We start from the raw sequence: 60,948 nt of genomic DNA, 5'->3' as shown, positions 1-60,948 counted from the left end.
AAATGCTACTGGGTTTAAAGCTCACCTGGGGTTACATATATTGCAATGTTTTAAAATGTAATTGAATGTTACTGAAAGTATAGATAACTATTTTACTATCTGCTCCATCTTATAAAGGTTTTTCTTATTATTAATTCAGTATCAATAAGTGTTACCAAGACAACTTGAGATGCTCACAATTTATCCTGAGAGTTCAGTTCTCAGTCTAATTCATCTAATTTGACTACGCTCTATTTCTGTAACTACAACAATACATAATGTTTTACAGCTCTAATATTTGCCTCCTTCCTGCTTTATTTCCTTCGTTTCTTCCTCCCTCTTCCTTCCTTCCCTCCCTCCATTTCTTCCTTCATTTTCCCTTTCTTCCTTTCATCCTTTCTTCCTTTCTACAATTCCTTATTGAGATCTTCCTTGACTATTTTTACTTTTCTTATAATTAACCTTGACACCTTTTCCTCACTCCCCCAAATACATTTCTCAAATATGTATGCGTATAACTCTATGTAGCACAGAATTAATGACATAAGGAGATCTGAACTTTTCAATTCATCTCTGATAGTGTAGCCTTTGATACTTTAGCATAACTTTACCCCTTAAACTCCTGCACTTCAAGTAAAAATAGCACAGTTCTAATTCCTCTCACCACTGAATGCAGCAAGGATATGTGGCTACAAACCAGCGGTCACAACACTCTATAACAAAAGGAACATTTATAATCCTTTGGAGATTTTATTTATATATTTTCCTCTGTTGTGGTAGAGCTTCAGGCTTATTGCTTTGTTATTCTTCAGTTTTCAAATCTAAATACTATATTGGGGTCAAAGAATGACAATTCCTATATAACCCATCTTTGCCTTCTTTGACTGATTTTAAAGAACAGATCGTGAAAAAGTCTCAGAATATATTCCTTAAACTAATTCAAATAAACTGTCGGCAAATGGTTGCTTCAGTATTTAACTTTATCAATAATATCGTAGAAGAAAATTGCTTGCTGAAAGGAATCATGCCTTTGGATGATGTTTTTCAGCATCATTTAAATGATGTTTTAGCATCATTTAAACTCTTCACAATTTTTTCTTGCCAAGAAACAACTTTAAATGTAAGTGCTTTTTTTGTTTAGTTTACGGCTTTTTTTTTTTAATGGAACTCTAGTACTTTGTATGTGTGTGTGTATTTTAGATCTTTCCAAAATTCATCAGGAGATGATGATTCAAATTGTTTGCTGGCATTGTTTCTCTTAGAAATTAAAATAAAGAATTAGAAGGAACAAGACTCAGCATTCATTAAGCAATCTTTTTCATTTCTTTAAATTGGAAATCTATTTGGGCATCATACAAATGCATTATTTATGTTAAAAATACACTAGGGAACACAGAAAATATGTAGAAATGAAATTGCCTATCATTTTGGAATCACATTAATAGCACAGCATTTCTGGGACTCAACTACTTTGATTTCAAGTTCCAAGATTTCTGTCATTGAAACAAAATTTGTAGAGATTCAGCAAAAAAAAAAAAAAATAGAACCTGAAAGATCTGTATTTTATGACATTATTGTATTTGGCTAGAGAAGACAAATGCCTTCAGAGTGAAACTATTCTTAAGAGAGAGCAAAAAGGTCTATAAATTCAGAATAAAAGCAAAGGTTGTTGACAATAAGTCAGATATTATAATGATATATTATTGAAGGAAAACTTTCCAATGCTTCTTTCTAAATTCTTTAAAGTTTTAGATATAAAATAAACATTCCAGGAAAAAAAATATTGTTGTCTAGTTAAATCATCATGAGTTTTCACTGCATATCAAGTAAGAAAGTCTTCAACATATATTTTTAATAATCACCATACTTTGAATTTTTATTCAAAATATAAAATTTACAAAAATGTCTTCAAATTCATCCTCTTCCTTGAGTTCAGAATTTTGTACCTAGGGAAACAATGTAGAAGCATTGTTTTAACAAGATTCCCTATTGCTTTGTACCTGTCTTTTTGAAGAGAAGGGACAAGGAAACTTCTGGAGTCAAAGAAAGGCCAGGTCATCACATAGTCCCTTGGTTGAAGACAAAGTAAAAAGTGAGTGCATAAGTAATTAAAGCATGTATATGAAATCTAAAAGAAACAACAACAACAACAACAAAAAAGGTATTGATGAGCCTGTTTGTGGAGAAGGAATGGAGACACAGATGTAGAGAATGGACTTGTGGACACAGTAGGGGAGGGAGAGAGTAGAACGAATGGAGAAAATAGTACAGCATATGTATACTATCAATGCATAAGACGGATAGCTCACCAGCTGTGTAGCACAGGCAGCCCAGTCTGGTGCTCTCTGATGACCTAGAGGGATGGGATGGGAGAGAGGAGGGAGGTTAGGAAGGGAGGGGATACATGTATAATTATGACTCATTTGCGTTGTTATATGGCAGAAACCAACACAACATTGAAACATTTAAATATATATACATATATATTTAAATAAATAAATAGAAAAAAATGGGTAAAAAGTATTGGATTACTGGGGTCTGGTCAAATACCAGACTTCAAATCCTAGCATCCTTAGATACTAGTGTTGGAAATGTTAATCCTTCTGAACTGATTTACTTATAATAAAGAGAAATGATGCTAACAGAATATTGTGACAAATAAAATTACTATATAAAATATTTTAACCTCTATTTCTAATTCTATTGTAGCATATTAACAGGAAATCGACAAAATCACTTTGCTGTATTAGTATTTGTGTTACATTAAATACAGAAGAATGAATGATCTTGGGAAGATATTAGGTAGAATGCTATCTATATTGATTTAGGACACAGCCACTGGAGTTACACATCTCAGTTGTATCATATATTGCCTGAATCTGGACAAATTACACATGGTCTGAGTTTCAGTTTCCCCTGTAAAATAAGAATAATAATAATAGCATCTGCATTATTATGATTTATATGTTAAAGATGATCATCTATATCTGACATGTACTCTTTGGGATCTGCATGTACAGAGCACCATATAGGTGCTAAAGTAAAGATGATGCCTGCTACCAAGGATGCTCCATCCCATTTTCATACAGAAATAGCAGAATTATGAGGAAAACAAGGGTTTGTAAAAGGCAATGGAGAGGACTAGGTTGAAGACGGGGGGATGTAGAGAATGGAGGAAGTCAGTTTAAATAGTGCCCAAACAGAGTGTCTAATGACAGGCCAGGAGGACAACCCTGACTCTGCCATGCAGAGGTCATGGTCTACTGGAGCCACAGACTCACCTTTCTTGGGCCCTTAATCCAAATCCCTGGTAGTATTTGGTTTGGTTCAACTCACAGGTTGCTTTTTATTTCTCCCACAAAATTTTATAAGTTAGTCATTTCACAGATGAATGGATAAGAAAGCTGTGGTACGTATACACAATGGAATATTACTCAGCCATTAAAAAGAATACATTTGAATCAGTTCTAATGAAATGGATGAAACTCGAGCCCATTATACAGAGTGAAGTAAGCCAGAAAGATAAACACCAATACAGTATACTACTGCATATATATGGAATTTAGAAAGATGGTAACGATAACCTTATATGCAAGACAGAAAAAGAGACACAGATGTATAGAACAGACTTTTGGACTCTATGGGAGAAGGTGAGGGTGGGATGATCTGAGAGAACAGCATCGAAACATGTATATCATCAAGTGTGAAACAGATTGCCAGTCCAGGTTTGATGCATGAGACAAGTGCTCGGGGCTTGTGCACTGGGAAGACCCAGAGGGATGGGATGGGGAGGGAGGTGGGAGGGGGGTTCAGGATGGGGAACACATGTAACTCCATGGCTGGTTCTGTCAATGTATGGCAAAAACCACTACAATACTGTAAAGTAATTAGCCTCCAACTAATAAAAATAAATGGAATAAAAAAGAAAAAAAAAAAAAACAAGTTAGTCATTTCACCGAAATATTCTGATCCATGGATTCTATTAAAAAATAGAAAGATCTGGCATCCCTGGGCTCATATTTCAACATGGCAACCACCATCTTAAGTTGCATGGTTGTGACACCATTAGACAAAATTTTTGCACAACAATACTCACAACTGCTCACTCTAACCCAGGAGAAGGAGCCTGTTTGGAGCTGAAGTTTCTGGGAAATTGGAGGGAACTTCAGGGCTGGAGGTGGGAGGGCACGTGGAACCTGGTGTGGGTCCTCAAATCTCGAGTCCTACAAAGTACTGCTCCAGGCAAACCTGGGATCCTATGGGAGGTGGGGAGGAATATTTCAAAGCTTGTTCAAATCTACTTGGAAATGAAGAGGTAAATTTTGCAAAGTCTGTAAATTTCTGGGAGTTCAGGAAGGCATTTGTTTTCTTATCTTTTGTTTTTGTAACCTAAACTCACATATGAGGACTTCATTAATTTTCACTTTGTAAAATTATCTGAGGAAAAGTATTTTCAGTCTCTTGCAGTAGCTTGAGTAATTATCATAAAACACTCTCTGGCATCTCCTTTATAACTCTCTTGCCAACTGCCATGATTCAGATCTTCATTTTCACCTACAGCTGAAACAGTCTCTTGCTTCTTTCACTCAATCTGTCCTACACACCAGTGCCAGGGCTATATCCTCAAACAGATCAGAGTGAGGCAGGTGTGGGAGAGCCATTTGATTCTTCTCTTTCTTTCCTGTATTTGGAGACAGAAGGAAAGAGTTCAGTATGGATTTGCATGGGAATAAAGATGCACAGGTAAAGAATGAGCTTGTGGACACAGTGGAAGAAGAGGGTGGGGTGAATTGGGAAAGGAGCATTGACAGATATACACTACCATGTGTAAAATAGATAGTGGGAAGCTGCTATCTAACACAGGAAGCTCAACTTGGTGCTCTGTGATGACCTGGAGGGGTGGGATGGTGGGGGCGGGGGTAGGTGGGAGGGAGACTCAAGGGGTAGGGGATGTATGTATTAGTTTAGTCACTCGGTTGTGTCCGACTCTTTGCAACCACATGGATTGTAGACTACCAGGCTCCTCTGTCCATGGGATTTTCCAGGCAAGAGTACTGGAGTGGGTTGCCATTTCCTTCTCCAGATGTATACTTATAGCTGATTCACATTGCTGTCAGCAGAAAATAACACAACATTGTAAAGCAACTAAACTCCAATTTAAAACTTCTTTTTAATGGACTTGTATGGATCTTTGCTTTTGCATCTTTTGAGTCAAGATGTTATAAGTCATTTCAGAATAGAACCTCCAAAATAGTTTTCATCATAAAACAGTCAAAATGTCACATTTTATATATTGTGATTCTTAATTTTTAAAAATTAATTAATTTATTTTAATTGGAGGCTAATTTCTTTACAATATTGTGGTGGTTTTTGCCATACATTGACATGAATAAGCCATGGGTGTACATGTGTCCCCCATCCCAAAACCCCCTCACACATCTCTCACCATCCCATCTCTCTGGGTTACCCCAGTGCACCGGCTTTGAGTGCTCTGTTTCATGCATCAAACTTGGACTGGTAATCTAGTTTACATATGATAATATACACGTTTCAATGCTGTTGTCTCAAATCATCCCACCCTCGCCTTCTCCCACAGAGTCCAAAGGTCTGTTTTTTATATCGGTGTCTCTTTTGCTGTCTCACATATAGGGTCGTCATCACCATCTTTCTAAATACCATATACATGCATTAATATACTGTAGTGGTGTTTTTCTTTCTGACTTACTTGTGTATAATGGGCTCCAGTTTCATCCACTTCATTAGAATAGAACCAAATGCATTCCTTTTAATCAGTTCAGTTCAGTCGCTCAGTCGTGTCCGCCTCTTTGCAACCCCATGAACCACATCATGCCAGGCCTCCCTATCCATCACCAACTCCCGGATTTTACTCAAACCCATGTCCATTGTGTCGGTGATGCCATCCAACCATCTCATCCTCTGTCGTCTTCTTCTCCTCTGGCCCTCAATCTTTCCCAGCATCAGGGTCTCTTCAAATGAGTCAGTTCTCCGCATCAGGTGGCCAAAGTATTGGAGACATCAGTCCCTCCAATGAACAAGGACTGATCTCCTTTAGGATGGACTGATTGGATTTCCTTGCAGTCCAAGGGACTCTCAAGAGTCTTCTTCAACACCACAGTTCAAAAGCATCAATTCTTCAGTGCTCAGCTTTCTTTACAGTCCAATTCTCACATCCATACATGACTACTGGAAAAACCATAGCCTTGACTAGGTGGACCTTTGTTGGCAAAGTAATGTCTCTGCTTTTTAATATGCTGTCTAGGTTGGTCATAACTTTCCTTCCAAGGAACAAGCGTCTTTTAATTTCATGGCTGCAATCACCATCTGAAGTGATTTTGGAGCCCAGAAAAATAAAGTCAGCTACTGTTTCCACTGCTTCCCCATTTATTTGCCATGAAGGGATGCAACAGGATGCCATGACCTTAGTTTTCTGAATGTTGAGCTTTAAGCCAACTTTTTCACTCTCCTCTTTCACTTTCATCAAGAGGCTCTTCAGTTCTTCTTCACTTTCTGCCATAAGGGTGGTGTCATCTGCATATCTGAGGCTATTGATATTTCTCCCGGCAATCTTGATTCCAGCTTGTGCTTCCTCCAGCCCAGTGTTTCTCGTGATGTACTCTGCATATAAGTTAAATAAGCAAAGTGACAATATACAGCCTTGATGTACTCCTTTTCCTATTTGGAACCAGTCTATTGTTCCATGTCCAGTTCTAACTGTTGCTTCCTGACCTATATATAGCTGAGTAATATTCCACTGTGTATATGTACCACAGCTTTCTTATCCATTCATCTGCCCATGGACATCTAGGTTGCTTCCATGTCCTAGCTATTGTAAACAGGGCTGTGATGAACATTGGGGTACATGTGTCTCTTTCAATTCTGGCAGTTCTATTTTCATTTTTTTAAGGAATCACCACACTGTTCTCCATAGTGGCTGTACTAGTTTGCATTACCACCAACAGTGCAAGAAGTTTCCATTTTCTCCACACTCTTTCCAGCATTTATTGTTTGTGGGCTTTTTGATAGCAGCCAATCTGACTGGTGTGAGATGGTACCTCATTGTGGTTTTGATTTGCATTTCTCTGATAATGAGTGATGTTGAGCATCTTTTCATGTGTTTGTTAGCCATCTGTACGTCTTCTTTGGAGAAATGTCTGTTTAGTTCTTTGGCCCATTTTTTGACTGGGTCATTTATTTTTATGGTATAGAACTGCATGAGCTATTTGTTATTTTTGAGATTAATTCTTTGTCATTTGCATCATTTGCTATTATTTTCTCCCACTCTGAAGTCTGTCTTTTCACCTTGCTTATAGATTCTTCCATTGTGCAAAAGCTTTTAAGTTTAATTAGGTCACATTTATTTATTTTTGCTTTTATTTCCATTACTCTGGGAGCTGGGTCATAGAGGATCTTGCTGTGATTTATGTCAGAGAGTGTTTTGCCTATGTTTTCCTCTAGGAGTTTTATAGTTTCTGGTCTTACATTTAGCTCTTTAATCCATTTTATTTTTGTGTATGGTGTTAGAAAGTGTTCTAGTTTCATTCTTTTCCAGGTGGTTGACCAGTTTTCCCAGCACCACTTGTTAAAGAGATTGTCTTTTCTGCATTGTATATTCTTGCCTCCTTTGTCGAAGATAAGGTGTCCATAGGTGCGTGGATTTATCTCTGGGCTTTCTATTTTGTTCGATTGATCTATATATCTGTCTTTGTGCCAGTCTATTCAGTTCAGAACAGTGGTTCTCAAATCTATCTGCATGATCTATCCGCACCTGGGGGAATTTACAGAAGTATGGTGCATGAGTCCTACTCTATATTGATAAAGTCTTTCAAGGGTTGAGACTATAAAAATCATTATTTTTCTAAAATGATACTAAGGTGATTGTAATGGGAAGAGAGGGCTGAAAATCACTGGTGTAGTAAATGATTCTACTACTATATTTGATAAAATTCTTTAATATACTTTAAATGCACTATAGTAACAAGTCAGTGAATTAAGATGTGCCATAGAAAAGGAAGGGGCAGGAGGCTTGGGATGACCAGTTATCATGAAAAGTCATAAAGTAACCATTGCTTTCTGCCTTCCAAAAATTTTAAGAACTTTGTTCTTTTTTTTTTTTTATTTTCTACTCCTAAGCACCCTTAGTCTGACTACAGGAATAGTGATAAGCTATTTCATTGTGAATTTTAGAAATCGTTTACTATGTATACATGGTCTAAGCACTTTTATGTTCTTTCTTTCAGAGATACTCATGAACTGAATCCCTTCTCCTCTCATTCCCAAATCAATATGATAAGAATACCCAACTCAAGGCCCAAAACAGGATTAGAGGCTACCAAACACATCCCAGGGCCTCTGCACTGGAGTTCAAGGCAAGGATGTGAGGCTTCCTGAAACTCTCGCTGAAGCTATGTGGAGACTGTGTGGTCAACTGGCTCCTCTCCTTTCAGTGCATCCCAAAGCTCTGACACGGGATGGAGAACGAAAACCTTAGATTACTCTCTATTTTACTGCTGATATTTTTATTTTTGTCTGGGTCCTGTGTCCAATTCATCATGAACAAATGAAAAAGCTCTATTACCTTTTGAAGTCCAGATACGGAAGACAAAGGATTTGGAAGGGTGAAATGGAGGGAGCAATAAAGGGAAAGGAGCCAAGGAAGGAAAGAATATAATCCATTTGATTGTAGGATTCATGCTGTAATTGCTCTCCTCCTCCATAGGATTCAGTAATTTTAAATGACCTGAGTATGAGTAATTGTGCAACACATGGCTTAAATTATCATTAAACCTTCAACCAGTTTAAAAATAAGAATGGAAGCACCTATTTCAAAGCCATTATATTTTTCTCCTAATGTTAAACTTATTGGATTTTTAAAAAATCAGATGAGTTCTGCAACTATAAATGTATTCCCTTTTCCAAACAATGTTCCTAATGCAAAAACTTTCTTAACTATTATGGTCTTTTATTCAAGGTCTCCAAAGCTTTTAACTGAGACTTAGGTTTAAAATTTAGAAAAATCAACCTTCCTTCTCAACCTATAAGTGAAAGTGAAGTTGGTGCCACAGTAAACAGATTTCTTCCTGATTTATTAAGCATAGTTATTATGCAAAAAAATTGTAAAACCAAAAATAAATCATTGTAAAAGGGAATATGGAGAATTGACTGTGTATATGCCTATACACAAACACACACACACAGTTTATTTCTATGAACCAATGACAATAATTCAAATACCTTGCTAGTAACAAGATGTGTTTAGATAGATGTTCTGAATTTAATAAATATAATCTATCATTTTCTCTTCATTTTAATTCTGCCTGCCACTGCCTTTGTAGATGACCCTGGGAAAAAGCATTTAACCTCCTCTCAACTTAGTTTTCCTTGTATTTAAAATAAGGCTCATAGAATTTGCTGTCACCACAGAGACATTTTCATTTCCTTCAAGAACTAGTTTACTCTTAATAAAAACTTTCTCTTCACTGAATTTTTCTTGTGACTGCAGTAAAAATGTAGAGAGGACTTACTGCAGTGCCCTATCAAAATGGGTTTTAAAATAATAATCTGTGAAAATAATGGAAAAGCATTCAGTATTATCCAATCTATGTATAAGTAGACTATATTTTTTGATGGAGAATTAAGCCTTTTTTATATGTAAAATATGTTTCTTCAGATTCTCCACATTTCATTAGAGTTCACCATACATTATGCTAGCTTGAAATTTTTCCTAGTTAGCATTGTTTTCACATAATGGACTAAATCATAGATGAAATTTATTGTGTATTCTGAGATCCTCTGGTTGTATGCCAGTTCCTTAAAATTGGTCATAGCCTTTTAAATTTCTTGTGAAATAGACAAGTACAGATATTAATGTACAGCTTGATTTATGATAATCATAATGTGGTGGTTCCTATGGCCTCGTATATTTAGGTTTATAGATTAAATTTATGGAAGGGTTATCCCCCAGTCAAGGTATATGAAGCTATTATCTGGTAAACTAGTTCTAGTTTTCTCAATTATGTGGTCATGATATATATTCAGTTGAAGCCAGTGGTTCTTAAATAATAGTACATAATAATAACATAGAAAGATATAAAAAGGAAGATTTGTGCGCAGCAATTGTCTGATTTTAATATGTCTGGATTGGAACCCAGTATTATGCATTTTGACAATCACACTTATAATTTTAAAGCAGATATATCATGTATAACAATCTGAATAATATCACTGTAAGCTACACTCAAAATTACCAGTGAACATTGTTGGCATAAGAAAAGTATTTCCATTAAGAAGACTTAAATGGCAAAGTTTCATGAATAAAGTCAGTTACATTATCAAGTATTAAATACATTTGTGTAAAATCCAATACCATTCTCACTAATCTTCAATTGTGGTTGTTTAGGCAATCATTCACTTAATCATGAATTCATACTTTAAACTGATCTTGATCTATCTCCTAGTTTTACTTATAATATTTCTCTATAAAGGAACCTTCATTAGTATGACCTGTATATCTGGGATTTCAAATCTACTTGTCATCAAACCCTTACTCTCAAGTAAAGGAATTTTATATCCACAGGTAAAGGACTCTTTCTTGCAATTTCCTTATTACCCATTTCTGGAGTAATTCTAATAGGTATTCCTTCTATTATAGTCAACAGGGGCACTGGTTTACCAGTAGTGGATTAGGAATTGCAAAATTTACTATGATTCCTCTACATGTGAGATTTTCCCCATTTACCTATACGTGGGAATTTTGTTAGCAATATGTACTTATACATTTCAAAATTTAAGAAAATGGTAACTGCTTTTTCCAGAAATGCAGCTACTTGCTATTGAATATCCTCCTGGTTAGCTAGGTAAAACTTTCACTCCTTTAATATGTTTTCTTCAAATGAATGACAGTATTTTTCTACTCTGATTAGAAAGAAGTGAAATGCATCCCCAAATTCTTACCCACAGCATATTTTTTTTCCAAAAGAAGTTAGTGAATACAATACTACTGTAGTATCTTAAACGATCCAATGATGTTTTATAAATTTTACACCAACAGTGGAAACAGTGGCAGGCTTTATTTTGGGGGGCTCCAAAATCACTGCAGATGGTGATTGCAGCCATGAAATTAAAAGACGCTTACTCCTTGGAAGGAAAGTGATGACCAACCTAGACAGCATATTAAAAAGCAGAGACATTACTTTGCCAACAAAGGTCCATCTAGTCAAGGCTATGGTTTTTCCAGTAGTCATGTATGGATGTGAGAGTTGGACTATAAAGAAAGCTGAGTGCTGAAGAATTGATGCTTTTGAACTGTGGTGTTGGAGAAGACTCCTGAGAGTCCCTTGGACTGCAAGGAGATCCAACCAGTCCATCCTAAAGGAGATCAGTCCTGGGTGTTCATTGGAAGGACTGATGTTGAAGCTGAAATTCCAATACTTTGATCACCTGATGCTAAGAGCTGACTCATTTGAAAAGACCCTGATGCTGGGAAGGATTGAAGGCAGGAGGAGAAGGGGACAACAGAGGATGAGATGGTTGGATGGCATCACCAACTCAATGGACATGAGTTTGAGCAAACTCCAGGAGTTGGCCTTGGACAGGGAGGCCTAGCATGCTGCAGTCCACGGGGTTGCAGAGAGTTGGACATGACTGAGTGACTGAACTGAACTAAACTGAAACATAACTTTAGAATTTTTACTTATAAATATTAAATTATTATTGAATATAATCATTTCCACAAAATCTATTTTTTAATGTTTAAAATGGTTTCATAGCATTAAAGATGGTAACAACTATGTTATTAAGACCTTTGAAAGTATAATAATTTTTCTACACAATGTAGCTCTAGCATTGGAAATATAGATAAAATAATAACTTTATAATAAGAGAAATGTTACTTTTGTAACATTGGAAATCTGATCAAAATGAGTCACAATTTATCTTTGGCTTCAAATGGAAAAAAAAGAGACGAGACTGGGTGATTTCAAATAAATTGAGTATATGAAGTGTGAGTTTGTTCAAGATTTTTAAGCCTAGATGCATGGTCAGTTTATTCATTATTAATCAAGAATATAATAGTGTTCTTCCTCTTTCTATTTGTAACTCTTTTACCTTTTAGATTGAACAGCTATTCTGAAATATATGCTGAATGAAATTGTGACTTTTCATAAAATATTATTTACATAAAACCTTCCCTGATTTATGTAAGGCAACTTATCATCTATTTTACATTAATTTCAGAGCAACATGTTCATTTATGGCAAAGGAGAGAAGTATATAAAAACTGATGACTTACAAAAAGATGTCATAAATAACCAGACTATAAATAAATCAGAAAATAACTAGGATAGTGAAACAATTTTACAATGTATAATGTTTTATAATAAAGGAAAAAGGATAACATATGGCTTTGAAAATTTTCCCTTCACAAGCAGGGTGGCAAAATCAGAACTACTGATTTGAAAAGTTGCTTTTATTTAGTGAATGAAAGGTATATCAAAAGTGCTTCAAATCATATATAAAAACCTCCTGAGAATCTTAAAAACATGTATGCAATATAAAAAATTCAGGCAACCTACTGAATCCAGCCAAATGGTACCAAATTCTTAACTCCCATTGAAAGATGATAGCACATATAAACCTCTTTTTTATATCTCCTGGATAGTCTTCCACAAAATTAGCACTAAAATATGTTGTTATGATGACTGTTTCATAGTCATTCTTATCTATGAAATGGCTTAATCTTGCAAAAAATTTATAAGCCTTAAAGATCACTTTTTACTCATTACTGAATTATATTAGATATGAAAACAAAATTTGGTATTTTTTAAAAGCATGAATCAACTACACCATATATACAAGATAGCCACTTATAAGTACATGATGAATCAAAGCACAGAAACTAGTTTAAGTGGGAAAAGTTGGAGAATTTTAAAACTAATTCCAAACAAAAAGAGATAAATTATTCAAATTGGCTTTAAAGATGGGAATTTTCCCGCTGTACAGCCTAATTCACTTACTAAAGAGTTCTTTGAGATCTGATCTGGAGACTGAGTGTAAAATGCTCTGAGGACTTTCATGGTATCCTACCAACAGCATAGCCATCACCTTCTCACTATCACAATCAAAAGACACACAAATGTAGAGAACAGATATGTGGACACGAGGGGTGGGGAGGAAGATGGGATGAATTGGGAGAGTACGATTGACGTATATACACTACCACGTGTATACTAGATAGCTAGTGGGAAGCTCTATAACACAGGGAGCTCAGTTTGGTGCTCTGTGATAACCTAGAGTGGTGGGATAGGGGGATGAGGAGAGGTTCAAGATGGAAGGGATATATGTATTCACTTCGTTGTACAGCGGAAACTAACAAAACATTGTAAAGCAATAATACTCAAAAAATAAAAGGAGTAATTATTGAGAATTTATTTTGTGCCTGCCACAGGGGTGAGCATATTATATGCATTTCTTCATTGTTGATGAATGGCAGCTGCTAACTATTACTTGTATTCTCTCCATTTCATAGCTTCAGAAGCCAAGGCCGTAAGCAGTTAAGTAAGTTGTTTAAGGTCAGAAGATGGTTGCTTGAAAAACCAAAACCTGAAGCAGACTGAGAGATGCTACACCATCATGCTTTTCCATTAGATCAACCTAAGACCTATATCACCTTCTATTGTCATTATTGTTTTTCTCAATTTATAAGATGCTTTCAGGTGCAGGCGTGTGAGTTAGTCTATTTCAAAAGAGCAATAAGATTCAGAAGGCTTGATGTTTCACCACGGGTTGTCTAACTGGTAAGTTCTACCCTTTAACTACGGCTCACAGCTCCTTCACAGAGCTTTGCTCTTCAGACACTATGACTTCCCCTTTCAGACCGTGGTGCTCCTTCACTGTCATGATCAGCAGAAGTGTTCAGCCTGAGATGTCACCCAGTTTAATATCTCAAGTCCCTAGCACATGACTCCCTGCTAGTTCCCTTAATAATGATAAGGTAAAGAACACTACAACCTTCCCTGGTGGCTCAGCTGTAAAGAATCCTCCTGCAATGGAGGAGACATTGGTTCAATTCCTGGGTGGGACAAAGCCCCTGGAGAAGGAAATGGCAACCCACTCCAGTATTTTTGCCTGGAAAATCCCACAGACAGAGAAGCCCAGCAGGTTACAGTCCATGGGGTCGCAAAAGAGTCAGACACGACTTAGTGACTAAACAACGATAACAAAGAACACTACACCGTGAGACAGAATCACAAAACTTCAGACTCAGAAAAAAATTTCCATTCATATTATCCATTATTGTTAAACAAGGATAATACCACTTAATGAGAGGAGATAGAATCTTCAAGGAATCATTTATGTTTTCACAGTATCTTCTATTTATTATGTTGTGTCTTTTTATGCTTAAATGAGTGATTCCACTTCAGAGAACATCACTTCCATATAAGTGCAATTTTCCTTCTTCCATTTTTGCCATTGCATTTGAACTATGGAGAGGGAACCTGTATTAACAGTCACTTGCTGTTGTTCATTTGCCCAGCTGTGTCCGACCCTTTGCAACCCCATGGATGCCATGCATGCCAGGCCTCCCTGTAGCTCACCATTCCCAGAGTTTGCCCAAGTTCATGTTCATTGCATCTGTGATGCCACCCAGTCATCTCATCCTCTGACACCCTCTTCTCCTACCTGTGATCTTTCCCAGCATCAGGGATTTTCCAGTGAGTCATCTTTTCATATCAGATGACCAAAACTGGAGCTTCAGTATCAGTCCTTCTAGTGAATATTCAGGGTTGATCTCCTTTAAGATTGAAGGGTCCGGTCTCCTTGCTGTCCAAGGGACTCTCAGGAGTCTTTTCCAGCAACACAGTTAAAAGCCATCAATTCTCTGGCATTCTGCCTTCTTTATGGTCCAGCTCTCAAAACCATACATGATCACTGGGAAGACCATAGCCTGGACTATACAGACCTCCACTGATGAGTAATGTTTCTGCTTTTCAACACACTGTCTAGGTTTGTCATGGCTTTCCTGCCAAGAAGCAACTGTCCTCTGATTTCATGGCTGCACTTACTGTCTGCAGTGATTTTGGAGCCCAAGAAGAGGAAATCTGTCAACACTTCCACCTTTTCCCCTTCTGTTTGTTGTGAAGTAATGGGGCCAGATGCCATGGTTTTTTATTTTTTAATATTTAGTTTTAAGCTGGCTCTTTCACTCTCCTCCTTCGCCCTTGTCAAGAGGCTCTTTAGTTCCACACTCATTCAGTTCAGTTCACTCAGTCATGTCTGACTCTTTGCAACCCCATGGACTGCAGCACGCCAGACTTCCCTGTCCATCACCAACACCCAGAGCTTGCTCAAACTCATGCCCTTCAAATCAGTGATGCCATCCAAGTATCTCACAGTCTGCCAGCCCCTTCTCTTCCTGCCTTCAATCTTTCCCAGCATCAGGGTCTTTTCCAATGAGCTAGTCCTTCACATCAGGTGACCAAAGTATCGGAGTTTCAGCTTCAGCATCAGTCCTTTCAACGAATATTCAGGACTAATTTCCTTTAGGATGGACTGGTTGGATCTCCTTGCAGTCCAGGGGACTCTCCAGAGTCTTCTTCAACACCACAGTTCAAAAGCATCAATTCTTCGGTGCTCAGCTTTCTTTATAGTCCAACTCTCACATCAATACACGACTACTGGAAAATCCACAGCTTTGACTAGACAGACCTTTGTCAGCAAAGTAATGCGTCTACTTTTTAATATGATGCCTAGGTTGGTCATAGCTTTTCATCCTAGGAGCCAGTTCTTTCAATCTCATGGCTGCAGTCACCAACCGCAGTGATTTTGGAGCCCGCAAAAAAAGCCTCCCACTGTTTCCATTGTTTCCCCATCTATTTGCCATGAAGTGATGGGACCAGATACCATGATCTTAGACTGACTACATGATATAAAATTTCAAATTATATGCAGAAAAATGAAAAGTGCATATGTCAGAAATTTTCACTATGTGTATTCATTGAACATAGTTCCCTCTGCTGTTAAACAGGTTTATGTGTCAACTACTTTTGATTTTTTTTTTAAGCTTATGTGTCTATTTACTTAGAAAATAAAGCCTCTTCTCTTCCTCTTGGGCTTCCCTTGTGGCTCAGCTAGTAAAGAATCTTCCTGCAATGCGGGAGACCTGGGTTTGACCCCTGGGTTGGGAAGATCCCCTGGAGAAGGGAAAGCCTATCCACTCCAGTATTCTGGCCTGTAGAATTCCATGGACTCTAAAGTCCACGGGGTTGCAGAGAGTGGGGCATGACTGAGGGACTTTCACTTTCTCTTGGAGGAATTTTTATCTTTCTATTTGGATTTGCTCTCATGGGACTTCAAACATGAGCAATGTGACAACCCAAACTACACAGAGTGGCCCTGGATATTTTAATGATGACTCATCAATTTTTAAGCTTTTAAAAATTATCTTTTTGCTTTTCTGATTTCTGTGGATTCTGCCACTGTCTGTCTCTGAAAAAGTCCAAGCCCTAGGTCTATTATCTTCTAGGTTGTTCACTTCATATTAAAAAAAAAAAAAAAAAAATCTGTTTCCTGACATACATTGCCCCACTATATCCACCCAAGCAGTCATCTTTACAATTTTGCTGTGTCTCAAGAGGGCATGACAGATGTGGAACTGTATCAGCTAAACACATTAGTAGGATCCTTAGGAGTTGTTGACTTAGAGGATATTTTTTATGCAATACAAATAGATCTTTTCAAAAACACTTTTGTATTCCACTCTCCTCCTTCCAGTTCTCTGCACTTTAAATATAATATAGATATTTCAGATATCATTTATCCAAAATTCCAAAATCAAAAGCTCTGAAAAAAGTGTTTTTTGTTAAATAAGTCACAGACTCACTGGCAGCAAAACCTAATTTGATGTGAAGCTATTTGTCCAACCTAAAAATGAACATTTTGTTGTTGTTGTTAGAGAAATTATTTATTGATCTTGGAATCTTACTTTAGGCACCTCTGAAAGTGATTCACAAAATAAAGTATGCAAAAATCACCTTTCTAAAGTATAAAATAGTTTGAGTTATCAAACATAGAGACCCTGTATGATATTTAAGAAGCCTAGCAAAAGTCTTATATGTGTGTTTTCTTAGATGGATGAAATTTTAATGTCACTAGCACTTTACTCTTGCAGTCTCAGAGTTTAAATTCAACAAATAAAGCATAACTAATATTATGATAGGTATTAAAGAGACAAACATGAATTGCTCTTGACTCTGGCCTTCATTTGTACTCATGCTAAAGTTTTTGCATCCTCTTGATTCTTTGAAAACATGATATCTGCAAATTAAGAGGATTTATTTTAAGATTTCAACTATAAAACAAAATAAAGCATTTTGTACATACTTTTCATTAAGTAAATTATCAAAAAATGGCAATCGCTGTATAATTCCCTAAATTTCTAAGATGTTTGTGTTTCTGTAAGAAGAAAACCAAATTCTTGAAATAGTCTTCCCTAGCTTTTCTGAAAGTGAGTGCATGTTTGTCAACTCCCCTCTATACCCGTAAGAACAAGGCACTGAATAGAAGACCCCATGAGTTATGCTTGTATTACAACTCTGCTTATTTGAATACTGTGAATTCTTTATATGTACAAGGCTAGCCTAAAATGTAAGCATTTGGTTAGTTTTAAAACTTTAAAATTGAAAACACAATCCTGTATTTTTCAAATGCCAGATGAAATATTCCCTTCCAAAAAAGGGAATTTCTTCAGAAATTGAACTATTTCGTGACAGCAGTTATTTTCTTTTCTTTCATGATTTATTTTTCTACCTGCACATGATCGCCAGTTATTTTTCTTTGTAAATCCAAATGCCTCATTTGGAATCTACTCCCTTTATAGCCACTATAAAAATTGCTTCTACTCTGATTAAAGCAACTTGCAAATGTTGGACATCATTTCAGAAGCATGACATCAATTAGAACATCAAGATCATATATACTGAGTTGGAAAAATTCTTAGAAATTCTGTAATGCAACACTTTAATTTTACAAACGAGGAAACAAAGGTTTTACAGAATCTTCAGAGAAGGTTTTGATTCTTTTGATCTCTGGCAAAGTTCAAAGTAGATACCTGTCTCCTACCCCAGAGTCTGAAGTTCTCCAAAGTCCACACTGTTACCCCATTATTCTCTGCCCTACTGTGTAAAATGTCCATCTTTCCTTATATAATATTTCTATATAATAAATTCAATTATTATGACTTTCAGTGGTAAATTAAGTATATCTTAGGTCAAAAATTTCACTTTACTTCCCGCGTACAAAATGATTTGAGGAACTATAATTCTGCAGTGACATATTTCATTTTCTTGGGCTCCATATCTCTGCAGACAGTGACTATAGGTAGCCATGAAATAAAAAGACTCTTTCTCCTTGGAAGGAAAGCTATGACAAACCTAGCCAGTGTATTAAAAAGCAGAGACATCACTTTGCCAACAAAGGTCCATATAGTCAAAGTTATGGTTTTTCCAGTAGTCATATATAGATGTGAGAAATGGACCATAAGGAAGGCTGAGAGCTGAAGAATTGAGGCTATCAAATTGTGGTGCTAGAGAAGATGCTTGAGAGTCCCTTGGACTATATGGAGATCCAACCAGTCCATCCTAAAGGAAATCAACCCTGAATATTCATTGGAAGGACTGATATTGAAGCTGAGGCTCCAATACTTTGGCCATCTGATGTGAAGAGCCAACTCATTGGAAAAGACCCTGATGCTGGGAAAGGTTGAAGACAGGTGAAGAAGGTGGCAACAGAGGATGAAATGGTTGGATAACATCATTGACTCAATGGGCATGATTTTGAGCAAACTCCAGGAGGTGGTGGAGGACAAGAAAGCCTGGTGTGCTGCAGTCCAAAGAATTGGCCATGACTTAGCAACTGAACAACGACAACAATTCCAAATCTGCAAGAAATTTTCTGTATTGAAAACTTGTAATTTATGAAACATTATGACAGCTGACGTTTTCACAAAGTGCTGTTGTTGTTCTTCACTCTTCCCACAAGTGATGCTAAATAATAATTAGCACTTGGACAAAGATTCATAACATTGGCCATAAAAAAAATCAGGAAAATTATACAGTGACTCAAAAGTCCATTAAAATAGTCACAAAAATGCCAAAATAAGTCCATGCTTTGATGTGAATCAAACATACAGCAAAAGATAAGAGAGAAAAATAGAAAACCCAAACAAAATTGCCATCCTTAAAAATAAAACAACCACATCTGTTACTCCAGAAATGAAATTGAAATGTTGAGCAGTGATCAAGGCTGTCACTTGGGAGACAACTGATCCAGAGGTCACTATAATATCTGATTCTGAACAAAGGCCTTGAATAGATACAGATCCCTGGGTCGGGAAGATCCCCTGGAGAAGGGAATGGCTACCCACTCTAGTATTCTGTCTTGGAGAATTCCATGAACTACATAGTCTGTATATAGCCCACGGGGTTGCAAAGAGTTGGACATGACTGTGAGACTTTCACTTTCACTTTCTTTCAGATATAGATGGAGACAACTCAAAGAGATGAGTAATCAAATCAATTAGATAATAAATGAATAAATAAACCAATTGCAATGAACAAATATATAACTCACATGGAATAAATAAGGCTAAAAAAGATACTCAAACTATATGTAGCATATACTTATTCCAGATGCAATTAATTTTATAGAATGAGTGACAAACTTCTATACAAATACTTGTGAAATGAATGAACAGTGAAAATCTAAAGCATGAAATTTTGTAATAAAACTAGCAGAAATGAAATAAGAACAAGTGATATGAAAAAGTGAATTAGAAACCTTAGAAATAAAAAATATACTTATTTCATAAAATGTCACTAGGATAGCCACAGTCTCTCAGAAAACTGGAAGATACTGACAATTCACCAAACAGTAACAATTTTAAAAGCCTCTATCAAAAATAAAAAAATAAAAAAATAAAAGCCTCTATCATATACGTTCAAATAGGCTCTGAATTGGGCAATGGCTGAGTTTTTAATTTGAAAGTATGTTCCTGGCACAGAGCAGGATCAAAATAAACTCACATGTAGACACAGCATAATGAATTGAACAACATGAGAAAGAATGAGAAAATTATTTTTAAAAATCAACAAAAATAAAAATAGCATACCAAAAATAACTGTAAGAAAAGGATAATTTAATCAGCAAATGTGCTAAAAAAGGAGTAAATAAATACTTTCCCATTTGTTAGGGAAAGTAATGTTACCTAAAGTATAATGACCTGTCAAACTGCCATTCAAGTGTGAAGACAAAGATTTTCGAACATCTCAAGAGATAGTGATGCTATCACACAAGACTTCTCATGAAAAAATTCCCTAATGGGCATATTCCTTCTAGATGAAATAAGAAACAAGAAAGAGTATATAGGGCAAAAGAAAACTTGATAAAAGATGTTGATAAATATATTTAATTATTGACTACAAAACAACTGTGTTTTGTGTTTAAATAACTCACACAAATTTCAAAGTAATGATGCATGATGATATTACACACATTATTCGGTGGATGGTTAGAGTATAATAAGAGCTTGTCAGGCTTTGGATGGGAAAGTCATGTAGAATAAATTTAGATTTAAAGGAAAATTATAATTACTTATATGGGGTAAAATTTAAAAAATTGCAAAATAATTTACACATATCATTCTTTGTAGCATCTAAATTATCAGAACAAAAGAGAAGAAGAAACGAAAAATAAAAGAAAGAAAGAAAAAGGCTGAAAAAGACAAAAGAAGCAATAGAAATTCTAATCAATCTCATAGAAGTTATAAAGGGATATTAAGATTATAAGAAAAATCATGGTACTCAATAAGCAATGAAAATATGATTTAGAAATAAGTCCAAATATTTTCAGAATCTAGGTAAGTGAATGCCCTTAACATATGACATTGGTATTCAAGTTGTTTTTTTAAAATCAAGCTATACACTGCTTTAAAAAGACATGTCTAAAATAAAACCACATATTTAGACTAAAAGTAAAGTAGTACAGATATGGCACAAAGCTCTGAGAATATTATCAACTAAAATATTAAGGAATATTTTATTAATTTTTTATTAAAAATATTTTATATTATATTTTATATTAAAATTAAGGAAAAGAAGCAATAAAGTTTAAGCAAGGCAATACTACTATAATATGTACTATAACAATAATATAACAATATAAATATTTATAATGTAAAAATTGACATTATAAAATAATAAATGTGCACAATTTATACAAATATAGAAATCTAATCTAATAATTATAAAATAATGAAGATTATAATAAAAATCTACCAAAATGCACAATACAACATATATAACAATTATGGACTTGTAAAGAGCTAAAATAATAACACAAATGATGAAAGAAAATTACACAAAGAAATATGTAAATCCTGAACTTGATGATTTTAATGTGCATTCTATCATATGAGGACAAATCAAGTAGGACAAAAAACATAGTAAAAATAGGAAAACTTTAATTATATTATACACACATATGTTACACACACACACACACACACACACTGCATAAATCATAGAAAGAATATATTTTTCAAGTACATATTTACATTTACCCCAAAAAAGAAAATAAGTATGTACAGAGATTCAAAGTCTCATCAAAGTTCAAAGAATTGCTATTCTATTAACAAAAAGCTTGAACTGCAATAAAATTCAGTATGTTATCAGCAATAAAATTATAGCTAAAACCCACATTTACAAATATGCTATAAAAGTATATGTTTAGAAATTTGAATACGCAATCCTAAATAATTTGTGTATTAAAGAAGAAAGCACTAGAGAAATTACATAATAAACAAGAATGAAAGAATCACACATCAAAACTTACAAAATGCAATTAGCATAAATCCTAGAAGTAAATTTGCCCACTTGAAAGTTTTAAAAGCAAGAAACACTGAAATTCTATACGAAGAAGCTGGAAAAACAAGAGATGGGGAAAAGTAGGGAGGAGAAGAAAGAAAGGGAGGAGTAGGGGAAGGAAATGGCCAAAGGGAAGATTAGATAAACATTTCTAAAATATAAATATGTAATCAAAGTCTCTCCTTCAAAAATCCAGCAGTGGGCTTCCCTGGTGGTCCAGTGGTTAAGAATTCACCTGTCAATGCAGGAGACATGAGGTTCAATCCCGGGTCCGGGAAGATTCCTACATGCCACAGGGCAACTAAGCCTGTGCACCACAACTACTGAACCCATGCACCCTTGAGCCTGGGTGTGTGCTCCACAACAAGGTCACTGCCATGAGAGGCCTGAGCACTGTGAGGAAGAATAGCCCCCACTCCCTGCACCTAGAGAAAGCCCACAGGCAGCAACGAAGGCCCAGAACAGCCAAAAATAATTTGAAGATGAGCAAGTGTAAGATTTGTTCTATCAGATGTTTACATTTCAAAAGAAAATGTAAAATAACTTGTATGTCACAATAGGAAAGATTTCTTAAACATCACAAAACCATGTATTCCATAAACAATAAACTGTAGCTCATCAAAAGTTACTAAAACAAAGGAGAATGACAAACCGACAGGGATAAAATATTTTTAAATCATATAATTAAACTATGTGGTTCATAAAAGACCAGCACATGTAATTTTTTAAAACTCCAACATATCAATAAGATATGACAAACAATTCACAAGTAAATGGGCAAAGTATATTAACTGAAACTAATTACAAATAAAAATAATATCCACTTTCATTAAGTGGAAGTGCAAGTGACTAAGAAACATGGATATGCAATCTTAATAAGGAAAAGGCAACAAATATAATAATACATGAGCTACATCTTCATGTTCATCAATTTGGAAATAATTGAAATGTGACCATCTTTGTGTTGATAAGGAGAAGAAACAGAAAATTTCATGTGTGGATAGTGAAAGGTATTGAATACAATCTTTGGAGAACAAATCGAGGTATCTGCCTTCCTTTTGCTTCACAATTCTGAGACTTCTTTTTGCATACTGAAAAGGAAGGAAGGAAGGAAAGAAGGAAGGAGAGAGGAAAGAAAGAAAAACAACTTGTAGAAAATAATGGTCACTGGGGTATGATTTGTACTAGTCAAAATGGGAAAATATCTAAATGTCCTTCAATAAAAAATAGATATGGATCTATTTTAAAATCTATTTTAAAAATAGATGATATAATCAGGTAATGGAATGGAAAATGACCCTTAAAATGAAGTATATGTATATACATGTATACATGCATATAATGATTTTTGTCACATATGAATTCTATATATTTATAAAACATCATATCATACATTATAACTAGCAAAATAAGCAGGCAAGCAAGATGCATAAAGATGCATACAATGTAATATTGACAATAGAGTTTAAATATATTCAAAATAATGCTCCTTATTATTTGTAAAAACTATAGTAATATTGCAAATATTTTCATAGAAATATAATTATGTAATTTAGATTTCAGCAAGAAAGGAGAATAGAAAAGAGAATTTAAAAAGTGTATTCAAGTAACTGTACTGTATAATTTACTTTAAAAGTCTGAAAAGGGTATGCCAAAGTGGTAAGATTTGGTAATGCTAGATAACAGACACATCAATGTCACTATATTTTTCTTAATATGCTATTTTTCATTTGAAATATTTCACAAGAGAAAGCACTGACACAGCTATATCTGAAAGATCACTCACTTGAGCACAATGAAAACAATGTCTTACCATTAGTAGAGAAGAAGCAGCCCAATGAAACTGGACAGCTGACACAATTCCAGTTATCACAGACAAAGGAATTTCTCATTGAAAAGAAGCATTATTTGTCTAGCAGGCCATGTGCACAGGTTAATTGCACATTGTCAAGAGTGGGTATTTTCAGATTACACAGTATTTCTAATAAAGAGTAGTGTTTGTTCTGTGCTGTTCTTAGTCTCTCAGTTATGTCCAATTCTCTGTAACCCCATGGCTCCTTCTGTCCATAGGGATTCTCCAGGCAAGAATACTGGAGTGGGTTACCATGCCCTTCTCCAGGAGATCTTCCTAACCCAGGGATAGAACCCAGGTCTCCATCATCGCAGGCTAATTCTTTACCATCTGAGCCACCAGGGAAGGCCAGAATTGTATTCAAAGCTTTGGGGCCTTTTCATTATTTAATTTTTCTTAGTACCAAGTCTCATCTCTTGCTTTATTGAGATTTTTTCTTTAGATTCCTTCCTTCTACTAAGACTGTTAGTTCCAAGGACAGGAAAGATGATATCTGTATTTTCACTGTGTATATTTTAGGGCCTATTAGACTTCTTAGAACAAAGCAGGAGTATTTGAAAAGTAAATAACAAGAAGGAAGGAAAAGGAGAAAAGAAGGGTGGGAAGGAGGAAAGAGAAGGAAAGAAGGATAAACAAAAAGAAGGAAGAAGAAAGGAAAAGTTTAAGTTTATAAAAGAGCAGTGAAAAACAGTGTTATCCTGATTTGATACATGTGAATGTTAAGAGAAAGTACAGATATTGAGCCCAGGATTTAAACTCAGGTCCAGTGCCTCAAGGCACAAGGGTCATTCCACAGCAACTTAACAGAGAGGCAAAATATTTTATTCTCTTGAGGGAAATTTTATGTCTTGTACATTTTTCCAAAATCATTATTAGAATTATTTTCTCTGCTTTTGTACTGAGGCCCATATTAAAATTTTTTATGCAGTTATTTTCATGAAATTACTGCTAATCAAGTAGTTATTACTCTAGAGGTGGACATGGCCAGTTGAATCATTGCAAATTATATGCAATATTCTGACAACTTTTGTACAATATAGAATAAAGACGTGATTCTTCAATAAATCACCAATTTGCACCAGTTAGTATATACTTTATAGTCTGCATGAATTGTCGGATTTACTATACAAAATCTAGAGGAAGGGGCTGATGCTTTTGTCATTTTGTAAACAGAGAAATCGAAACAAAAACTGCTAAATATTTTGTCTAGTTAGGAAATCACACAGCATGAACACCCAGCTGATCTAACATTCGCGCTCACATTCCTCAATATATGCTTTCAATAAGAGATTTTAAAGTGAAAAAACAAACCTTAAATTTGAAGATTAACTCTGTTTTAAACAGATTCTTGATGTATTATTCTATTTTTTACTATTACATGTTAAAATTGTAAAATGATTTTCACTAACTTATCATAGATTTGTCTTCTTTTATTTATTTATTTATCCGCATGTCTAAAACATCCCTGCTATATTCCAGAAATGCTGGTAGGCAATAACACAGCAACCAATGTAAAGACAAAGTCAATCAACACAAAGGTAAGTGTTAAAAAAGTTACAGAAATGTTTTATCACAGGAAATATAATGATTGGTAGTTTTATTTTAAATGTAATTTCCTAGAAACATATGTTGGAAATAATTGTTAGTTACCAGAAACTTTTTTCTTCTCTAATGTTCTTGGCATCATAAATTCCTTAACTAAAAAATTTGTATTGGTCACTCATCAGGATGAGGGACTGGAACCTGGAGTTAAAGCCTTTAATAAGCTGATACTGCCCTAGTCCTTATGGAAATTATGATCTCCATCACCTCATTCATTCATTAACCCACGGACTTATGAAATATTTATTGAATGGCTATTGAGCAAGACATCACTAACTCAATGGACATGAGTTTGAGTAGGCTTCTAGGAGTTGGTGATGGACAGGAAAGCCTGGCTTGCTGCAGTCCATGGGGTCGCAAAGAGTTGGACACGCTGAGCGACTCAACTGAACTGATTGAGCGAGGACTGGGAAGGACTTAGCAGTTAAGTTGTTTGCCCTTGCCTTCAGGGAGCTTATGTTCTCATAAAAGTAATCAGATATACATGTCATTCATTCATCAGATAAAGCAGCTTGTTTCAAATGATATAAGATGGTTTGCAATGGCATGAGTTTTCAGAAAGATCATTTTCTAATAGGGAGATTTTGCAAAGTTATACAATGGCAATTGATGATTCAATTATAAAGTTTGCTTAAAAGGATGAAGGAAATGAGGTGGCAGAGCAAAGGGAGAAGGCAGTGTCAGATTCAAGAGAGAAGGAAATACAGACTATTACATAAGCAAGGCATGGCACTGAAGCTGAAATAGACAATACAAGAGAGAAAAGACAATAGTAGACATGTTTGCCAAATGATGTTAAGAATGTTTTCATGAGTATATAACAGTTTTTCTGCCAGCTATTTTAAACTCCACATTTTAATAGTAATTAAAGAGTGTATGATTTTAGAAATCATAAAAAAGAATGGAAAAGAATCTCTATATCCCATGAGCAGAGTGTTAGATTTGCAACATCACAGGCAGGGTTGAGTAAGGCTGTATGGATCTTTCACCTAGTTCTGACTTTCCCCTGGTTCTCACTCATTGACCATATCTTCGAGGGTGAGAGATTCTCCATGCTGAACATTCATGAGCCAAACCTGCCTATTCATTTGTTTTATTCTTCTTTCTTTACTTTTACATTCCATGCCATGTGTAATGCAGGATTTTAGTTCCCTTATCAAGGATCAAACTTTTGCCCTTTGCAATGGAGTCTTAACCACTGGACCACCAGGGAAGTGCCTCTACCTGCCTAAGACACTGTTCTATGATCGCCTTTCATCATCAATGGGTAGCTTATGCAGGATATAATATATAGAATATTTCATTTGCACTAGAAGAATATTTTATATTAATTAAATTTTATATGAATTCATTTTTCATAATGTGGCAAATATTTTTGAGGAGAAACAAAGACCACAGTATTTAAAAATATTATCCTTCTCAATTTTCATTAACTTAAACACAAAACTGATTACCTGACATAGTGATACTTGATTAAACTATTGGTCAAATTTTATAGATATATTCTTTTCCATTGTAGGTTATTACAAGATATAGAAATAGTTTCCTGTGCTATACAGTAGATTCTTACTTTTTATCTGTTTTATATATAGCAGTGTGTATGTTAATTGCAAATTCCCAATTTATCCCTCTTCACCTTACCCTTTGGTAGCCATATGGGTTACCTATGTCTGTGAGTCCACTGACTTTTTTAATATTGTGTACGAATAGTATATTAATATACTAGCTTTCAAATTATTTAAGTCCAAAATGTTGTTTCTCATTGCTGTGATGTAGATTAAATGAGTTTATTTTTTTATTTCTCATAGATGCTGTAATGCAGTGATCCCAAACTTTTTTTGCTAAAGAGACTATTTTCACAGAAGACAATTTTTCCACAGACTCGGGGTGAGGGAGACAGCTTTGGGCTGATTAAAGCACATTACATCTATTGGGCACTCTATTTCTAATCTAATGCTGCCACTGATATGATAGGAGGTACAGGTGGACATTACAAAAAGGATTTCCTCCTTTCTTGAGAGTAACTTGTCCTGGGATTATTGAAAGGCCCAAATGTCTTTGAACAAGAACGTCTGTTTAGCCAGATCATTCTACATAAAATCCAGCAATGATTATGTATTTCCGCACAGTATTTCAGGGATTCCCCAACGACTAAAGAAATATTATCCAAAATTTAGTGTGAATAACAGTCGACAGAGATGATTTTATACATGCTCATTTGTAAGTCCTGTACATGGAAAGCAAGACTAGGTAACTCTTAATGAAGTTCTCAGGAATTGCGTGTATTTAACAAGTAGGTCATAAAATCTGAGGCATGCAACTCTCAGTCACACTTTGAGAATTACTTTGTGTGAACAATAAAATTCAAATTTCTTACCCATAATTCTTATTTCATAATTTTCCCATGGCATGCTATTTTTGAAATTGTGTTTGATAATCAGGCACTGCAATCACCTGATTGTTCCCATTCACACATATTTGTCTTTATTCAAGATGCCATCATCTTCCATTGTCATGTATCCATTCAAGATTTGGATGAAAAAGCTACCCCTTTGCTCTCTTTATGCTCCTAGATTGATTTAATTTCACATTCTAAGTTTGTGTAGTACTCAGACAACTTTTCTTAGATAACTCCTTGTTTTTAGTCAGTTGTGTTCAAGTTATCTTATTTAATTATAAAGTTTTGGAGAGCAAGAATCAAATTTTAATTCATTGTTTGATTATAGATAATGAAAGGCACAGTGACTTGCACATAGAAAGTTCTCACTAAGCCCTTTACAAATAAATGAAGTCTCCTTTTCATGCCTAGTGCTACTGTTGATCCCAATGGGTTTGTAATTATACAATGACTACAATCAATTGGATTTTTCATTTCTGTTATCTACTGTGACTTTGGTGAGAGAATTGGTTTTGTGTTGGGAACATAAAGGAAAGAATAGAGCTACATTCAACTGCATTGTTTGGTATCGTGCCTAACAGTGGTGTTAGGCGAACCAACTGTCTGAAACCACTGGCCCTGGCCAGGCACCATAGTAACCACTTGCAAGAGTTTTCTTACACTAGGATGTCCTGTCAAGGAATGTAGAACTTCCAAGCTACCACCAGCCAGGAGCTCAGGAAACATCAAAAGGAGAGAGAAGACTTCAGTCCATATGTCCTACCTGTAAGAACGCAGCGGCAAGATGAAGAGAGCACCGGAGTGTTAAGAGGCTTTATTGGGCAATCGCTCCCGTGCAGAGCTCCGACAGGAGAGCATGGGGGAAAGCGGGACTCTGCAAGCTGCGGGAAGGGATTCGACACTTATATACCCTGGCGGATGCGGAAGTGGCGGGACCTTTCCATATATGGTTAGAATCGGGCTCTAGGGTGCTGATTGGACTGCCTGGTCTCATGTCAGTTTTTGATTGGCCGGAGTCTTGGCACCTTCGCGTCCATTAGTCTGCCTGGCAACGGGCTGTTGATTGGTGGATGTCTTATCCAGGACTTTCCAGCGGGGGCTTCTCCGTCAGCATTTTCCGGCTGGCGCTTTCCCGCCTGCGGTCAGCATGACCTTTCACTACCAACCTCCCGAAATCCTCCTCGCTGGAAACCATCTTGGCTGAATGATGGGCAAGTCTCCAGGAAAGACCCTGAGTCAAAGTGACTGGCCATATACAACCCAGAAACTAACTCAATTACCATAAAATCAAACCCTGTGAGCCCCATGGCAGAGCAGTTCTCCTGGACTCTCTTACCCTCCTACCCTCCACCCAGGCGCCTCTTCCCAATAAAGTCTCTTGCTTTGTCAGCACATGTGTCTCCTCAGACACTTCATTTCCCAGTGGTAGAAAAGATCCCACTCTTGGGCCTGGAACGGGTGCTCCTTCCTGCAACAGTGGCATAAAACACAAGTATAATAATCTGTGTAGAGGGCAATGGCATCAAAAATAACAGTATACTCACCTCCTTTCTTGACCAACTATGAGCACAGAAACCTATAAATTCTAGGAAAAGGTAGAAAAACTCATTTCCACTCCCAAAAGAGCCCCTTGCCAATGATGAATGGAACTGGAGCTTGATTTATCTCAGTTACTTCTCTATCAAGCATCATGTCTACTTTTTTCCTTGTTAGAATAGTTTTATAATGAGTCCATCAGGTTTTTGTTAGGAGAGAAATTTCCCCCAAACGTCTCATAGCTACTTTAGCTTATGGTGTAGCAGTTTTCCAGTCACATGGGGCACAGCTGAAGAAAGTAACTTACAACGCCAGAATTTAACAATGTACAAACTTCCTGGGCAGAGACAAATGCCATTTAAAGTGATATATTAATTATTGGTTAGGATAAATGTAATTTAATTTTAAAAATCAACCAAATTATACACTAAGGAAATATTTACTCTCTAGCTGAAATACCACATAATTTATAGCAAGTAATGTATCACATATCAAAAGCTATAGCCTTTACTTGAATCTTTTAGCCCATGAAGGATCACTGATCATTCATACTTTACCTAACAGGAATTGAACACTTATAATCCAGAATTAATTAAGCTGATATAAAAGAAAGGGCTTTATGCTCCCACTTTTTATTTTTAGTGTTATCAAACCTAGAGAAAAAAAAAAGCTTCAATAAATGCCTATTTATCTTTACCATAATTTGCCAATTATTTACATTTTCCCTTGTTTACTTTGCGCCTTTCTACACGTATATTCTTTTTTATCTTTGATCCATTTGAAAATAAACTGCAGGCACAGTAACTCTCCCTAAGCATATGTCTACTAAAAATAAAGACATTCTCTTATGTAAATTCAATCTCAAAAACATGTTTTAGAAAAGTACAATAATTCTAAACTGTTATCTAACATCCTGTCTATATTCAGATTTCCCAAAATGTCCCCAAATGTACTTTACACTTGTTTATTTAAATTTGCTATCCAATCTAAATTCACACATTGCATTTGACTATTATGACTCTCACTCTCTTTCTCTTTTTTAAATAGGCTAGGTAATTCATCTTACAGAATTTCATCATTCTAGATTTACCTAATTTTCTAATTTTTCACTGTGGCATTGGTTTTCTTTCAATTTCAGTATGGCTAAAATTAGGTTTCCAATATGGCTTAAAGTTTTCTTTTGATTTCCTGAATACTGTAAATAGGAAGTAAGTTCTGAAATTGTATTAGATTCAGGTTAGGCATTATTGGAAACAATACTTCAAAGTAGATGCTCTGTATTTCACATTAGGTCATATTAAAATATAATATATAGTATTATATTAGTATTATAATATAATATAACAATATTAAGTTGCCCCAGCACACATGATACTAAGTTTGGTCCCGGGGTTAAGGTAGTTGCAGAGATGACTGTGGACTTTCCCCACTGTATTTCCATTTTTGTAATTAGTTAGTGGATATACCTAATTTAAAAATCTGTGGAATTATATCTGACATTCTATGAATATCCTGTTCTATAGAAACCTTTCATCCAACAGTTTTATCATTCACTTATGATTCATGCCAGATTATACTGCATCAAGGGTAGAAAAATATTTATTTTTGTAATTCTATCTTTCCTTTAAATATCTTATCAAGCTTTCTTCTGTAATGAAGATCTTTCTTTTTTCATCCCAGAAAGGACTACTTTTTGTATTATATGTTAAATTTATCTGAATGTCTCCTTCACAAAAACTTTAAAATTTGAATTGCTTTTCCCAATTAGATGATTAAATATGTGGCCCAAGTGCAGAGGGAGGTGAATGACTAAATGATCTTGGTTATCACTCTACAATTTAAGATATAACACCAAATTGAAAAAAAATCTACTCTTAAGTGAAATCTTTAGTTTAAATGATTTGGGGTCTAAATCTTAAGCCAGCTGTTGGTGATATTGTATGGCCCCATGCTTTTATGCTATGATGTGTTAAGTAATAATACTTGAGCACTAAGGATTTTTTAACATAAATTTAAAATGACAGATGGAAGAATTTAGAAAACCTGAAAGGTTATATATTTTCTTTAATTTTGGCATCAATAGAATCCAATCCATTTTAAGAGGATGGGCAGCCACAATCCCAATTTAAGATCCAAGTAAATTACTTAAATATATCTTATGAAAGTGTTATACATCATCAATGTATTTTTCATTGTTAATTAAGATTAAATTAGTACATGTTTTCAAACACATGCCGATGTGCATGCTAAGTCACTTTAGTCATGTCCAACTCTTTGGCACCCTATGGACCACAGCCCTCCAGGCTCCTCTTTCCATGGGATTCTCCAGGCAAGAATACTGGAGTGGGTTGCCATTTCTTCCTCCAGGGGATCTTCTGAACCCAGGGATCAAACCAGTGTCTCTTATGTCTACTGCAGTAGCTTTTGGGTTCTTTACTACTAGCACCTGGGAAGCCCTTCAAAAACATGTGTATCACATAACATTACTGTAATATTTAGGAGACAATAGGTAGCTTCATATTCTCTGATAAAATTCTACTTTCAAACTAGTTCAGTTGAAGTAGTGTTGAAATAAGATTTAAGTCTTGTAATAATTTTATTTTAGTATTCAAGAGCAACTAATCAAAATATTAATTTTTGTAATCTTATAAAATGCATCTATTCATAATAACTAAAGCTAAAATTTGAATTCTATGATTATAAACATTTTGAGGTTTGGAAATAGGTCTTCATAGACTATTACATTACATTGAAAATTCTTTGATTTTGCCCAAGTCTTCATGGAGGTACATGATTCTCTTAATTCTCTTAAATTCTCATAATTCTCTTTAAAAATACAAAGAATTTATTGAGAAACACTAGAGAAGGAAATGGCAACCCACCCCAGTATTCTTGCCTAGAGAATCAATGGACAGAAGAGCTGGCAGGCTACAGTCCATGGGATGGTAAGGAGTCGGACACAGCTAAAGCAGCTGAGTATTGAAAGACACTGCATTATTTATGTCCTTTTTAGTAAAACAATATGTGGATTTCATAACTTAGAAAGAAAATGCATAATGGTTTATCCCTTCATTCATTTTATTCAATACTTTTTTACCCAATTGTGGAGACGTATTATGCTATTTTAGATATATACTATTAAGTAGGCTATGTTTCAACCTTTCTTTCATTTCAGTCATCAAGCCAGTTTTGCAAATAGGCAAAGTCTTTACTCTCTAAATTATGTCATTTCACTCTAAATACTACATCATGTTTCTTAACAAATGTGCTGACTTCTTCCTTATACTTTTTTTTAAAATTTATTTAGAGAAATAAATGAGTTTACAATTGTGAGAGTTGTGTTTCTTTTACTTAAGAAGCTATCATTTTTTCCTGTTACTACTTTTTCTTTTGCAAATTATATATCTACCTCCACATTTCTTACCTTCAAGCAATTTCCTTGTGATTTACTCTTTCCTTCATATGCATTCAAGCTTCAAGCAAACCAAATCAGTGAAACAGTATTTATGGAATGTTGCACGTTAATAAACAGTCTGTCTGCTCAAATTATATGCCATTCATTTCTTCCACTCTAGTCTGCTTTGTCCTCAGCTTTGCAAATGCATTTCATACTATTCATTTAACCTTACTCATTTATCCCTTAATTTTGCTCAAAAAAAAATGTTCTGTAGCTACGAGATTGAAGAAATTTTAAAATACTATACTTATTCCTTTATTCTAAAACAAAAAGTAGAGGGGAAATCTACCTCCACTTTTCTTTCATGTTTAAGTAGTTTTTACCTAAGTATCAGGGTTTTCATCCTCATACTTCAAGAGTAGAAACAGCATAGAATTTGCAGTCACACAAAATTGGTTTGGAATCTTTACTTTTGCAGCAAATGGATGCTATGGGTTGAATCATGTCTCCCACAAAAAAAAAGATATGGTGAAATCCTATCCCCCAGTACCTCAGAATATGACCTTATATGGAAAAATGATAGTTACAGATGCAATTAGTTAAGATGAGGTCATATCTAAGTAGGATTGGCCCCTAATCCAATATGACTGGCATGCTTATAAGAGAATGGCCATGTGAAGACAGAGGTTGACACTATAATGAAATGTCTGTAAACCTAGAAAGACCAAGAATTGTCAGCTAGAACAGTCTCATGTTAATAACAGATTTCCCTTTAGAGCCTGTTGAAGGAAACCAGTTCTTCCAACACCTTAGTACTAGCTTCCCAAGGGCACTTTGTTATGACAGTCTTAGAAAACACATGCACTGGGAAAGTTACTCATTTTATCTGTTTATTAAATCCCTCCATCTGTAAACTCAGGATAAGAAAACCTATCTTGCCATATTGGAATGTTGTAATTATTAACAGTACTCAATGCATGCTAAGTGTATACAAAGCATACACACACATCAATATTTCACTAAATAATCTAGAAACTTGCTAAATATTTGATTTTAAGTAAAATATGGTGGTGGTTTAGTCACTAAGTCATGTCTGACTCTTGTAAGCCCATGGACTGTAGCCTGCCAGGTTCTCCTGTCCATGGGATTCTCCAGGCAAGAATACTGGAGTGTGTTGCCATTTCCTCCTCCAGGGTATCTTCCCAACCCAGTGATAGAACCCACATCTCCCGCGTCTCCTGCATCTCCTGCATTACAGGCAGATTCTTTACTGACTGAGCTATGAGGGAACCCCAAGTAAAATATAAACAGTAAGAATTGCAAGCTTGTTGTAATATGATAATATTAAGAGCATTTCTTAACTGTAATTTAGTGTTCAGAAGCAGAGAAACCAATATCTAGAATCATGCTTTGACTTTTTGAGGCTAAGCAGACCAGAGAGGAACAAATACATATATCACTATCAGAGAACCTGTGTTTCGTAAGAAGAAAACTATAAGAAGAAAATAGACCTGTGTAGAAGTACTACTTCTTTGCCCAAGTTGAGAGGCACTTGAACAGGTATTTCATATTCCAGGCCTATAACCTGCAAGATTAAGAGCCAAGGACTACAGTCCACGGGGTCCCAAAGAGTTAGACACAACTGACTGACTTTCACTTTCACTTTTTCAAGGTCCTAGGTACTTTCTTTTCTCTTTCTACTTCTTCTACTCCTTGGCCACTACTCCCAGAAAGTTTTTCCCTAATAAAACCTCCCTTTCAGGATTGCTTTGTGGGAATCTCACCTAAGACACTTATTCAGGTTGCATTAAAAAAAAAAAAATCCCAAAGAAAAAGAAAAGCAAGGAGGCAAAGCTGTTACATTAGGAGGCTTTTAAAGCCTTAAGAGAAGTGAAAAGCAAGGGAGAGAGGGAAATGTATGTCCAATTAAACACAGAGACTCAAAAAATAGCTAGAAGAGACAAGAAGGCCTTCTTCAATGAACAGTGTTTAATAATAGAAGAAAACAACAAAAAGGGAAAGACTAAAGATCTCTTCAGGAAATTTGGAAACTTCAAAGGAGCATTCCAACCAAAGATGCCACAATAAAGGATAAAAATGGTAGAGACCTAGTAGACAGTGAAAAGATCAAGGAGAGATGGAAAGAATACATGGAAGAACTGTGTAAGAAAGATCTTAATGAATTGGATTACTATGATGGTGTGGTTAGTGACCCAGAGCCAGACATTCTGGAGTGTGAAGTCAAGTGGGTCTTAAGAAGCACTGAAGTTAATAAAGCTAGTGGATGTGATGAAATTCCGACAGAACTATTCAGATCCCTAAATGTCATCAAGGTTTTCCATTCATTATGTCAGCAAATCTGGAAGACCCAGCAGTGGCCACAGGACTGGAAAAGGTCAATCCTTATCTCAATTCCCAAGAAAGGTAGTACCAAAGAATGTGCTAATCATTGGATAATTGCACTCTCCTCCCACGCTAGCAAGGTCATGCTTAAAATTTTGCATGCTAGGCTTCAGCATTATGTGAACAAAGAACTTCCAGATGTCCAAGCTGGGTTTAGAAAAAGAAGAGGAACTAGAGATCAAGTTGCCAACATTCGCTGGATTATAGAGAAAAAGATTGAATTTCAGAAAAACATCTTTGTTTCACTGACTATGCTAAATCCTTTATGTGGAACGTGACAAACTGGAAAGCTCTTACAGAGATGGGAATACCAAATCATCTCACCTGTCTTCTGAGAAACCTGTATGTTGGTTAAGAAGCAACAGTTTGAACCCTGTAAGGAACAACTGATTGGTTCAAGATCAAGAAAGGAATATGACAGGCCTGTCTGCTATTACCCTGTTTGTTTAACCTATATGCTGAGCACATCATGAGAAATGCCGGACTGGATGAGTTACAAGCTGGAATCAAGATAGGCGGGAGAAACATCAACAACCTCAGATATGTGGATGATACCACTCTAACAGCAGAAAGTAAAGAGGAACTAAAGAACCCTTCAATGAGGGTGAAAGAGGAGAGTGAAAGAGCTGGCTTAAGACTAAATATTTATGTCGGAGAGTGTTTTGCCTATGTTCTCCTCTAGGAGTTTTATAGTTGCTGATCTTACATTTAGATCTTTAATCCATTTTGAGTTTATTTTTGTGTATGGTGTTAGAAAGTGTTCTAGTTTCATTCTTTTACAAGTGGTTGACCAGTTTTCCCAGCACCACTTGTTAAAGAGGTTGTCTTTTTTCCATTGTATATCCTTGCCTCCTTTGTCAAAGATAAGGTGTCCATAGGTTTGTGGATTTATCTCTGGGCTTTCTATTCTGTTCCATTGATCTATATTTCTGTCTTTGTGCCAGTACCATACTGTCTTGATGACTGTGGCTTTGTAGTAGAGTCTGAAGTCAGGCAGGTTGATTCCTCCAGTTCCATTCTTCTTTCTCAAGATTATTTTGGCTATTCGAGGTTTTTTGTATTTCCATACAAATTGTGAAATTCTTTGGTATAGTTCTGTGATAGAACTGCCATATGACCCAGCAATCCCACTTCTGGGCATACACACTGAGGAAACCAAATCTGAAAGAGACACGTGCACCCCAATGTTCATCGCAGCACTGTTTATAATAGCCAGGACATGGAAGCAACCTAGATGCCCATCAGCAGATGAATGGATAAGGAAGCTGTGGTACACATACACCATGGAATATTACTCAGCCGTTAAAAAGAATTCATTTGAATCAGTCCTAATGAGATGGATGAAACTGGAGCCCCTTATACAGAGTGAAGTAAGCCAGAAAGATAAAGAACAATACAGTATACTAACACATATATATGGAATTTAGAAAGATGGTAATGATAACCCTATATGCAAAACAGAAAAAGAGACACAGAAATACAGAACAGACTTTTGAACTCTGTGGGTGAAGGTGAGGGTGGGATATTTCAAAAGAACAGCATGTATACTATCTATGGTGAAACAGATCACCAGCCCAGGTGGGATGCATGAGACAAGTGCTCGGGCCTGGTGCACTGGGAAGACCCAGAGGAATTGGGTGGAGAGGGAGGTGGGAGGGGGGATCGGGATGGGGAATACGTGTAAATCTATGGCTGATTCATATCAATGTATGACAAAACCCACTGAAATGTTGTGAAGTAATTAGCCTCCAACTAATAAAAAATTAAAAAAATAAAAAAAGACTAAATATTTAAAAAAAAACAAAAACAAAAAAACTAAGATCATGGCATCCTGCCCCATCACTGCATGGCAAATAGCAGGGGAAAGGGTGGAAATAGTGACAGATTTCCTCTTCTTGGGCTCCAAAATCACTGTGGATGTTGATTGCAGCCATGAAATCAGAAGACAATTGCTTCTTGGCAGGGAAGCAATGACAAACCTGGACAGTGTGTTGAAAAGCAGAAATATTACTCTGCCAACAAAGGTCCATATAGTCAGTGCTGTGGTCTTCCCAGTGGGAATATGGTTGTGAGAGCTGTACTGTAAAGAAGACAGAATGCCAAAAAAATTGATGTCTTTGAACCGTGGTGCTGAAGAAGACTCCTGAAAGTCCCTTGCACAGCAGGGAGATCAAGCCAGTCAATCTTAAGGGAGATCAACCCTGAATATTCACTGGAAAGGCTGGTGATGAAGCTGAAGTTCCATTATTTTAGTCATCTGATGTGCACAGACTACTCATTGGAAAAGTCCCTGATGCTGGGAAAGATGAAGGGCAGAAGGAGAAGAGGGCATCAGTGGATAAGATGGCTGGGCGACATCATCGATGCAATGAACACAAACTTGGGAAAAGTCTGGGAGATGGTGACGGATAGAGAGGCCTGGCAAGCTGCAGTCCGTGGGATGGCAAAGAGTTGGACATGACCGGGTGACTGAACAGCAACAATAAAAATACCATCCTGGACCTCCCTGGTGGTCCAGTGATGAAGAATCTGCCTGCCAGCGCCGGGGACTTGCATTCCATCCCTGATCCTGTAAGATCCAACATGCCTTGGGGCAACTGAGCTCAGTGTACCACAACTGCTGAGATTGCATGCTAGAGCCCACCAGTCAGAGCTACTGAAATCTGGGCTCATTAAAGCCTGTGCTTCCAAATGAGAGCAGCTACCACAATGAGAAGCCCATGAATCACAACTAGAGAAGAGCCTCCACTTGCTGCAACTAAAGGAAGACATTAGCAGCACTGAAATCCCAGCACAGAAAAAAATGAATCAGTTCAGTTCAGTCGCTCAGTCGTGTCTGACTCTTGGCGACCGCATGAATCGCAGCACGCCAGGCCTCCCTGTCCGTCACCAACTCCCGGAGTTTACTCAACCTCATGTCCATCGAGTTGGTGATGCCATCCAGCCATCTCATCCTCTGTTGTCCCCTTCTCCTCCTGCCCCCAATCCCTCCCAGCATCAGGGTCTTTTGCAATGAGTCAGCTCTTCACATGAGGTGGCCCAAGTACTGGAGTTTCAGCTTCAACATCAGTCCGTCCAAATGAACACCCAGGACTGATCTCCTTTAGGATGGACTGGTTGGATCTCCTTGCAGTCCAAGGGACTCTCAAGAGTCTTCTCCAACACCACAGTTCAAAAGCATCAATTTTTCCATGCTCAGCTTTCTTCACAGTCCATATATGACCACTGGAAAAACCACAGCCTTGACTAGATGGACCTTTGTTGGCAAAGTAATGTCTCTGCTTTTTAATATGCTATCTAGGTTGGTCATCACTTTCTTTCCAAGGAGTAAGCGTCTTTTAATTTCATGGCTGCAGTTACCATCCACAGTGATTTTGGAGCCCCCAAAAATAAAGTCTGACACTGCTTCCACTATCTCCCCATCTATTTCCCATGAGGTGATGGGACCAGATGCCATGATCTTAGTTTTCTGAATGTTAAGCTTTAAGCCAATTTTTTCACTCTCCTCTTTCACTTTCATCAAGAGGCTTTTCAGTTCCTCTTCACTCTCTACCATAAGGGTGGTGTCATCTGCATATCTGAGGTTATTGATATTTCTCCCAGCAATCTTGATTCCAGCTTGTGCTTCTTCCAGCCCAGCATTTCTCATGATGTACTCTGCATATAATTTAAATAAGCAAGGTGACAATATACAGCCTTGACGTACACCTTTTCCTATTTGGAGCCAGTCTGTTGTTCTATGTCCAGTTCTAACTGTTGCTTCCTGACCTGCATACAGGTTTCTTAAGAGGCAGGTCAGGTGGTCTGGTATTCCCATCTCTTTCAGAATTTTTCACAGTTTATTGTTATCCACACAGTCGAAGGCTTTGGCGTAGTCAATAAAGCAGAAATAGATGTTTTTCTGGAACTCTCTTGCTTTTTTGATGATCCAGCAGATGTTGGCAATTTGATCTCTGGTTCCTCTGCCTTTTCTAAAACCAGCTTGAACATCTGGAAGTTCTCGGTTCATGTATTGCTGAAGCCTGGCTTGGAGAATATAAAAAATGAATAAATTTATATTAAAATTACCATCCTTTTGTTATAGATCATAACTGGTCCTGTTATTCCCTAAAAGGAGTACCAGCAATGTCTGAGCCAGAATAATGGTGTCTAGTTTCCCAGTTAGTGCTACATTCATTTCAGTAAGAAACAGGCAAAAAGGTGATTGAGGAATTGAGTCCTGAAGTCAGACAGCTAAGTTCAGTTTTAGTTTGTCAAGTAATGTTAAGACTTTGGACAGTTATCTTATTCCACTGAGGCTTTTTTTGGGGGTGGGGCACCAAAATCACTGTAGATGGTGACTTCAGCCATGAAATTAAAAGACATTTGCTCCTTGGAAGAAAAGTTATGACCAACCTAGATAGCATATTAATAAAAGCAGAAACATTACTTTGCCAACACAGGTCCATCTAGTCAAAGCTTTGGTTTTTCCAGTAGTCGTGTATGGATGTGAGAGTTGGACCATAAAAAAAGCTGAATGTCGAAGAATTGATGCTTTTGAACCATGGTGTTGGAGAAGACTCTTGAGAGAGGCCCTTGGACAGCAAGGAGATCCAGCCAGTTCATCCTAAAGGAAATCAGTCCTGAATATTCATTTGAAGGACTAACGCTGAAGCTGAAACTACAATACTTTGGCCCCCTGATGCAAAGAACTGACTCATTTGAAAAGACCCTGATGCTGGGAAAGATTGAAAGAGGGAGGAGAAGGGGATGACAGAGGATGAGATAGTTGGATGTCATCACCGACTCAATGGACATGAGTTTGAGTAAACTCCAGAAGTTGGTAATGAACAGGTAGGCCTGGCGTGCTGCAGTCCATGGGGTCGCAAAGAGTCAGACATGACTGAGTGACTGAACTGAACTGAACTGACTGATTGAGGCTTTAGTTTCTTCATCTATTAGAAGGAGATACAAAGAACACTCAGCTTCAGAGTTTACTCCTGGAATAATGAGATGTCACAGGAAGAGTTTAACACAGGGTGTAAGCACATGGTAAATATGCAACAAATGCATCAATAATTAATAAGTTTAAGATCATATGTGATGGCCAGCTAAATATTTTATAATCATGATATCCACACTTATATATGAATCTGAGATCAATTAAATTTCATATGTTGAGATTTGTACAAGTTGTGGGTTTCAACAATGATCTATCTCCTATAGATTGCCTTAAATTTGTGAAGCAGTAAATTTATAATTTGGAAATGCTACCTCATATTCATTAGCACTATATAGTTTACAAAATACAATAACATATTTCCTCATTTTCTGATTTATATTATAGTTTAATTCTGTGAAACAACCGGTATCTGTATTTTATATTTTAAATTGATTCAACACAAAGCCAAATTATGACATATCATGTAAAAAAAAAATTGCATGTTTCAATGAAACTGCTTTAATGTTCTCAGACTTATAAAGCCATCATTATATCTGGTAACTTCAACTATATGATATTGGCAGTTGATTATATTCAGAATATTTCCAAATATATGAAACAAACCAAACATATTTTGCCAAGATTGTTTTCTCTTGACTTTTAAAACTATGTGTATGTGTTTATGTAGAAGGAAATTCTATTCATAATCATGGATATTCAGGATACACTACAATGAGGTTAGTAGCATTTTGTGTAAAAAACATTTGGTAGTGAAAATTTTATGTTATACACTTGAATCATACAACTCATTTAATAAACTCATTATCCTAGCTAGCCCAAACAAATATATATTCGAACAGGGGGAGTCTTATGTGTAGATTAAAAAATCAATTACAAGGGAACAGAATTAGAAAATTATGATTTGGCAATATATCATATAGAAAAGGGGCTTCACTGGTGGCTCAGACAGTAAACAATCTGCCTGCAATGTGGGAGACCTGGGTTCAATCCCTGAGTTGGGAAGATCCCCTAGAGAAGGGCATGGCAACCCACTCCAGTATTCTTGCCTGGAGAATCCCATGGACAGAGGAGCTTGGTGATCTATAGTCCATGGGGTTACAAAGAATTGGACACGACTGAGTGACTAACATACACATACATACCTAAAGAAAAAAAAATTCTGAGTATTTTAATAAATCCCCAAATTAACACTATCCTGTGTGATAAGATGGCAAACCAGTTTTTAAGCATTGCTTACATAGAATATTTAATAATTTAAGAAAGTACAGTATTGTGACCATAAGGAGTCCTATTAAACTCATATCTACACAAAGCAATATATATATATGTGTGTGTGTGTGTGTGTGTGTGTGTGTGTGTGTATAATTTTTTCACTACTGTGGTTGTATTATAGTAGAAAACTGGTTTTACTGTGCAGAAAATTAACTTACCTAGAGCAGTTGCTTCAGATGAAAGTTGATTTAGGATATTGCCAAGGTCTCCAAGGACAGGCTTTTTTTCCTTCTCTAGGTGAGCTCCACCTTGTGTGTTTTAGGGTTACAAACTTTTGTGTTCATAGAGAACCTTTGCATGAGAGCAAACACAGTGTATGAGAAAGAGTGGACCTTAGTGGACTCTGAAAGAGATATCCTGTGTTAAAAACCTGGTTCTACCACTTAACAGTGTGACGATCAGTTCAGTTCAGTAGCTCAATTGTGTCTGACTTTTTGCGACCCCATGGATTGCAGCATGCCAGGCTTCCCTGTACATCACCATCTCCTCTCCCAGAGCTTGCTCAAATTCATGTGCATCAAGTTGGTGATGCCTTCCAACCATCTCATCCTCTGTCATCCCCTTCTCCTCCCACCTTCAATCTTTCTCAGCATCAGGGTCTTTTCAAACGAGACAATTCTTCACATCAGGTAGTCAAAGTTTTGGAGCTTCAGCTTCAGCATCAGTCCTTCAAATCAATATTCAGAACTTATTTTCTTTAGGATTGACTGGTTAGATCTCCTGGTAGTCCAAGGTACTCTCAAGAGTCTTCTCCAACACCACAGTTCAAAAGCATCAGTTCTTCGGCACTCAGCTTTTTTTATGGTCCAACTCTCACATCCATACATGACTACTGGAAAAACCATAGTTTTAACTAGACAGACCTGTGTCAACAAAGTAATGTCTCTGCTTTTTAATATGCTATCTAGGTTGGCCATAGTTTTTCTTCCAAGGAGCAAGCTCCTTTTAAGTGTGACAATAGATGTTATTTAATTTTCTTATGCCTTGCTTTTCTCATACATGAATGGAGATAATAATAGTACCCAAATAATACATTAGATAAAAGGTCTAATTGTGTTTACACTTATATGGCACATAGAATGAATCCTAGAACAAAAAAGTATATCTAAATGTTTGTTAAATAAAAATAAATTTTCCCTAGACTCTAACCCAGTATTTAATATATAGTAGGTGCTAGATACATGGGTAATAATTGAATTTAAAAAAGAGACTCAGCAAAACCAAACATAACCATTAGATAATGACCATCATATTCAAGGGTGTAGAAATCATGCTATATAGAGAAAATCTGAATGAGAGTATTCAAACTAGGCAAGAAATTAACCACTGTATTTGCAACAGCAAATCCCTTTCATAGATAAGACAGAGTAAATTTGTTCTGTTTCTCTAAAGGTCAGTACCAGGACCAACAGAAAGAAGATAATTGGGTAATTCTGGTAATCACATTTATTTAATAGCATGGAATAGGCTGATGTCAAGCAGCAATCCCTATACTAGAAACATTCAAGCAGAACATATTAGAATCACTGAAATGTGAAATAGTTTAGAAAAAAAATGACTGGAAAAATACATTTACTCCCTAAATAGATGTACCCACATATTTGGTGGTGTGGATTAAAACAGAATTGTTTTACAAAACACTGTCATTCCTTTGTCACTGCCTAGACTCCTGAATGTCATTATGACATTGTCATTCTTGTTTTTGTAATATAAAAATTAATAAAGAAAATTACTAAATATTGAGAATGACCAAATGACCAATGTAAATGTCAGTGTATGTGGTACAATTACAGGTGAGATAGAATAAACACATTTTAAGAACAGTGAACAGAAGATCCTGGAAAATTGATATATTTCAAAAATAAATAAAATTAAAGGGTAGGAAAGAGATTTTGGCCATGTGATGCAATAGCAGCAAATTCATGACTGTATAGTCAGGGTCTCAGGTATGGAAATCCACGTTGCCAACCTTTCCTCCAGCAGAAGGTGTGAATTTGTACATTTTTGGAGGGAAACTAGTAATATAATATATGGAGTTCAGCTGGGAGTAGGAAAGGGGATGTAAGCACTATTCCACAATTCATGAAAACTCCTTAGCGAAATTCAGTGAGTCCTATGGACCTAGAGCCTCTATATTCTCCTTTGGGATCCAATTCTATTCTCTACACTCATGTATTTCTCAGATACAGTTGTCTCTAACACCCACTTAGTCATATCCTGTACTTGCAAAATGCAGATGCAGAATAAAGTTAAGCCATTAAGAAAATGCAAACAAAATTCAACAAGTCTCCTGTACCAAATTGTCTGGAAAATCTGTGTATAGCTTTATTTTTAACTTGACTCCCCAAAACTTTCTGCTATACACAAATCAATCTTCCATTTCATTTTTCAAGTTAAGGAAGAAAAGGGAAAACTCAGAAAACCAGCTTTGAATTCAACTCCGAAATAAAAGCACCAAAAGGATGATTTTCATTAGTTAACATATGTTAGTTCGCTCTCACTTTTGTGCACTTCCTTTTGGGAGAATTCTAATCATTTGTAAATTACTTGTAAAATTGCTTTCTATATTTAAATCTTGGTATTTTTAAATAAATGTGTAGGTATTAAGCGTATTTGAAAGCAGCTTAAAATGATGATGACTTGATCATATAAAAAAAATTTAACGAGCAGAAAAATGCAAAAAAACATCTCATTGATCATAAGTTGACACTGCTGCTGCTGCTGCTAAGCTGCTTCAGTCATGTCTGACTCTGTGCGACCCTAGAGATGGCAGCCCACCAGGCTCCTCCATCCCTGGGATTCTCCAGGCAAGACTACTGGAGTGGGTTGCCATTCCCTTCTCCAATGCATGCATGCTGTGTATATTTACTTTCCTTTATATGATTTGGTTATATCTACACAGAAAATTGGGGAAGAAAAGATTTAAGTATTATTCAAATAATCCAGAAAGATGCTTTAGAAAACAAAATCCCAAATATATTTTCACCATAGTCCTATTTTTCAAGTATGGCTGTGAGAGCTGGACCATAAAGAAAGCTGAGCCCCAAGGAATTAATGCTTTTGAATTGTGGTATTGGAGAAGACTCTTGAGAGTCCCTGGGACTTCAAGGAGTTCAAACCAGTCAAACCTAAAGGAAATCAATCCTGAATATTCGTTGGAAGGACTGATGATAAAGCTGAAGTTCCAATATTTTGGCCACCTGATGTGAAGAGCCAACTCATTAGAAAAGATCCTGATGCTGAGAAGGATTGAAGGCAGGAGAAGGGGATGACAGAGGATGAGATGGTTGGATGGCATCACCGACTTGATGGACATGAGTTTGAGTAAGCTGGGGAGATTGGTGAAGGATAGGGAAGCCTTGCACATTGCACTCCATGGGGTCACAAAGAGTCGGACACAACCGAGTGACTGAACAACAACAATTTTGCAAGTGAAATCCAGATATTTGGTTAACTGTCTATGTACAGCTATGATTAATTTTCTTTTAAAAGAGTTGTTTCATTCAAGATGAATTTTCTACTTAGAAACACTATAGAACTTTGAACCACCCAATGCATACATATATATCAATGGGCCTGAACATGGCAATGAGAATAAAAGGAAAATTCATTAAGTGAATAGCATCCACCAGACAACTGAGGTTGCAAAACCTTGTCCAAAATAGCACAGCTACTCTGAGATTTATTCCTCAGTCTCCAATACAGATAAAGTTCTCTCTAAATGTTTCATTATAGAAAAGTTGCTCAACAATAAAAGCATTTGTATTGTTTTTATATATTTTCACAGAAATTCTAATTAAAAATATCAAGTGAAAACAAAAATTTCAGCCAGTTGAATGCCCTCCATGATGAAATGATTGTATAATTTGACATCTATCCATACCATTGACCATTATGCTGCAATTAAAAAGAATGAGCTATTTTTTCCCCAACTGATTTAGTGAGATTTCATGATCCATTGTTAAATATAACAACTAAAATGAAAATAATAGTTATAAAAAGTCCATATTCACAAAATAATTACATGTATATATGTAAATATATAAATGATTCAATGAGGATAAAGAAGGAAAAACCAAGGATTCAATGCTATAACTCTACCACATCCTCATTCCATACAGAAATGCAAAAGCTAAAAAAGTGTATATTAGCTGAGCTTGTTTTTCCTTCCATCAGAAAAATAATAAAATTTATAGAAACTCACTCAGAAAAGTACTCTAGGCCTCTCACCTGTCAGAACAGGGTCACATGGCCACCCATTTATAGAAAGGTAAGTATTTTTAAATAGACATATTTCCAACAGATTCCAAATTAGGCTTTTATTAATTTAAAAAAATGTAATAAAAATTACATAAACATCTATCAAGGTCTAGCAGTATAAGTAAACACATATACCAGACTAAATAATGGTATTATACCAAAAGAAGCTTTAAATAGATGATCTGAGTTAAATGTGGCAAGGGTAATAGATACTTACAAATTAATTTAATATTTAAATGCTCATATATGCATAAAATATTCATAAAGTAAGTATCCAAACTCACTTCTCAGTTTCAGCATTTGTAAATTAATTGATATGGATTTTCCGTGATCATTGAATGTTTTTGGGTATGTGGCTGAAATCATGTTGGTTCATATTCATATTAGCCCACTTTGATTTAGGGAAAACACATGAAATTACTATCTATGCACAAAGATCCATCTGCCAAACACACATGTACACACACACACACACACACACACACACACACACACACACTAGTGTGTGTATATTTAGTTTGGTATGTGTTGGGCTTCCCTAGTGGCTCAGCAGTAAAGAATCCACCTGCAGAGCAAGAGATGGCAGGACACACGGGTTTGATCCCTGGGTCTGGAAGATCGCTTGGAGGAGGGCATGGCAATTTACTCCAATATTCTTACCTGGAAAATCCCATGGACAGAGGAGCCTGGCTATGGTCCTAGGGTTCACAAAGAGTTGGAGACAACTGAAGAGACTGGGTACGCATGCATGTATTTAGTTATACCGCTAGAAATTGCTAGGTGCTAATTTTTATTCCATTTTTAAAAATTGATGTGAACCTAATTTGAGACCTGACGGCAATATTTCAATTATAAATATTTACCTTTCCACAAGCTAAGGGTGGCCATATGACCCTATATATCAAAACGTATATATATGTATGTGTGTATGTGTGTATAAACATGTACATATGTATATGTATATTCAGTTCAGTTCAGTAACTCTGTCATGTTTGACTCTTTGTGACCCCATGAACCACAGCACGCAGGCCTCCCTGTCCATCATCAACTGCCAGAGTCCACCCAAACCCATGTCCACTGAGTCAATGATGCCATCCAACCCTCTTATCCTCTGTCGTCCCCTTCTCCTCCTGCCCTCAATCTTTCCCAGCATCAAGGTCTTTTCAAATGAATCAGCTCTTCGCATCAGGTAGCCAAAGTATTGGAGCTTTAGCTTCATCATCAGTCCTTCCAATGAACACTCAGGACTGATCTTTAGGATGGACTGGTTGGATCTCCTTGCAGTCCAAGGGACTCTCAAGAATCTTCTCCAATACCAAAATTCAAAAGCATAAATTCTTCAGCACTCAGCTTTCTTTACAGTCCAACTCTCATATTCATACATGACAACTGGAAAAACCATAGCCTTGGCTAAACGGACCTTTGTAGACAAAGTAATGTCTTTGCTTTTCAATATACTGTCTAGGTTGGTCATAGCTCTCCTTCCAAGGAGTAAGTGTCTTTTAATTTCATGGCTGCAATCACCATCTGCAGTGATTTTGGAACCAAGAAAAATAAAGTCAGCCACTGTTTCCACTGTTTCCCTATCTATTTTCCATGAAGTGATGGGACTGGATGCCATGATCTTAGTTTTCTGAATGTTGAGCTTTAAGCCAACTTGTTCACTCTCCTCTTTCACTTTCATCAATAGGCCCTTTTTCCTCTTCACTTTCTGCCATAAGGGTGGTATCATCTGCATACCTGAGTTTATTGATATTTCTCCCGGCAACCTTGATTCCAGCTTGTGCTTCATCCAGCCCAGTGTTTCTCATGATGTACTCTGCATATAATTTAAATAAGCAGGGTGACAATATACAGCCTTGACGTACTCCTTTTCCTATCTGGAACCAGTCTATTGTTCCATGTCTAGTTCTAACTGTTGCTTCCTGACCTGCATACAGGTTTCTCAAGAGGCAGGTCAGGTGGTTTGGTATTCCCATCTCTTGAAGAATTTTCCACAGTTTATTGTGATCCACACAGTCAAGGGCTTTGGCATAGTCAATAAAGCAGAAATAGATGTTTTTCTGGAACTGTCTTGCTTTTTCAATGATCCAGCAGATGTTGGCAATTTGGTCTCTGGTTCCTCTGCCTTTTCTAAAACCAGCTTGAACATCTGGAAGTTCATGGTTCATGTATTGCTGAAGCCTGGTTTGGAGAAATTTTAGCATTACTTTACTAGCGTGTGAGATGAGTGCTATTGTGTGGTAGTTTGAGCGTTCTTTGGGATTGCCTTTCTTAGGGATTGGAACGAAAATTGACCCTTTCCGGTCCTGTAGCCACTGCTGAGTTTTCCAAATTTGCTGGCATATTGAGTGCAGCACTTTCACAACATCATTTTGTAGGATTTGAAATAACTCAACTGGAATTCCATCACCTCCACTAGCTTTGTTTGTAGTGATGCTTCCTAAGGCCCACCTGACTTCACATTCCAGGATGTCTGGCTCTAGGTGAGTGATCACACCACTGTGATTATCTGGGTCATGAAGATCTTTTTTGTACAGTTCTTCTGTGTATTCTTGTCACCTCTTCTTCATATCTTCTGCTTCTGTTAGGTCCCTACCATTTCTGTCCTTTGTTGAGCCCATCTTTGTATGAAATGTTCCCTTGGTATCTCTAATTTTCTTGAAGAGATCTCCAGTCTTTCCCATCCTATTACATATTATATACACACACACACATTCAGTGTATCACATAAATAATTTATTGAAATTAAAAAAAAAAAAAGATCAGTTCAGTTCAGTCACTCAGTCATGATCAACTCTTTGTGACCCCATGAACTGCAGCACACCAGGCCTCCCTGTCCATCACCAACTGCCAGAGTCCACCCAAACCCATGTCCATTGAGTCAGTGATGCCATCCTACCATCTCATCCTTTGTTGTCCCCTTCTCCCCCTGCCCTCAATCTTTCCCAGCATCAGGGTCTTTTCCAATGAGTCAGCTCTCCACATCAGGTGGCCAAAGTATTGGAGTTTCAGCTTCAACATCAGTCCTTCAAAAAGAAGATATATAGCCAATAACCCTGTTCTCTAACATCATGTTTGTATCACTTAAACATATCTATGTTGGTATATGTGTGTGTGCTAAGTCACTTCAGTCATGTCCTATTCTTTGCAGTCCTATGGATTGTAGTCCTCCAGGCTCCTCTGTCCAGAAGATTCACCAGGAAAGAATACTGGAGTCAGCTGCCATGCCTCCTTTAGGGGATCTTGCCACCCAGTGGTCAAACCTGCCTCTCTTATGTCTTCTGCATTGGCATTCAGGTTCTTTACCACTAATGCCACATGGGAAGCCACTACATTGGTATATGTATTATTAAATTTGAAAATAGGTAAAAGCTTACTTACTTGGAATTTAGTGATTAAAATACAAAACAATTTTTCTATCAGAATTTACACTGTAGAGTAGGGAGAGAAAAATAAAATTAAATAAGCATAAACTAAGTAGCTATTAAGAGCCAGAAAGAAGAAATAAAGCCCCTTCTGAAGGAAAGTGAATATCTCCATGTTGTTCTTGAGCAGAGATTTAACACAGCAGGGAATGGTAATGCAGTTATCTAGGGACAGTGGTCTAGGCAAAGGAAAATCCCTGCAAAGGCCCTTGTGTTCAGAATATGGACAAGACATTGAGACTGAAGCGTAGCCTGGGATTGATGGAAAAGGTGAGAACAAAGATGTAATGTACTTAAAAGTTGTAGGACCATGAGGCCATGATCAGCAAGTTTGATTTCACTTTCAGTGCAATGAGGAGTCACTGGAAGACTGAGTGGAGAGTAGATCCAAGGATGATTCTGGATCCTGGGTTGAAAATAGATTACAGTGGAGCAAAAGTAGACCTGGGGATCAGTTAGGAGGAATTATAGTCATCCAAGCAGGAGATAGCAGTTTGCCTTAGAATGGAAGCTATTGATGTAGCAAAAAATAAAGATCATCTCTATATATATTTACAGTTAACAGGAGATATTGTTCACAGATCTTCATGAGAAAAAATAAATTTCAAAGTTGACCATACTGATAGATGCTGTGATAGAGGCTTATGTGAAACTCAAGAGCAGTGGGCACAGCTCTGAGGAAGGTTATTGGTCAAAGGCCTCTTCAGATGTAACACTCAACTCTGAAAGTTTCACAAAAAGAAATGAAGAGACGTCAAGGGTGTTTAAAGGAATGATAAGGGATGCTGATACAACAAGAAACTAGCAACAGCAGCAAGCTATTGCCAGATCTGGTATGAATAAGGGGGAGAAATAGAGATAGCAAAGAAAGTAGCAGCGGAACACTACAGTGGCCAGGAAAAGCAAGCAACGTAAATGCCCATCAACAGAGGGATGGATAAAGACATGGTACATGTATACAATGAAATGTTTCTTGGTCACAAAAAGGAACAAAATTGGGTCATTTTTAGAGATGTGCATGGATATAGAGATTGTTGTATAGAGTAAACTAAGTCAGAAAGAGAAAAAAAAAACAGTATATTAATGCATACATGTAGGGTATAGAAAAATGATATGGATGATCTTATTTGAAAAACAGAAATAGAGACACTGACATAGAGAACAAAAATATGGATACCAAGCGGGGAAATAGGGTGGGATGAATTGGGAGACTAGGGTTGACATATATACAGTATTGATGCTATGTGTAAAATAGATGACCAATGAGAACTTACTGTATAGCTCAGGGAACCCTACTCTGTGCTCGTTGGTGACATAAAAGGGAAGGGAATTCAAAACTGGGGAGATATATATATATATATATACACATAGCTGATTCACTTTACTGTACAGTAAAAACTAACACAATATTGTAAAGCAAGTATACTCCAATAAAAATTAATTTTAAACAAAGTAGAACTGAGATCAGAAGCCACAGAAGAGGTTCCTGTCTCCTTTCTCTTTTCTGCAGGAGCTGCCATCATAGTGGCATGTGGCTACTGAGAAAAACGTAGCTGAGGAAGGGAGATGTCAAGGGAAGAAATACCACTGCTTTTCTGTCCTTCCACCTTCTAATCTCATCCATATGGTCCCCAATTGCCAAACTCAATAGGAAGTCAATTAGGGAGCCTAAATGTTTGGAAGCCTAGGTGGGCAGCACAGAGAAGAGGAGGAATGGAAGGTAACCAGTAATGGGAGTACAATAAGCTTTATCTTCAGAGAGGAGACATGGAATAATGCATCACAAAGGTAGGAATGCTGGATATTTCTTAAAAGGTGAGTAAATATTCCTAAGGCGGTAAGAAGTTAGAGTCAGAGGGAAGTCAAGAAAATGGTCATGTTTCGCCAGATCCACCTAATTTGAAAAGAACAGATCACCTCTCTTGCATTGACATATAACAACATTTTATTCCATCAGAGCCTAGCCCAAGCATGTTGCTGACATTTTCTTATTTCTAAAAGTGTGTTAATTTTTAATATCATATAGCATTTGTGAATATACTCTCAACTGAAAAGATTCAAACATAGAAAAAGCTAAAGCCCTCATTGGCCAAGTCTCAAATTCAAATACACCAGATGCAGCTATTTTATAAGCATGAGAATGTATATTTTCATCTCTTGTACTACATATATATATATATAAATAAAAATCCTATATGCAAGATCAAAAAATATGTTTGTACCTATGTATTTAACTAGCCACTGACCTCTGACTTCTCTCCTAGCTCTAATTGAGAGTTCTATACCTCATTAACTAGCAAACATCTTCACTTGGGTGTCTAATATGCCCCAACTTTCTGACCATCTTTGATTCCTTTAATTTCTTTTTTCTTTTGAAACTCACTAAGAAAGTAAGCAAAAAGTTCAAGTATTTAAATCAGGGGTCCCCAGCCTCTGGGATCTAATGCCTGATAATCTAAGGTGGAACTGATGTAATAATAATAGAAATAAAGTGCACAATAAATGTAATACACTTGAATTATCCCCAAACCATCCTCCCCCATCTGATCCGTGGAAAAATTGTCTTTCACAAAACCATTCCCTCTTCCCAAAAAGACTGGGGACAGCTACTTTAAAAGATCAACATTTGCAAACAGAGAGAGTTTCACTTCTTCTTTTCCTATCTGGATTCCTTTTACTTCTTTTTCTGCTCTGACTGCTGTGGCCCAAAACTCCAAAACTATGTTGAGTAGTAGTGGTGAGAGTGGGCACCCTTCTCTTGTTCCTGATTTTAGGGGAAATGCTTTCAATTTTTCACCATTGAGGGTGATGCTTGCTGTGGGTTTGTCATATATAACTTTTATTATGTTGAGGTATGTTCCTTCTATTCCTACTTTCTGGAGGGTTTTAATCCTAAATGGATGTTGAATTTTGTCAAAGGCTTTTTCTGCATCTATTGAGATAGTCATACGGTTTTTATCTTTCAATTTGTTAATGTGGTGTATTACATTGATTGATTTGTGGATATTAAAGAATCCTTGCATCCCTGGGATAAAGCCCACTTGGTCATGGTGTATGATTGTTTTTAATATGTTGTTGGATTCTGTTTGCTAGAATTGTGTTAAGGATTTTTGCATCTATGTTCATCAGTGATATTGGCCTGTAGTTTTCTTTTTTTGTGGCATCTTTGTCTGGTTTTGGAATTAGGGTGATGGTGGCCTCATAGAATGAGTTTGGAAGTTTACCTTCTTCTGCAATTTTCTGGAAGAATTTGAGTAAGATAGGTGTTAGCTCTTCTCTAACTTTTGGGTAGAATTCATCTGTGAAGCCATCTGGTCCTGGGCTTTTGCTTGCTGGAAGATTTCTGATTACAGTTTTGATTTCCTTGATTGTGTTGGGTCTGTTAAGATCTTCTATTTATTTCTGGTTCAGTTTTGGAAAGTTATACTTTTCTAAGAATTTGTCCATTTCTTCCAATAGAGTTGCTGGTAGTAATCTCTTATGATCTTTTGTATTTCAGTGTTGTCTGTTGTGATCTTTCCATTTTCATTTCTAATTTTGTTAATTTGGTTCTTCTCCCTTTGTTTCTTAATGGGTCTTGTTAACGGTTTGTCCATTTTGTTTATTTTTTCAAAAAAACAGCTTTTCTCTTTGTTGATTTTTACCATGGTCTCTTTAGTTTCATTTGCATGTATTTCTGCCCTAATTTTTAAGCAGATGACATGATCCTCTACATAGAAAACCCTAAAGACTCTACCAGAAAATTACTAGAGCTAATCAACAAATACAGTAAAGTTGCAGGATATAAAAGCAACACACAGAAATCCTTTGTCTTCCTATACAGTAACAATGAGAAAACAGAAAGAGGAATTAAGGAAACAATACCGTTCACCATTGTGACAAAAAGAATAAAATACTTCAGAGTATATCTACCTAAAGAAACAAAAGACCTATACATAGAAAACTATAAAACACTGATGAAAGAAATCAAAGAGGACACAACAGATGGAGAAATATACCGTGTTCATGGATTGGAAGAATCAATATCGTCAAAATGACTATACTACCCAAAGCAATCTATAGATTCAATGTGATGCCTATCAAGCTACCAACGGTATTTTTCACAGAACTGGAAAAATTAATTTAATAATTTGTATGGAAATACAAAAAACCTCGAATAGCCAAAGTAATCTTGAGAAAGAAGAATGGAACTGGAGGAATCAACCTGCCTGACTTCAAACTGTACTACAAAGCCACAGTTATCGAGACTGTATGGTACTGGCACAAAGACAGAAATATAGACCAATGAAACAGAATAGAAAGCCAAGATATAAATCCACGAACCTATGGACACCTTATCTTCGACGAGGGAGGCAAGAATATACAATGGAAAAAAGACAACCTCTTTAACAAGTGGTGCTGGGAAAACTGGTCAACCACTTGTAAAAGAATGAAACTAGAACACTTTCTAACACCATACACAAAAATAAACTCAAAATGGATTAAAGATCCAAATGTAAGGCCAGAAACTATAAAACTCCTAGAGGAGAACATAGGCAAAACACTCTCTGACATAAATCACAGCAGGATCCTCTATGACCCACCACCCAGAATATTGGAAATAAAAGCAAAAATAAACTAATGGGACCTAATGAAACTTAAAAGCTTTTGCACAACAAAGGAAACTATAAGCAAGGTGAAAAGACAGCCCTCAGAACGGGAGAAAATAATAGCAAATGAAGCAATGGACAAAGGATTAATCTCAAAAATATACAAGCAACTCCTGCAACTCTATTCCAGAAAAATAAATGACCCAATCAAAAAATGGGCCAAAAATCTAAACAGACATTTCTCCAAAGAAGACATATAGATGGCTAACAAACACACGAAAAGATGCTCAACATCACTCATTATCAGAGAAATGCAAATCAAAACCACAGTGAGGTACCATTACACGCCAGTCAGGATGGCTGCTATCCAAACTCTACAAGCAATAAATGCTGGAGAGGGTGTGGAGAAAAGGGAACCCTCTTACACTGTTGGTGGGAATGCAAACTAGTATAGCCATTATGGAGAACAGTGTGGAGATTTCTTAAAAAACTGGAAATAGAACTGCCATACGACCCAGCAATCCCACTTCTGGGCATACACACCGAGGAAACCAGATCTGAAAGAGACATGTGCACCCCAATGTTCATCACAGGACTGTTTATAATAGCCAGGACATGGAAGCAACCTAGATGCCCATCAGCAGACGAATGGATAAGGAAGCTGTGGTACATATACACTATGGAATATTCCTCAGCCATTAATAAGAATTCATTTGAATCCTTTCTAATGAGATGGATGAAATGGAGTCCATTATCCAGAGTGAAGTAAGCCAGAAAGATAAAGACCAATACAGTATACTAATGCATATATATGGAATTTAGAAAGATGGTAATGATAACCCTATATGCAAAACAGAAAAAGAAACACAGATGTACAGAACAGACTTTTGGACTCTGTGGGAGAAGGCGAGGGTGGGATGATCTGAGAGAACAGCATCAAAACATGTATATTATCTAGGGTGAAACAGATCACCAGCCCAGGTTGGATGCATGAGACAAGTGCTCGGGGCTGGTGCATTGGGAAGAACCAGAGGGATTGGGTGGAGAGGGAGGTGGGAGGGGGAATCGGGATGGGGAAATACATGTAAATCCATGGCTGATTCATGTCAATGTATGGCAAAAACCACCACAATATTGTAAAGTAATTAGCCTCCAACTAATAAATATAAGTGGGAAAAACAATAAATAAAAGATCAACATTTATCCAAAGTGTTTTTCATTAACGTCTTTTGGATTTCTATTCAAGGTAGCATTAAGTATCAAGTATGACCCACACTGGGCTTTCCAAGTGGCTCTAGTGGTAAAGAACTAGCTTGCCAATGCAGGAGACATAAGAGACAAAGATTCTATCCCTGGGTTGGGAAAATCCCCTGGAAAAGGGCATGGTAATTCACTCCAGCATTCTTGCCTGGAGAATCTCTTGGACAGAGGAGTCTGGCAGACTACAGTACATAGGGTCAGAAATAGTTGGACAGGATTGAAGTAACAGCGTGCACGTGACCCACACTGTTTTCTCTCTGCCCTGCTCCCAAAGTTTCTGCATCCATCCTTGCAAAGGTCCAAACAGAAACTTGAGAGATTCCTACACTGTCCTCCAACCCAAAAGAGGTGACGAAGAGGCCTGTCTTTAAAAAAAAAAAAAAATCTCTAACACAAGCAAGCATGGGGAAATTAATACTAAAAAATAGTCCCCTCTCTTCGTTCCATACTCTTGTTCTATTCTTTTGAATGTGTGCTAAGTTACTTTAGTCATGTCTGATCAGTTCTTTGGCACTCAGTCCTGCTCTCACAACTGTATGTGACCACTGGAAAAAACATAGCTTTGACTATATATACTATACAGACCTTTGTCGGCAAAGTAATGTCTCTGCTTTTTTAATACGCTGTCTAGGTTTGTCATTGCTTTTCTTCTGAGAAGCAAGCGTCTTTTTAATGTCATGACTGCAGTTACCTGAGAAGCCCTCCATTCTCTTATAAAAGCTTAAATAAATAATCTTATGAAGATGAAGTAGGTTTGAGTAGTGCAGATATTGACAGAACCTGCAGGCATGCCCTTGCTTATTTGTGCTGGAATGCATCGAGAACACCCAGAAGTGGTTCTCAAATATTCACTGATATAAGAAAAGTATTGTCTCATAAAAATGCTTTCTTTCTGCCTCCATAAATTTGTCTAAGGGTTTCTGGCACAAGATGACTAGAACTGAAAATATACATCCAAAAAAAAAAAAAAATTGTCAGAGCAAACTTTACAGTATGTAAGAATTTAATACTTGATATGTCTGTATTCTGGGAAATCTAAGACAATACATTGTATTTTGTATTGCTTTAAAACATTTAATCATCTTATAAGATTGTTGACACATTTTAATGAGATAATACAAATAAACCACTTATTATTCTGAGTGGCATATGAATAGAACCTAGTTATTTCCATCATTAATAATGTGAAAATCAATTAATTTAGATAATTACCTTACATCTCATAATTCTTGTCTAAAAATAAAATTCTCAGCATGTAATTAATAGTTATCTTTGTCCTTTTAAAGCATTAGATGCCCTCCTCAGCATAATAATGAACAAGCTTTGCCTTTTCTCCAAACTAAGAATCACATTGCAAGGATTCAGATTATGCTGAAGTTTTATTTGAGGTGACATTGTAAGTCCTCCAAGTACATTTTTAAAGATGCAATATTAAAATGCTAACAAATTAAGTGTAATGCCTAATTGCTATTGACTAACCTAGGAAATGTTCCTATTTAGAATATTTCCAAATTTCATGCTAAAGATGTAAAAAGACTAAGAACCAGGAATTGCTTTCATTAACTCAAAATAATAGTTCTTATAGATAGAAAAAGCACAAATTGTATTTTTAAACCAAAGTCAAGGGTTAAGTGTTAAGATTTTTAAAAGAAACTGTGCAACAAGCCAAGCTATAAAAATGTGGGGATGACAACCTGCTGTAAATTTTTCTGGCAGTTTTGTCTGTAATCCTAAATCTGAGTTACTGAAACTCTGTAATACAATAATAATAAAAGCAATGCAGCATGAGCAGAAAGCCTGTCAGATTTATGATGAGCTAGTGTCTTCCATGAAAGGAACACACCAAATCAAATTAGTAGAGGGGAGATTAATAGAATTTCATCAGTTTATAGAATGGAGACTATAAGCTGCCTCATAAATTTCCTGTGTCCTGAGAAGCAGTGGCTTGAGCCCTTTTGAAACCAAGCACAAAAATGACAACCACAAGTGGCCTTGGCTATTGTGAGGTAAAGTTATGCTGTGGGGCCTTAATTGGAAAAGGGTAAGGGAGCAAGTCCAAATACAGCACTAGTATTCTGCTAACCAGGGCAGTATATCAGGGTGGCTATGAACTTGGACTCCAGGGTCAGATGGTTGGGATTTGAATTCTGCATGACTACCTACTAACTCAATGACCTTGGGCCAGTTTCTCAGCATCTCTGTACCTCTTTTCTAGACTGGGTATAGTAATAGTATCAGGCTGATAGAGTTGTTGTGAGGAGGATTCATACTGTATACATAAACATGCAAAGGGCTAGAACTGGATCAATATAAGTTAGCTAATGTTACCAGTTGTTACTCTCCCACATGCTCTAGTCACTGTCTGAATAATTGTGTTGATGAAGAAGCAAGGCAAAATGAAAAATAAAAAGCAGTTTTATTCAAGTAACTGTAATAAAATAATTTATTAGTTAATAATATTTAAGAACTTAATATAAAAGGACTTGTTCTGTTGTCTAGACTAGTGTAAAGAACAAACTAGTGTCAGACAAAGAAAGGAGACATTGGTATCTCCTTAAGAAAGTGTGGCTTCAGGAAGTTCTGATTTTCCTATGATTAGGATTCAAGCAAAGATTAGATGATTCTTTATGAGGATGGTATAAGCACTTGAAGTTGTCCTGAAGAGCCTGTTTTGTATCCTTCAAAGTCAAGAGTTATACTACTATAAACATTAAAATTTGGGGAGTTGGGAATTAAAGGTCATTTAAGAGTCAATCTTTTTGCCTTTTTATACAGTTTGTGGGAGTCTCATGGCAAGTATACTGGAGTGGTTTTGTCATTCCCTCCTCCAGTGGATCACATTTTGTCAGAACTCTCCACTATGACCCATCCATCTTGGGTGGCCCTGCATGGCATGGCTTATAGCTTCATTGAATTATGCAAGCCCCTTTGCCATGACAAGGCAGTTATCATGAGGGTGACAGAAGATGAGATGGTTGGATGCCATCACTGATTCAATGAACATAAACTTGGGCAAACTCCAGGAGATGGTGAAGGACAGGGAAACCTGGTATGCTTCAGTTACAGGGTCTTGAAGAGTCCAACACACCTTGGCAACTGGACAACAACAGCAAGAGTAAATCCCTCCAACTTCAACTCCTCTGACCCACTTAACACGTACTTATTTTATTTAGTAAAAACTGCCCTGCCTTCAAAGGCATGGGATCTGTTGCTTTGGATTTTGTTTGTTTTTTTGTAGAATTATTTAAATTCATATTCTATGAGAATTTTAAAACTAACTTGAGGTAATTAAAAAACTCAAGGGATTCTCAAACATATCACAGCACCATATATTTGCATATCTTTGGTCTAAAATGAACTACGGTTAAAATGGATGTGATTTTGATGATGTTTCTGCAGAAAGAGGAGAAGAAAAAGATGCTGAATATACCTTTTCCCAAGCAAAGAGGTGGAGGGCAGAGATGTAGAAATGGATAAAGATATAAGATAAAATAGTCAAAAACAAACCAAGAACACTATGGAGATCTACCACAGATATCACCCCTTGAAAGCCATAATGTCTTGGCTACCCATTGCTCAAATAAGATCAAGGTCGTTCAAGTGCATGGATGGTATGTCAAACTTTCTCTGAGCCTCACTCAGTGGCTAGCATAGAGCTTAATTCTCTTCATTTACTAATGACCTCAGGAATCCTGTCTTTAAATACCACTGACTTAACACATCTATCTTTATTCCCAACCTCTCTCTTAAGTCATATATCCAGCTGTCTACTCATTTGATTTGATGATACAACATGCCTCAAAGCCTGCTCAAGTGAACTTTTCACTCTAAGCTCTGAAGTGGACACTACAGCCCATTGTCCTTGGTGCTCCACCCAGAGTGTCTGAGATTTCTCTTCTCTGTTTGCAGGTTCAGACCTGTCCGCCCCTCAGCTTTGCCAAGCGTTAGGTCTGCTGAGTTGTACCTGTAACCATTTGTCTTAATCTCTCTAGGCTGCCATAACAAAGTACCACAGTCTGGATGGCTGGAAAACAAAAAACAAAAAACAAAAAAACCCAGAAAGCTATTTTTCTCACAGTTCTAGTGTCTGAGAAACCTGAGATTAAGATGTCTTTGATTTGTTTCCTGAAGGCCATCTCTCTGGCTTGCAGATGGCTGCCCTCTTGTTGCATCCTCACATAGTAGAGGAAGAGATTGCTTTCTCTTCCTTTTCTTGCAAATCCACTAACTCTATGATTAGGGCCCCACTCTGATGAACTAATCTAACCCTGATCATTTCCCAAAGACCCCATCTTGGAATACCATCACATTAGGGATTAGGGTGTCAGCATATGAATTTGAGGGCACATAATTCAGTTCATAGCTCCTTCTTAAAGGATAGCCCTTGGGCTACTGGAGCTGCTTATAACTATAGGGAATGTGAGGTGCCTGGGAGTTCCTATTCCTATTTCCTGGCCCTAGAAACCCATCCCAAATTGTCTTAAGGCAGGAAAAGCTTTGAGATATGATTTATGCTCCAGAGCTCTTTGGATCAGGTGTGGCCGAGGACTTAGCTTGCCATGGCACTCTTGCTCAGCTTTCTCCCCTTCCATTTCCTGCTTCCTCTACTCCCTGATCCATCTCTCTTGGAAGCATTTTCTTAATAAATGACTTGCACCCAAATCCTAGTCTCAGGAATTTCTTCTGAACTAAAACACCTCCAAAACCTTTTTCTCTCTGAAGAGCTTCTCTGCTAGCACTTCTCACTCAATAAGGCCACTGCTAAATCACATTTTCTAAGCTCCCACACTTTGTCATCCGTCATCTTTGACTTCTTTTTCTCTCTATCTTACATTTAATCCATCAGAAAGTCTTGCTAGTTCTATTTCAAAATATACCCTGATACTGACCATGTCACAGGACTTTCACGGTCACCCCCTCAGGTAGAAGACCATATAATGCACTATGCTTACATGCTTGCTAAGTCACTTCAGTTATGTCTAACTCTGTGCAACCCTATGGATTGTAGCCCATCAGGCTCCTCTGCCCATGGGATTTTCCAGGCAAGAATGCTGGAGTGGGTTGCCATGCCCTTCTCCAATAAAGCACTATATTTGAGAGTAAATATAAGTGCTATTCAGGGTTTCCCTGGTGGCTCAGTGGTAAAGAATCTGCCTGCCAATGCAGGAGATGGAGCTTTGATCCCTGGAAAGGAAGACCCTCTGGAGGAGGAAATGGATATGGAACCCTTTCCAGTATTCGTGCCTGGGAAATCCCATGGACAGAGGAGCCTGGTGAACTACAGTCCATGGGGTCACAAAAGAGTCAGACACAACTCAGTGACTAAACAATGACAACAGTGATGAGTGCTACTAATAATTATGTGGGGACAACAGGTTCAAATCAGGACTATCTCCAGCAAACTAGGGTGGATGTTCCCCAAATCTTAGTCCAACCTACTCTCTCTCCTATTTGAACAATTGTCCATTTATCTTACCTCTTGAATGACATCCATTTTCTACCGAGTAGCAAGTGATATTTTTTAAATGTGCATCTGTTCAGAAGACTTCCAATATCTTTACATTCCACCAGAATAAAATCCTAACCCTTCAACAGCACTGAAAATGTCCTGCAGGATTGTCATCTAACTCATTTACTGAGTTTCAGTCAAACTGAACTCATGTTCATTCAGTACCCTAGACACATTCTCAACTCAGAACCTCTGTACTTGCTCTTCTTTGCCTGAAATTGTAGGCTCCAGAGAGTCCCATGTTTCACTGACTTGTTACATTCAGATCTCTACTAGCCTGTGTGAGATATATACACTCTCCCACCCTCCTCTCTGTAATCTTTTGCAGCAGTTATAACATGACATTACTTTTCTTTGTTATTCTTATTAGTGTCATTCCCTCTCACTAGGTTGAGTCCAGTTCAAAGATCTGTCCTTAGTTCCAGGAGACTGGCACAGAGCTAGCACTGAAAAATATTTGTCCAGGGGCTTCCCTGGTGACCCATGGGTAAAGAATCTGCCTGCCAATGTAGGAGACACAGGTTCAGTCCTTGATCCAGGAAGATCCCATCTGCCACAGAGCAACTAAGGCCATGTGCAAAGACTA

The 60,948-nt window shown here is 36.8% G+C and overlaps 1 long non-coding RNA gene across 2 annotated transcripts; it reads right to left on the bottom strand.

Annotated features, from left to right (window-relative positions):
* Positions 1 to 1,841: 1,841 nt before the first annotated feature.
* On the bottom strand, positions 1,842 to 28,622 carry LOC122675700. Of its 2 annotated transcripts, none has more exons than XR_006335321.1 (3): positions 28,530 to 28,611; positions 2,289 to 2,332; positions 1,842 to 1,925 (listed from the first exon to the last, which is right to left on the bottom strand). It is a non-coding gene; the product is annotated as an uncharacterized LOC122675700 (long non-coding RNA). The 2 variants fall into 2 exon arrangements; XR_006335320.1 differs by lacking the exon at positions 1,842 to 1,925 and adding an exon at positions 1,989 to 2,048 and having other exon boundaries at positions 28,530 to 28,622.
* Positions 28,623 to 60,948: the final 32,326 nt, after the last annotated feature.

This window comes from Cervus elaphus, chromosome 19 (genome assembly GCF_910594005.1).
Source record: "Cervus elaphus chromosome 19, mCerEla1.1, whole genome shotgun sequence".
NCBI lineage: Eukaryota > Metazoa > Chordata > Mammalia > Artiodactyla > Cervidae > Cervus > Cervus elaphus.
This window is presented reverse-complemented; position numbering and strand designations above follow the sequence as displayed.